Source organism: Rana temporaria, chromosome 5 (assembly GCF_905171775.1).
Source record: "Rana temporaria chromosome 5, aRanTem1.1, whole genome shotgun sequence".
Taxonomy (NCBI): domain Eukaryota; kingdom Metazoa; phylum Chordata; class Amphibia; order Anura; family Ranidae; genus Rana; species Rana temporaria.
Genome location: NC_053493.1, coordinates 408,350,195 through 408,422,283, shown reverse-complemented (window position 1 = coordinate 408,422,283; position 72,089 = coordinate 408,350,195). Strand labels below are relative to the sequence as shown.

The window sequence follows — 72,089 nt, the reverse complement described above, 5'->3', positions numbered from 1 at the left end:
CTTGTGACAACAGCGGTTTGCGTATATGTCACCACCCTGATAAAAGTGAGCCTTCACAGAGATACTTCTTTATGTATCTAGTGGGCCACTTATGGGAACTTGTATTCGTAAATAAGAGGGCACCTTTAAATACAGAGCAAAAAGTAGTGTAATCTTTTCTTTTTTTTTCTTTTTTTTTATCACTCTTTTTTTTTTTTTTTTTTGTTGGCCTTTGTTTTTTTTGTAAAGGGTAAAAATGTGCAGTTCAGTAAGTAAGTATTTATCTCTGTGCTTCAGTGATCAAAACACAGATGATAGGTTAATTGACATTATTATTGAAAATTGGGCTCATTTCATCACTGCATGTTCTTCAGTAAATTAGTCAAAGCCTAAGAAAATGTGCCAAGACAAGCAACGCTGTCATCGTTTTAGTCTGAAATCTTTATCAGGGAGTTTTTAGATATATAGGGACCTCAAAGTCGGTGCTTCCCTAAAGAGGAGATTATGGGGCCCCCGGGCAATAGGAGATTATGGGGCCCCCAGGCAATAGGAGATTATGGGGCCCCCGGGCAAAAGGAGATTATGGTGCCCCCAGGCAATAGATTATGGTGCCCCCAGGCAATAGATTATGGGGCCACACAGTATACACCCGCAGAATACACATACACACACTGAACAGGTACTGGAGAGGCGGGGGAGCTATAATCTTGGGATTTAAAAAAAAACACAGATTTTTACATACTGTCCCTGCTTTTACTGAGGCTGGCAACCCTGATGGGGTCCCCTAGTGGCATGGGGCCCTCGGGCAGTGCACGAGTGCCCAAATGGTCAGTCCGCCCCTGGTCCCACACACAATGGCCCAGATTCAGGTAGGGGCGCGCACTGATACGGCGGCGCAGCGTATGGTTTTTACCCTACGCCTCCGTAAATTACTGGAGCTACGCTGCATTCACGAAGCATTTGCTCCGTAATTTGCGGCGGCGCATCGTAAAAGGGGCCGGCATAAGGGCGCGTAATTTAAATGATCCCGTAGGGGGCGTGGATCATTTAAATTAGGCGCGTTCCCGCTCCGAACGTACTGCGCATGCTCCGTCGGGAAAAATTTCCCGACGTGCATTGCGGTAAATGACGTCGCAAGGACGTCATTGGCTTCGACGTGAACGTAAATGGCGTCCAGCCCCATTCACGAACGAGTTACGCAAACGACGCAAAATTTGAAAATCGCGACGCGGGAACGACGTCCATACTTAACATTGGCTGTGCCTCCTAATAGCAGGAGCAGCCTTACGACGAAACCGACTTACGCAAACGACGTAAAAAACTATCGTCGGGTGCGCGTACGTTTGTGAATCAGCGTAAGTATGCAATTTGCATACTCTACGCTGACAACTACGGGAACTCCACCTAGCGGCCAGCGTCAGAATGCACCCTAAGATACGACAGCATAAGAGCCTTATGCCAGTCGTATCTTTGACTAAAGTCGGCGTATCGAGCTTTCTGAATACAGAAAGTATATACGCCGGCGCTACTTAGCAATTACGCTGCGTATCTATGGATACGCAGGCGTAATTGCTTTCTGAATCTACCCCAATGAGAATATCGGACTAATGATCGTCCTTTTTTTTTGCATGCTAGTCTCATATTGAAAATTAAGCGGTTACTCAATTTACGAAAATTCTCGTATGACAGAATACAACTTCGGAAGTGATGTCATGTATTGTATTTTCGGAAGAAAAATGTACTGATTAACCACGATGAAAGACTACAGTGCGGGCTTACTTTGCTGGGAGGATGTCCATGGACGTCCTCCCATGATCGCGCTGCAGCAGGGGGCAGGGGCGTCATGCACTGTGATTGCCGAGTCCTTTAGACTCCACTGATCACAGATCGTGGTAAAGGGCCAATCACAGCAGCCCTTTACCACGTGATCAGCTGTGTCCAATGACAGCTGATCACGGATGTAAACAGAAGCTGGTTATCGTCTTTTCTCTCCTCACGCTGACAGCCGATAGCTGGCTTCTGTTAAAGGGACATCGGCACTGATAATCAGGGCACTGATTACCAGTGCAGTCCCAACAGTGCCCACCAGTGCTGCCCATCATAATGGACAACACCAAGATTAGAATGCAACCTTTACTATATCACATGTAAATTCTACATTTCCACTGCAATAGGTTTTGAACCTCCTACAACAGTTACATCCCTAATCACAAATCAAAGCGACTGCAGAGTTAAAATTCAAAATAGACCTCAAATTGTAAAAAGACCTTTGATGGCAAAAATTCTATTTTGGTCAGGCCTTAACCTCAATTTCTCATGTGTAACCAACCATTAACCACTTCCTTACTGGGCACTTAAACCCCTTCCTGACCAGAGGACTTTTTGCGATTCGGCACTGCGTCGCTTTAACTGACAATTGCGCGGTCGTGCGACGTGGCTCCCAAACAAAATTAACGTCCTTTTTTCCCCACAAAAGGAGCTTTCTTTTGGTGGTATTTGATCACCTCTGCGGTTTTTATTTTTTGCGCTATAAACAAAAATAGAGCGACAATTTTGAAAAAAAAAAAATTTTTTTACTTGTTGCTATAATAAATAGCTCAATTTTTTTTTTACGTTTTTTTTTTTATCCTCAGTCTAGGCCGATACGTATTCTACATATTTTTAGTAAAAAAAAAAAAAAAAATCGCAATAAGCGACTGGTTTGCGCAAAAGTTATAGCGCCTACAAAATAAGGGACAGAATTATTATTATTATTATTATTTTTTTTACTAGTAATGGCGGCGATCTGCAATTTTTATTGGGACTGCGACGTTATGGCGGACACATCGGACACTTTTGACACATTTTTGGCGCCATTCACATTTATACTGCAATCAGTGCTATAAATATGCACTAATTACTGTATAAATGTGACTGGCAGGGAAGGGGTTAACACTAGGGGGTGAGGAAGGGGTTAAATGTGTAGCCTAATTTGTGTTCTAACTGTGGGGGAAGGGGGGTGACTGGGGGAGGTGACCGATCTGTGTCTCTATGTACAAGAGACACAGATCCGTCTCCTCTCTCCCCTGACAGCACCGCTGTCTGCGAGAGCCGGGAATGAGAGATGATCTCATATGTAAACATATGAGATCATCTCTCATTGGCCGCACAGATCGCCTAGGAAACGGCCACTCCAATTGGCCGTTTACGGCGATCTGTGACTGGCTGTGTCCAAAGGACACGGCCAGCACAGCAGTTCCCCGCTGCGCGCTCGGGAGCGCGCGCGGGGAACGTGCAAAGGGGCGGCCGTAAAAAGACGGCCTGTTAGAGATTGGGAGCCGCGCTGAGGCCGTACAAAGTCGTACGGCTGTCAGCTAGTGGTTAAAAGGTATAAATGCTCTTAGAATCACAATATCATTTTGTTCAAAGATCTTGAGTTGTAATGTAATGAACCCTATTATACTCTCCAAAGTATTTTATTGAAGTAAATCCAACCTTTAAATTATTGCATAAGCTATTTTTTTAGAAGACATTATAAAATAAAAATAGTGGTCGGAAATATCTTTTTTTGCATATTAATTATTTATGGTTGGGATTTGGCAGAGATGTGTTCTTTGTCCACATATTTTGTGCTAAAAACTTGTCCCTATTTTACCCTCAGAGCACTGGGAGGTATACAGGGGCTGGTTGTACATCATTGGTTAGACCGACTTCCAAATGCTGACATTGGTAGACCAAACTTGTGTAATTTGTGCCAACAAAAAATGCCTGGACAAGGACTAGGTATTCTTTTAACCAGTGGCGCTTCGTCCATAGAGGGCGCTGGAGCGCCGCCCCCTCTGGCTCTCACCGCCACTGAGTCTAATAACATAGATTCATGTATTGCATGAATCTATGTTATTATCGCCGCTGCCGCTGTTCTATTCAGATGGTCGGCGCTCATGTCCGGCCATCTGAATAACGGCAGCTGGTTGGCTGTACGGAAGTGCTTTTCCGAGTACAGTCCTCGGGTCCCGGAAGCTTATACAAGGAACGCACTAGGGATGCGCTCCTTGTATAAGACTGACAGGCGTCTCAGCCAATCAGGTTCACCGGTTCTGGTAACCTGATTGGCTGAAGCGTCATCGAGGGCGGGAGAAGACATCGAGGGACGGTGGAAGCAGGATGGCTGACCCCAAAAAGGTAAGTGCCGGGCTGAAATGGGGAGGGGGCATTTTACAGGGCACAGTGGCAGAATTTAACAGGGCACAGTGGCGAGTACAATTGATGGGCACAGTGGTGACAACAATTGATGGGCACAGTGGTGACAACAATTGATGGGCACAGTGGTGACAACAATTGATGGGCACAGTGGTGACAACAATTGATGGGCACAATGGTGACAGCAATTGATGGGCACAGTGGTAACGTTTGATGGCATGGCACAGTGGCTGCGTTTGGCATGGCACAGTGGTGACAACAATTGATGGGCACAGTGGTGACAATTGATGGGCACAGTGGTGACAATTGATAGCACAGTGGCTGCGTGTAATGGCAAGGCACAGTGGTGACAGTTGATTGGCACAGTGGTTGCGTTTGATGGCATGGCACAGTGGCGACAATTGATGGCACAGTGGCGACAATTGATGGCATGGCACAGTGGCTGCAATTGATGGGCATAGTAGCTGTGTATGATGGGCACAGTGGCTGCATTTGATGGGCACAGTGACTGCAATTGATGGGCACAGTAGCTGTGTATGATGGGCACAGTAAGGCTGCAATTGTGTTTTTTTTTTTGCGCCCCCCCAAAATTTGGAGCACCAGCCGCCACTGCTTTTAACCCATTCTGGCCAACCACCTCCAGGTCCTTTAGGAGTTCTAAAAGCCGGGTGGAGGAGGCAGGCATGCGGGTCATGTGACTGCTGTGATTGGCTGCGGGCTTACCGGTCACCTCCGGCTAGGCATGTGCAATTTTTTAAGTTACGAATACGTTTTCCGTCATTTTTCGTTATTTTAGTTGATTCGTTAACATACGAATGAACGAATGGTTTAGAGCAATTAATAACGAATAACGATATTTTCAAAAAAACGAATATGGAAAACAACGAAGATACGAAAGAAGAAAGAAACGAAAACATAGAAGCAACGAAAATACCGAACCCAAAAAAAATAAATAATTACGAAAAACAAAATGAACGAAAATGCAAACTTACTAATATTCGAAGACCGAAAAGAAAACGAAATGCCGAACAAAGACTAAAAAACGAAAATCAAAACTAACGAAAAATAAATTACGGATCTTCGGAAAACTGAAATGAAAACAACGAAAATACAAAATAATGTAAATTAGCTTTGGTTAGTACTGAAATATTTCTGGACATTGACCAATAGCCACTGAGCGCTGTCCCTTTCCTCTGAAGAGGTTTGTTCCTTCCCCCAATGAGCTTCTTTCTCATTACCTCCTGGCTCCTTGTGTCTTTTTCTGTGTTAGACTGCAGTGCATCTCATTTCTAGATTTGTATTTGTAATATCTGACATATTTTAGTTTTCTTCTACGTCAGACTTCATTCTAGACAGGGTGTGTGTGCTAACTAAGACAGTCAAGTCAATCACAGTAAAGTACAAATTACAAAATGACGACGAGTAGTGTGTCGAATAAACGTATTCTAACAGAATTACGAATGCAATAAAATCTACAAAAGTATGTTTTTACAATCAAAGGAAATTAGACATGAAAATACGAATGATCATAAAGCAACGAAAATATATTTCTTACGAAAATACGAATGCGGCATGATGGAAAATATAATGTAAATACGAATAACAAAACAACGAAAATTAAACTAACGTAAAAACGAAGGAACGAAAAAATCATTTTAAAAATACGAACGCGGCAGAATACAAAATATAACGAAAATACGAATCTCGATTCAACGAAAAATAAACTAACAGAAAAAAAACGGAAACGGAAAAAAGAGTGTTACGAAAATACTAAAGAGTACGAATACGATAACTAACGTATTACGACTCGTTACGAATCACGATAAACGAACAGAAACGAAACAGAAATAAACGAAATTTTTTGCTGTGCACATGTCTACCTCCGGCTACCGCGCCAAGAGCTTTCTCTCAGCACGGCAAGTTGTAAACACAGGGCCCGGCCACAGATACAGTATGTGGCCGCTCAGCGTTAAGACAAACCCACTGAGAGGCTGTATATTTGTGCATGGAGGATGCTAAGTAGTTAATAAAAGGTTGAGGTTTAGAGAGATAGAAAATAAGTGTTAAGTTATAGTATTTGGATATGCTTTAACCATTCATAATATGCCAAAAGTTTTTTTCCCTGCTAGTCTAGAATGCATCAATACTTCTGGCTGTTACTCTGGAGTTCAGTGGACACCCCCGCAATCGCAGTGTGGCTTGCTGAACTCACTTGTATACAACGTCTGGAAGAGCTGTGGCACAACAGCATGACACATTTTCCACATACATGGCCACCTGGTGTGTCTGGATATTTTTTTTTCGGACGCTCCTCAGTTCCAAACTATTTTCTCTTGACTTCGAAACCCTTCATTGCGGGTTTCGAGCTAGGCCTTTCTAATCTGCATACCCATCCTTTCTCTTTCCTCCCTACCCAACCCTTCTCTTCCATCTCTTCACTTCCCTCCCCACCCATTCTCTTTCCTCTCTTCTAGCTACCTTTCTCTACTACCAAACTCATTCTGTAGTCCAGCCATCCTCAACCAGGGTTCCTCCAGAGATCACTAGGGGTTACTTGAGCTGTCGGTAATTGACCTACCATGAGATGGTGCCCACAAAATTTCAGGACCAACACCACTTGGGAGAATAAATGGCATGACACCAATGATCTTCTTAACTATCTCTAAGGCTGGCTTTTGACCACTGTAAGAGACATAGGCCCAGATTCTCAAAGGACTTACGACGGCGTATCGCCACGTATGCCGTCTCCGAATGAGAGCCGTCGTATCTATGCGCCTGATTCTTAGAATCAGTTACGCATAAATTCGGCTTAGATACGAGCGGCGTAAGTCTCTTACGCCGTCGTATCTTAGTTGCATATTTATGCTGGCCGCTAGGTGGCGCTTCCATAGATTTCCACGTTGAATATGCAAATTAGCTAGATACGCCGATTCACGAACGTACGTGCACCCGGCGTATCAAGATACGTAGTTTACGTAAGATATATGCCGGTGTAAAGTTACCCCTCATAAAGCAGGGGTAAGTCATGTTAGGTATGGACTTCGGAAACGTACGAACAGCGTCGTATTTTACGTTGTTTGCGTAAGTCGTCCGTGAATGGGGCTGGACGTAAGTTACGTTCACGTCGAAAGCATTGACTATTTGCGGCGTAATTTTGAGCATGAGCACTGGGATACGTTCATGGACGGCGCATGCGCCGTTCGTTAAAAGCGTCAATCACGTCGGGTCACTATTCATTACCATAAAACTGCCCTATTTGCGGCGTAATTTTGAGCATGAGCACTGGGATACGTTCATGGACGGCGCATGCGCCGTTCGTTAAAAGCGCCAATCACGTCGGGTCACTATTCATTACCATAAAACACGCCCACACCAGCCTACTTTGAATTACGCAGGCTTACGCCGGCACAGTTACACTACGCCGCCGTAACTTTGGGCGCAAGTTCTTTGTGAATACGGGACCTGCCTCACCAAGTTACGGCGGCGTAGTGTATCTGAGATACGCTACGCCCGCCTATAGATAGGCGCGTCTACGAGAATCTAGGCCATAATTTCCACTGACCCCCAATGAATTGGTTTTATCTAGGGTTCCTCGAGACCTGAAAATTATTTCAAGGGTTCCTCTGGGGTAAAAAGTTTGAGAAAAGGCTGTTCTAGTCCATTTAACTAACCCTCTGAACTATGCACTTACACCTGGACATTAAAGGGGTTGTAAAGGTGATGATTTATTGCCGAGACAGCCACCTGAGGAACCCCAGAAGACCAGTGTCAGGGCCACTCTGTGAAAAACGAGCTGCACAGTGGAGGTAAGTATAACATGTTTGTTATTTAAAAAATAAAATAAAAATTCCTTTACAAAACCTTTAAGCCCCAATGGTGATTTCCTCCTATTAGAGAAGGAACACATTCCAATGCCCCAATGTTGGCTACCCATTGCAATCCAAGGACCAAGTGGAGACCCCTGCGACACACCCAACACTAGACTCTAGACTTCAGGATCTAACATACTCACCCTCCACAGTTCCTAAACAAATGTTGTATGTCATATATATGCTTTAGTATACATGTTCAAGTTGTTTCCTCTTTATACCTCTCTGCTCCATTGTGGAGTGATTTTGCCTTTCTGGTTTTCACCCCGGGAATGTTATCTGGAATTGACACAATATAGTCTTCTCTATGTCTGTATTTTATACTTGAAAATTAATAAATCTTTATTCTTAAAAAAAATATATATATATGGCTGTTTGTGCATACTATAAAGTTTTATAGCTACTTGGGGTTGTGTTTATAAACCCAAGTGCAAAATGTATTAACTTGCAGCTTGCTGGTCCTTAACCACTTACGGACCCCCCACTGTATATATACGTCCTCTTTTTAAACATGGATATCTCAGTAACGGCAGCAGCTGCTGCCACAACTGAGATATCCATGTTTTCAGCGGGCGGCCGTGTAAACGATAACGGCGGTCTCCGCGGCGGATTCGCCGCGAGATCGCCGTTATCGGTGGCGGGAGAGGGCCCCCCCCCTCCCGCCGCTTTTCCGCGCCCTCCGCCGCTTACCGGAGCCGTCGGTAGCGGCGGAGGAGATCCGATGCTGCCGCCAGGAGAGTGAGGACTTGAGTGAGGGCAAGATGGCCCCCACCCGTCCTCATAGCTCTGCTGGGCGGAAGTGACGTCAAAACGTGGTTGTAGAGGCCAGGGCCGCTGATAGAAATCATGGGGCCCCGTACAGCCTACCTGACGGGGCCCCCTTCAGCTCCACCCCTGGCCCCGCCTTGAAACTGTCTCTGCAGCACGTTACGGGATTGGCGGCATTGGTAGGCACCTGGAGCAGAGAAATAAAAATGAAAAATTAAAAAATAAAAAATATATAAAATAAATAAATAAACATTTATAAAAAAAAAGGGGGGGGTTGCCATTCAGGGCCCTGGGGACCTCTGGGCCCTTTAATTAAAAAAAAAAAAACATTTGTAAAAAAAAAGGGGGGGTTTGCCACATGGAGACCTCATGAGCCCTTTAAAATATATATATATATATATATATATATATATATATATATATATATATATATATATATATATATATATATATATATATATATATAAGGAATAAAAAGAAAAAAAATGAAATAAAATAATGTGAAAAAAAAAAGAATTTATAAAAAAAGGGGGATTGCCATCCGGGGCCCTGGGGACCTTTAATATATATATATATATATATATATATATATATATATATATATATATATGAAATAAAAAAATATATACAAGTGTATTTATTTTTTTATAAAAAAAGGGGTGTTTTCATCCCGGGCCCTGGGGTACCCCTAAGAAAAAAAATTGTCCCTTTAATAAAAAATAATATATATTAGAAAAAATATATATTTTTTTTATAAAAAATAAATAAAAAAAAGGGGGGTTGCCATTCGGGGCCCTGGGGGCCTTCGGACCCCTGGGGACCCACCGGACCTCTAAAAATAAATAAAAAAAATGGCCCTTTAATAAAAATTAAAATAAAAATATATTAAAAAAAATATATATATTTTTTATAAAAAATTAATATAAAAAAGGGGAGTTGTCATCTGGGACCCTGTGGGCCCTTTTTTAAAGGGGGTTGCCATCCGGGCCCCTGCTGGCCCGGGGCCCCCTACAACAGGGCCAGTTGTACTGGCTTATCAGCGGCCCTGGTAGAGGCAGAAGGGTTTTTATCTTAATGCATTCTATGCATTAAGGCAATAAATTACAAGCATACCCAGCAGCTACACAGGAGAGGAGGAGCGGCTGGAGGAGAGCAGAGGCTAAAGGGGAATCCACTGTAACTCAAGCCAAGATAGATGGGTGGGGAAGGAAGTGCAGCTTTTTACTGACTGTTTGTACACACAGCGAAATGACACAAGACATACACTGACCACACCAGCATGGATCGGGTGCCATGTTTAGCGAGGTCAGTTTATTTTCAGGAGGAGGGGCACAGGCAGGATCAACCCGGTATTAAAGAAAAACCGACAGGCTCAAACAAAATAGTGACAGAGCACATTAATATACAGTGAACCTCGGATTACGAGCATAATCCATTCCAGGAGAATGCACGTAATCCAAAGTAATCGCATATCAAAGCGAGTTTCCCCATTGAAGTCAATGGAAACTAAAATAATTTGTTCCGCATTGACTTCAATGGCATACAATACCGCATGCGACCAGAGGCGGGGCACTGGAGAGCCTCGGAAACGGCCGAAAAGGCCCGAGGACACCTCGGCTGCCCTCGGCAAACCTCAGAAAGACTTCCTACCCAAGATTTGCCAAGGTCAGCCGGCTGCGATTGGCGACGTTCAGCTCTGCTCAGCTCCAGCGCCCCCCCCCCCCCCCCCCCACCTCAGGCCAAACGCGGTACTGCACACTATTTTTGGCCTGAATCCTGCTCGTTTTGAGAGACAACACTAGCAAACCGAGTTACGATTTTTAAAAATACAGTGCTCGTATTGCGAAACACTCGTTAACTGAGTTACTCGCAATCCGAGGTTCCACTGTACATCAAAGTGCACCTTTAGTCATTTGTTCAACTTTCCATCTATTAAATCTTCTGCCCTTGTTATTGTTTTAACTTTGGATAGTAAAATATATTTCTTCTGCCAGTAAATACCTTATACAGCCCACTTCCTGTTTCTTGTCTGGTAATAAGCCTAGGCTTATGACATCATGCACAGCTCTCTCTCTCTCTCTCACTCTCGTGAGAGTTTGCCAGGAAGAGAGGGGGGATGAGCCATAAGAGAGCCAATGAGAGCTGCAGAGCTAGAGGCGTGCCTCTGTGTGTCTGTGTAAATCCAGGAAGTGAACAGGCAGCAGCTTCAGCTGCCCACATTTAAAATGGCTGCAGCCAGACTCAGTGGAGGGAGATTTCTGCAGTATTTTTGGCAAGTACAGAGTCGCTGTATATATAAAATGATATGCAAAGTGGTCAGAGGGAAACTTCAGAATGGCAAAAATGTTTTTATTACAAATGATGTGAGTAGACAGTTCCTCTTTAAAGCGCCAGGATTTTTTTTTTTTTTTTTTAGGTTTACAAACTCTTTAACACAGTGAAATGGTTTTTATGGTTTACATACATTTTAAGAGTGATCTTGGTTAATGTCCATAGCAATTTATCAAATTGTTTTAGCTTCTAAAAGGAAAATTCACATTTTATTAGCCATATTTCCATATGAATTCATATTACCAAAGTTGAAGTAATTGTCTAATGCCCCGTACACACAATCGGAATTTCCAATGGAAAAAGTCCGACTGACTTTTTTCATCGGAAATTCCGACCGCGTGTATGCCCCATCGGACTTTTCTCATCAGAAATTCAGAGGAATTCCGTCTGAGTTTAGATAGAGAATATGGGCCAGATCCACAAAGATCCGGCGTAACCTAAAAATTCCCATTTAAGTTACACTGCCTTAAAATTTCTACCTAAGTGCCCGATCCACAAAGCACTTACCTAGAAATTTTCGGCTGTGTAACTTAAATTCCGCCGGCGCAAGGCGTTCCTCTTCAAATGGGGGCGATTCCCATTTAAATTAGGCGCGCTCCCGCGCCTGCCGTACTGCGCATGCTCGTGACGTCATTTTCCCGACGTGCATAGTGTGAAATTACGTTACGCCGAGCTTTGTGGATCACGACGGGTCAATAAAGTTGCGTCGGGAAAAAAAAAAGATACGGCGAAAAAAAAAAATTTAAAACAAAAAAAAAAAACGCGTCGCTGGACAGAAGGGTCTGCTTTTACAAGGTGTAAACAGTTTACACTTTGTAAAAGCAGCCCTAATTTTACACATGCAACTTAATACTTACGGAGAAAAAACTAAGCTGAAAAGCTTCGTGGATCTCCGTAAGTGCTAATTTGCATACCCGAGGCGGCATTTCGACGCAAAATGCCCCCAGCGGCGGATGCGGTACTGCATCCTAAGATCCGGCAGTGTAAGTCCCTTACACATGCCGGATCTTCTGTCTAACTATGGAAAACTGATTCTGTGGATCAGTTCCAAAGATAGAAACAGGGATACGACGGCGTATCAGTAGATACGCCGTCGTATCTCTTTTGAGGATATGGCCCTATGTTCTCGGAATTCCGATGTGATTTTGGCCGGTCAAAAGTCCGACCGTGTGTACCGGGCATTAGATTATCTTTGTCATGTATGGCCTACCTAATTTATACTGATAGGTAGATTCACAAAGAGTTAGGCCGGCTTATCAGTAGATAAGCCGACCTAACTCCGAATCTACGCCGCTGTATGTTTAAGCGCATGCTCAAACAGAGATACGCTTAAACAAAGCTAAGATAGGACGGCTTGCGCCGTTCTATCTTAGCTTGCAATTTTTCGGTTGGCCGCTAGGTGGCGCTTCCATTGCGGTCGGCGTAGATTATGTAAATGATCTTGTACGCCGATTCCCGAACGTACGCCAGCCCGCCGCAATCTAATTACGTTGTATCCGTAAGGCCTTAGGCGGCCTAAAGTTATTCCACCTATGAGGTGGAATAACAATGTTAAAGTATGGCCGCCGTTCCCGCCGCGAGGTTTTGAATTTTTTTTACGTCGTTTGCGTAAGTCGTCCGTGAATCGGGAGTTACGTCGTTTACGTCCACGTCGAAATCAATAGGCCCGTACGGCGTACTTAGCCGCAATGCGCCCTGGGAAATGTAGGCGCCGGGCGCATGCGCAGTGTAAGAAAACGTAAAAAAACGTGAGGTCAAGCCTCATTTCCATACAACACGCCCCCCTCCAACCAATTTGAATTAGGCGCCCTTACGCCCGCTCGTTTGAGGCTACGCCGCCGTAGATTAGCAGGTAAGTAGATTGAAAATCACTACTAGCCTAGCTAATTTACGGCGGTGTAGCCTAAACAGGCTAGGCTACGCCGCCCTAAAGATAATCCAAAGTACCTGAATCTACCTATGAGTCTATTGACTTACTGGTTTCAGTACGTTGTGAATTGTACTGCAACTTTTTGGGTGGTTAAAACGCCCTTTGACAGAAATATCAGCAGCATCCACAGTGACTATTTTCGGGACTGAATTATGGACATGTCCACTTTTGAATTTAATTGTTGAAGAACTTGACATTCTTTCGCCAGTATTTCCAGATAACATAACAGTGTTCGGTTTGTGATCTTGTGGGCCTTTGCCTTCTTCCGATAAATTATTTTCTTCCTCTAGAGTCTTCTCGGCCATGCCAACTTTGTTTAGAGGATCTCTCTTCATGGGCCGATCATTTATGGCCTTTATCGTCTTGTCAGTTTTCTTAGAACTTTTTTTAGCCAGGTAGACCTCATCTTTCATTTTTTTGAGTTGCGCCTCCTTGACTTCTTCTGGGAGGTTGAGCGGAGCCAGCTTAATTGGCCGTCTCTGGAGATATATGTCCGGGTTCTGGGTTTCCACTAAGGAAGACGGTTTCAAAGGCTCAAACTTTCTGCTGACCTTCTCGTTTGACACCAGTTCATTCCTAACGGAAGTCTTTAATGGGCTAGAGTTTACAGATGTGAGACTTGGATATTTCCAGTCTTTGGTTATTGCGGAAGGTAATGATGCTACGCTGGAGTTTTTACCCAGATTAGCCCCGTAGTTGTTACAGACTGGCACTTTCACATTCCCGGTCCCACGTACTTCGAGTTTAGGTGAAATCTGCCAAGACACAGAAAGTTTAAATATTAATTTTTCTGTATTGATTACGTGATCTCTATATAAAAAAACTGGATAAAAAAACTTTTAAGAAATTGTCAAGAAAGAAGTATGAGCAACCATTTTATGCTACTTTTTTTCTTTTTACCCTAATGCCCCGTACACACGATCGGATTTTCTGTCGGAAAAACCTTGGATGGTTTTTCCAAAGGAATTCCGCTCAAGCTTGGCTTGCATACACACAAAAAGTTCTCTGAACTTTCGACCGTCAAGAACGCTGTGACAAACAACACTACGATGAGCCGGAATTTTCGATCGGAATCTTTAATCGGAACCAGCTCTCAATCTTTTGCTGGCGGAAACTCCGGCAGCAAAAGTCCGATGGAGCAAACACACGGTCGGAATTTCAGATCAAAAGCTCACATCGGACTTTTGCTGGTGGAATTTCCGACCGTGTGCATGCGCCATAAGTGAAACTTATTGTTTAATGATAATTGGCATGTATTGACTGTTACACATGATACATGTCTTTCTCAAACTGGCAAAAGGCATTGGCTTCTGTAACGGACATATGCATGCTGCCTGGACATCGATAATCTTCATGCAGGGAGGACTACAAGGAACTGCATGGCTTGTCACAATTGGATGTACCACATTGTATTCTGAGCTCAAAGGGTTAATTGGACAAGTCTCTTTCACTGCTGAATGCTAATGTACCCTTCGCATAGCTAATGAACTCTCTTTTGTGTAGGTAACAGCCTCCTGTGAGGTGTATGCTGATGGGGATTATGTGTGAGTGATAATTGTTTTAAAGGTTAATTGAATTCTATTGTCTGATCAAGCTAAGTTTAGGAGCCAAAACGTCTAGCGGCTGATTGGCTCAAGGGAATGTCATTGTTTCAAAGTATGTGTATTGAAGTCCCCCCTGGGGGGGGGAGTGTCATTTGTTTCTGTACAGTTTGTAACCAGATATAAGGAAGAAAAATGTGGCATTAAAAGTCAGTCCTGCTTGACTCTGCAAACGTAGCCCGTCTCGTTTCTTGAAAGGGCGTTCGATGGGATATACCGGCGGTACCTGCATATTGCAGCTTGCCAGGGAAAAGGACGTCTCCAACGGCTGAGACCCTCTCACTACATGGGTAGCCGTTACATTGGTTGGTAGCGGTGGGATGGTCCTTTTATCCAAAGAGCAAGTGCTGAATGGAGTCGCAGTACGCCAGGCTGAAAAGATCCACACTAAAAGATCTATTGGAGAGTCGTGGTAGGAGCGCCAGCAACAGACCACGGAGGGAGCTGATAGCTGAACTGCTGGGGCTGGACGAAATGGATGGATCCATGGAAGGAACTGAGCCCCTTGCACCGGTCAGCAAAGAAGATGTAATTACTGGGATTGTACAGCGGAGATTATCCTTGTATCCAGAAACGTCCGTGGAACTAATAAACCAGCTGTTCCGGGAAGCAAGGGAGGAGATACAAACGAAGAGGGGACAAGAACTGGAACTGGTAAGAGCGAGATAGCCCATTACACCTGCAGTTACTACCCCCCCCCACCTGCTGCTACAGGAAAGAAAATACCGTTCACAGCATTTAAAGCTTTTGTAGAAAGTGAGGAGGAAATCGATGGATATTTGGCGGATTTTGAAAGGCAGTGCTCACTACACCAGGTCCCACCAGACCAATGGGTCACTATTTTGTCGGGGAAATTGTCGGGCAAAGCCAATGAAGCCTTTCGGGCTCTCGCTCCAGAGGATATTTTACAATACCAGCAAGTTAAAAAGGCGCTGCTAACCCGATACGCCGTAACGCCAGAAGCCTACCGCCGGCGCTTCCGGGAGTCCAAGAAGATGGCTGTGGACTCCCACATAGAATGGGCCAACCAGTTACAAAGGGTGGCATCCCTTTGGGTCCAAGGGTGCAAGGCCAACACCGGGGAGGAAGTATTGCAGCTGTTCCTAATGGAACATTTCTTCCAAGACCTGGCCGCAGACATACAAGACTGGGTACGAGATCGCCGTCCCGCTAACTTAAACGAGGCGGCTCGGCTAGCAGATGAGTACGCGGAGACAAGGAAAGTAAGCCAGGGTACTATGCGGCTGGCTCAGAAGGTAGAACCGCATACTCCAACCGTCACCCCACGCCCAGAGTTTCGGGCTCCAGTCCCACCACGTCCTCAGGAGCCTAGCAACTACCCCCGGGATTCGCCTAGGGTGACGTGCCATCACTGCAGCGACACGGGACATATTGCTCGTTATTGCCCTTTGAGAGCTACAAATAACAATTGGAGACACACAACACCCAACACAGAGGTCACTCCATCACGTCCCTCTGCGGCCCACTGCCTGGAGACCGAGGGGGGCCCTGAGGAATGTCTGGGAATTTGGTATGAGGCAGACCCAATACAAGCGGCCTCTCCGGATAACCGTCAGCATCACCGTCAGGAGGTACCAGTGAATGGACAAGTAGCACAAGGCCTAAGAGATTCCGGGACTACTATCACTCTGATTCAAAAACATATGGTAAAGCCAGAGAACGTGTCCACTCGCACAGTTGCCGTCCGGGTCGCAGGGGGTGCTGTATTTCGCGTACCCACCGCCCGGGTGCACTTAGACTGGGGAGCCGGGTCAGGAAAGACCACAGTTGGTATCATGGACAACCTACCTGCCGAGGTGGTGCTGGGCAACGACATTGGCCCTCTGACTTTGGCTTATTTACCTACACCTGCTGCTGCTTGTCCCGTGACCACCCGCGTTGCTGGAATCAACCCACTTGCTGCTGAGAACCGGGTAAGACTACCTTCCCCGACATGTACTGTAGATCCGGCACAATATCACAGTCTAAAATGGGAATGTGACAAGTTGGCCAGTGAGAAATCAGAGATGCACCGACACTATGTCATGTATTATGAGATGTCCCGTGGCTTGAACATTGAAATACACAAACAGGCGGAAATTGTCAAAAGATTAAATGGGATTTGCATCCAGGTGGTGCCGTATCTGTCCCAAGAGCATCAGCAACAGGTTTTGGGAGCCATTGAGAGAGCAAAGCAAGTGACTGTTCCAGAACTGAATTCTATTATTCACCGTCACCATCAGCTACTGACCTGGTAAGCCAATGGGAAGGCCGACGGACTGTCCAGGCAAACGGAACTTTTACCCTAACAGCAGACCGGACATCCCCAAGTTGATCCGAAAAGGATCAATCCGGGTCTGCCGGAATGTGTTCCACAAAAGGGGAGTAGTGTAACGGACATATGCATGCTGCCTGGACATCGATAATCTTCATGCAGGGAGGACTACAAGGAACTGCATGGCTTGTCACAATTGGATGTACCACATTGTATTCTGAGCTCAAAGGGTTAATTGGACAAGTCTCTTTCACTGCTGAATGCTAATGTACCCTTCGCATTGCTAATGAACTCTCTTTTGTGTAGGTAACAGCCTCCTGTGAGGTGTATGCTGATGGGGATTATGTGTGAGTGATAATTGTTTTAAAGGTTAATTGAATTCTATTGTCTGATCAAGCTAAGTTTAGGAGCCAAAACGTCTAGCGGCTGATTGGCTCAAGGGAATGTCATTGTTTCAAAGTATGTGTATTGAAGTCCCCCCTGGGGGGGGGGAGTGTCATTTGTTTCTGTACAGTTTGTAACCAGATATAAGGAAGAAAAATGTGGCATTAAAAGTCAGTCCTGCTTGACTCTGCAAACGTAGCCCGTCTTGTTTCTTGAAAGGGCGTTCGATGGGATATACCGGCGGTACCTGCATATTGCAGCTTGCCAGGGAAAAGGACGTCTCCAACGGCTGAGACCCTCTCACTACATGGGTAGCCGTTACAGCTTCTTTCGGTTACTGGTTTTCGCTGGTTAACAACTATGTAGCTACCCCTGTGTACCATACCATACCGTACCATACCATAACTTAGGGCGCAAGTTCCGTATTCAGAAAGAACTTGCGCCCTAAGTTAAGGCGGCGTCGCGTATGTGGTCCGCCGTAAGCCTGCGGAATTCGAATTCTCCATGCAGTGGGCGCGTTGTATGGTAATGAAGGCTGACCCCACGTAAATTACGTTTTTGGCTAACGGCGCATGCGCCGTCCGTGAACGTATCCCAGTGCGCATGCTCCAAATAAACCCGCAAAAAGCCAATGCTTTCGACGTGAACGTAAATTACGCCCAGCCCTATTCGTGAACGACTTACGCAAACAACGTAATCGACAGAAAATTCAACGCTGGCCCGACGTCCATACTTAACATAGGATACGCCTCATATAGCAGGGGTAACTTTACGCTGGAAAAAGCCTAACGTAAACAACGTAAAAAAATGCGCTGGGCGGACGTATGTTTCTGAATCGGCGTATCTACCTAATTTGCATATTCTTCGCGTAAATCTACGGAAGCGACACCTAACGGCCAGCGTAAATATGCAGCCTAACATACGAAGGTGTAAGAGACTTACGTCGGTTGGATGTTAGGAAAATCTATGCGTAACTGATTCTACGAATCAGGCGCATAGATACGACCCTGCACACTCAGAGTTACGACGGCGTATCCGGAGATACGCTGTCGTAACTCCTATCTGAAACCGGGCCAGTATCTTGGTTTGTTTCTCCTGAAGAAGCGGAATTGTCCACGAAACATGTAGAGGATTAACCACCAACTAAACCCATTGTTTTCTTCACTATTAGTGATTTATGTAATTTTTATACAGTTCAAGCCACATTCTGTCAATATGTGATAAATGTCATTTTATTTTTGTGTTTGTTCTATGAACATTTAGATTCTGTACAGAAAAAAATATATTTTTATACTACTTCAGTCATGAAGTCCTTTTGTACTGAGATAGTCCATTCCTTTGTCCTACCCCCGGGGGGCATTTGGGGGTTGTCTGTTTTCTATATTAAAATGGGAGTTCTCATTATATATTTTGTGATTTACTACAAGTTTCACCTCCAATTAGGGATGAGCCAGAAGTTTGAGTCGAAACGTTAGTTAGACTCGAACATCGGGTGTTTGTTTGCTCAAAAACGAACCGAACATATGGGGCGTCGCACGTTGTTTTATCCCTTTCACGCCTAAGTCTATTTATGACATTTGGTGTATACAAGTTAAAATCCGTATTTTTTGCTAAAAAATTACTTAGAACCCCCAAACATTATACATATATTTTTTAGCAGAGAATCTAGAGAATAAAATGGCGATTGTTGCAATATTTTATGTCACACGGTATTTGTGCGGCGGTGTTTTAAACGCAACTTTTTGGGAAAAAAAATTTCATGAATTCTAAAAAAATGAACAAGTTAGCCCACTTTTTTTGCATAATGTGAAAGATGATGTTACGCCGAGTAAATAGATACCAAGCATGTCACGCTTTATAATTGCACGCACTCACGGAATGGCGACAAACTACGGTACCTAAAAATCTCCATAGGCGACGCTTTAAACTTTTTTTTACGGTTACCAGGGTAGAGTTACAGAGGAGGTCTAGTGCTAGAATTATTGCTCTCGCTCTGACGATTGCGGCGATATCTTACATGTGTGATTTGAACACAGTTTTCATATGCGGGCGCGACTTCCATATGCGTTTTCTTTGTTGCGCAAGCTCGCGGGGAGGGGGGCGCTTTAAAAAATGTTTTATTTGTTTTTCTTATTTATTTTTATAATATTAAATTGTGTTTTTTTTTTTACATTTTGATCCCTCCTTTGCACTTCAAAGAATTCAGATCGCCGAAAACAGCGATTCTGAATACTGTGGTGTACTTTTTTTAATCCGGCGCCATTGGCAGCCGAGAAACCCGGAAGTGACGTCATGACGTCGCTTCCGTGTTTTCAGTGCGGAGACTGAATCAAAGCCGTTTACAGCTTAGTTTCAGTCTGCGCCTGGACACTGGAGGCACCGGATCGAGGATCGGGTCTTCTGGTGGGACGGGAGGCCCGGTCAGAGCGGCGAGAGGCGGCGGGAGGAGGGGGGGATGTCCCCTCCCGCTCATCCGGCATAACAACCGAGCGGCTTTTAGCAGCATCGGTTGTTATGTCTGGATAGCCAATCGCCGGCTCTAAACAACGGTATAATGCTTGCAGCTTCGGGCATCATCCCGGTATAACCCCCGGAAGCCGAGGACGCATATATGCGTACGCTCGGCGTGAAAGGGTTAAATGTATTTTAGACACATGTAGTTATTTTTACATAAACTGTAATAAAATACATTTTTGTTTGAATATAAGGTGTATGTGGTGCCTCAAAAGTCCAGGTTCTTTCTTTCTTTGTTGTTGTTGTTTGGTTAAGAACTTACAATAGTACTGTTTATATGTGTGGTCTTTGTGATCGGCCAACACAGTAAACACAAGACACAGCACCACGCTGGTTGCCTCTGTGCCTGTCTTCCCCTCTCTCTGTCTCTCTCTCCAGTCTTTCTCTCCCCTTTCTTTCTCTCTCTCTCTCTCTCTCTCTCTGTCTCTTCGGTCTTTATATCCCCTTTCTCTTCTCTCTCTATCTATCTCTGTCTCTTCAGTCTTTCTCTCCCCTTTCTCTTTCCCTTTCCCCTTTGCAGGCCAACAGTGATCCCACAGATGTAGAAAAACTGCTCCCTCTAGTGGACATTTCTGTACAATGACCAATAGGGAGCTGATTAAGGGATATCAAAAGCCAAACCTTTTTTTTTTGTTGCTTTGGCCAGACTAGAAAAATGATTAGTTGCTCTCTCTGCTTTTATTACCAGTGCAAAAAAAAGACAGAAAATCCATAATGTTACAGTTGTCACCACAATACGAATAGAGGGGAAGTCTTCCCATTGGGACAGGAGCCTTTCCATTTCTTGGGCCCATGTGCTCCTGTATGGCACACGCATGTAAGCATACACAGACAAGTGTGATCCAGAAAATAGATAGTTAAGTATCTCACCAACCAGTAGTGTATTTAGGATTTGTGCTGCCCTAGGCCTGACTAAACTTGGTCACCCCTAATTTAAACATGACCCACCCCTTCCTGTCAAGGCCACACCCCTTTCTGTTTAAGACCCACCCTAAAATGTGTGCGTGGGGACACTAGTTCTTAGGGCCTGGGGGGGCAATGGATTCCCTTAATTTGCATAGATTTCTTCTCACTTCCTGTTTGGCTATGGGGCAGGAAGTGAAGGGAAATCTCTGCAGTGAGACAGGGATGGTAAAAAATAAACGGACAGGGGCTAAACCCTCCCTTACTCTATCCAAAATGAAAAAAAAAAAAAGTGTTGCCTATACAGTAGTTCTACTTTAAGCACAAATTTCTGGTAATTTTATGTAGAGGACTAAGAAGATATAACCATGCCAGTGGTGCAGCAGAAACATATAGCACAGTGAGGAAGGTTTGTGGTCCAGGATGATGGGAGAGTCAAAATTAGAAGCAGCTTGCGTTTCACCAACAGTGTAGCGCAAGCCGGCGGGGACTCTTTCCGTGCTGCCCCCCTGCAAAGTGCTGCCCTAGGCCTGGGCCTTGTTGGCCTAGGCCATGTCACCAACATGTGTAAAAGTAGGGTGGACAACAGAGCTGCATGTACAAAAAAAAAATGGAGTTGAGGAGGCAACCCTTTAATATCAATGACCCCATTATTTTATTTTATGTCAGTTTTGGTGATTTGGCCAATCATGCACATGGCAAGAGTGCTCCATGCACATTGTGACAATATAAATAAGATTAGCCATAAAAGAATGATACTAAGAGATACGTGGGTGGTTTGAGCACCTAGACAACTTGTAAAGGGGCAATGGTTGTATTTGTTTTTTATAGTTTTATTCATCAGGATGTTAAAACTTTGGTAGTTTTTATTTTATTGGGTTCCTTATAGTCCTGATTAAGGGGGCCCTGAAATGAGTTGACATTTTACAGATGAAAAGTTATAAATAGTACTATTCGTTCTCTATTTGTTCTTCTGTATCTCTGTCTCTTTCTGTACTAACTCTCTTTTTCTCTCTCCCCTTTCCCTCTTTCTTTCTTTCTTTCTTTTTCTTTCTTTTCTCTCTCTCTCTTAACCCGCCCTCCCCTCCAGTGAACTCTTAATACACACAGAATGAGGGGCCATCTATTTATTTGACTTCCTAGTCATAAGGCATTTTGTATTTATCTTTCTCTCACTCCTTGTTTTCCTATTCTCCAATCTCTCCTCTCCCTCTCTATCTCTTGTTTCCCCCTCTCTCATTCTCTCTTTTCTTTCCCTCCCTCTTTGTCTTTCTCTTTCTTTTCTTTTCTCTCTTCTCTTTCTTTTATCTCTCTTTCTTACCCCTTCTATCTCGTTCTCTTCCTATATTTCTTTATATTCCCTATTTCTATCCCCCCTTCTCTATTCTTTTTATTATTTCCATCCCCAGGATCCCCTTATATCTCCCCCCCCTTCTTTATTTCTGTTATTCTTTCTCACTCTCTCTCTCTCTTCCTCTCTCTTTTCTCTTGTCTCTCTTTTCTCACTACCTTCTCTCTCTCTCTCTCTCTCTCTCTCTCTCTCTCTCTCTCTCTCTCTCTCTCCATCCCTCTCTCTAAGGCTTCATTTCCATGGACGCTTTTACAGCCACCTTTTTTAGCCTTTTTTACAGCTTAAAAACGCCTGCGCGTTTTTGAGCGTTTTGCACCTTTTTGAGCGTTTTTGAGCGTTTTTACAGCTCTAAAGCTGGAGCTTCAGAACGTCCTGGTTTTTTTTTTGCAGCTTAAAAACGGCTCAGCCATCTACAGCTCAAAAACGTCATGGTGGACATGAGGCCATAGACTAACATGGAGAGCTGTTTTTAAGCTGCAAAAAACGCTCAGAAAAGTGGCTGTAAAAACGTCCATGGAAATGAAGCCTTACTCTGTCCCTTCTCTATCTTCTCTCTCCCTCCTCCCTCCCTCCTCTCCCCCTTTCTTTCCCTCTCTCTCTTCTCTCTTGCATCTCTCTCTCTCCCCTCTCTTCCTCTCTCTTTTTTCTCTCTCTCCCCCTTCTCACTCTCTCCCCTCTCTCTTCTTCTCTCTTTTCTCTCTCTCTCTCTCTCTCTCTCTCTCTCTCTCTCCCTCTCTCTCTTGCTCGGTCCCTTCTCTCTCTCTCCCCCTCTCTCTTCTCTCTCTTGCTTCTCTCTTGCGCGCGTATCTCTCTTGCGCGTACATCTCTCTCCCTCTCTCCCTCTCTTTTCCTCTCTCCCCCTTCTCTCTCCCTCTCTCTTATCTCTCTCTCTGTCGCTCTTCCCCTTCCCCCTATCCCTCTCTTCCACCCTACTTTCTCTCCTCCTCTCTCTTATTCACTCCCCCTCTCTTTCTCTCTTCTCTTAATCCCCACTCTTTTTTCTCTCTCTTCTTCTCTCTCTTCCTCACTTCCCCTTGACTTTCTCTCTCTCTCTCTCTTTTTCTCTCTCTCTCGATCTCTCTCTTCCTCTCTTTTCCTCTCCCCTCTTTCTCTTCTTTCTCTCTAGCCTCACCCCATCTCTCTCTCTCTTCTCTCTCTACATTTCTCTGCCTCCCTCTTTTTCTTTACCTCTCTTCAGTCTTTCTCTCTCTCCCTCTCTCTCTCTTCCTCTCTTTTCCCTCTCTCTCCCCCTTTCCCGCTCTCTCCCCTTTCTCTTTCTCCCCCTTTCTTTCTCTCTCTCTCTCTTCAGTCTTTCTCTCCCCGTTCTCTTTCTCTTCAGTCTTTCTCCCCGTCTCTCTTCAGTCTTTCCCCCCCTTCTCTCTCTCTCTAGCTTCAGTCTTTCTCCCCCATTTCTCTCTCTCTCTTCAGTCTTTCTCCCCTCTCTCTCTCTCTCTCTCTCTCTCTCTTTAGTCTCCCCTTCTCTCTCTCTCTCTCTTCAGTCTCCCCCCCCTTCTCTCTCTCTTCAGTCTCCCCCCCTTCTCTCTCTCTTCAGTCTTTCTCCCCTTTCTCTCTCTCTCTCTTCAGTCTTTCTCTTCCCTTTCTCTCTTCAGTCTTTCTCCCCCCTTTTCTCTCTCTCTCTTCAGTCTTTCTCCCCCCTCTCTCTCTCTCTTCAGTCTTTCCCCCCTTCTTTCTCTCTCTCTCTCTCTCTCTCTTCAGTCTTTCCCCCCCTTCTTTCTCTCTCTCTCTCTCTCTCTCTTCAGTCTTTCTCCCCCCCTCTCTCTCTCTTCAGTCTTCCCCCCTTCTCTCTCTCTCTCTCTTCAGTCTTTCTCCCCCTTCTCTCTCTCTTCAGTCTATCTCCCCCTTCTCTCTCTCTCTCTCTTCCCAGTCTCCCCCCTTCTCTCTCTCTCTTCAGTCTATCTCCCCCTTCTCTCTCTCTCTCTTCAGTCTTTCTCCCCCTTCTATCTCTCTTCAGTCTTTCTCTTCCCTTTCTCTCTTCAGTCTTTCCCCCTTCTCTCTCTCTCTCTCTCTTCAGTCTTTCCCCCCTTCTCTCTCTCTTCAGTCTTTCCCTCCTTCTCTCTCTCTCTTCAGTCTTTCCCCCTTCTCTCTCTCTCTCTCTTCAGTCTTTCCCCCATTCTCTCTCTCTTCAGTCTTTCCCCCCTTCTCTCTCTCTCTCTCTTCAGTCTTTCTCCCCCCTTCTCTCTCTCTCTATTCAGTCTCCCCCTTCTCTCTCTCTCTCTATTCAGTCTTTCTCCTCCTTCTCTCTCTCTCTTCAGTCTTTCTTTTCCCTTTCTCTCTTCAGTCTTTCCCCCTTCTCTCTCTCTCTCTCTTCAGTCTTTCTCTTCCCTCTCTCTCTCTTCAGACTTTCTATCCCCTCTCTATCTCTCTCTCTCTCCAGTCTTTCTATCCCCTTTTTCTCTCTCTCTTTCTCTCTCTCTCTCTTCAGTCTTTCTCTCCCCCTTTATATCTCTCTCTCTCTTCAGTGTTTTTTCCTCTCTCTTCGGTAAAGTCTAATACTCACAGAATGGGACACCATCTGTCTCTGTGACTTCCTCTCATACTTGGTATCCATCTCTGGCTCCCCTCTTCCAGCAGTCGGTTATCATGCGCCTTGGTACATGTCTGCGTAAAACTCTGAATGCCAAGTTCCAGAACAGACATAAGAGATTAGACAAGGAAGGATTAAGGTCAGTATTTATAGAATCCACTTAGCGAAAGTGGTCAAGACGGAAGACCTGCTGTGACAACACAAAGACATGGAGGCCCCATTGACAGAGTTTTAGCATGTTCTTCACCTTGTAGATGTGAGAGCCTCTTTATAATAACCTGTGACATCCGGGATAACAGGGAATGATACAAGTGTGACTATTGTATACATGAAGTAAAGAGTATCTATATTCTTAGAACAGTGGAATATGATATTGGCAAGAGGTATAACTGGTCAAAACTTTTTGTTTCATTAAAAGTGACATAGACTTGAGAGGCATACAAAAAAAGAGGCATACCAAAGTGCAGAGAAGGGCAACCAAACTGATAAGAGGCATGGAGAAGCTCTCTGCTGTACAGAGCCACAGAGCCAATACAGGGCAGTGATGGTTTGGAAAACAAAACTGATTGGTGCTGAGGGGTTTAAGACACACAGTAATCACACCTCCTTGATTAGTGACCTTTCTTCTCTCTCCCTCCTCCCTCTCTCCTCCCCACTCTCTTCCCCTCTCTCTCTTCTCTCTCAGAGAGACACTGTGGTTATCAGGAAACAGACAAGCAGGAAGTGTGGAGATCAGAGAAGAATTACAGCAACTTGAGAGCAAAAACGAACAATGAGGGACATGAAAACAGCACTGCATTAAGGTAAAGCAAGCTATTAAGATAAAAAAAAAAATTCCTTTACAAACCCTTTAATTTATTCACTTTACAGTCAACAAAGAGGACAATGGGGCACTCTTTACATCTAGAGCAAAAGAGATTTCACCTGCAAATACGGAAAGGTTTCTTCACAGTAAGAGCTGTGAAAATGTGGAATAGACTCCCTCCAGAGGTGGTTCTGGCCAGCTCAGTAGATTGCTTTAACCACTTACCGACCGGCCACCGCCGTTATACGTCGACAAGTTGGCTCGGCTGGGCGAGAGCACGTAGTATGACGTCCTCTCTCCCAGCCGCCACTAGGGGCGCGCGCGCCCCCCGCTCGCCCCCGACTCCCGTGCGTGTGCCTGGCGGGCGCGATCGCCGCCGGGCACACGCGATCGCTCGGTACAGAGCGAGGCCACCCCCCTCCACAGTAAGAACACACCCAGGCATACTTAACCCCTTCCCCGCCCATTAGTGTTAACCCCTTCACTGCCAGTGGCATTTTTATAGTAATCCAATGCATTTTTATAGCACTGATCGCTATAAAAATGCCAATGGTCCCAAAAATGTGTCAAAAGTGTCCGAAGTGTCCCCATAATGTCGCAGTACCGAAAAAAAAAATCGCTGATCGCCGCCATTACTAGTAAAAAAAATATAATAAAAATGACATAAAAATACACCCTATTTTGTAAACGCTATAACTTTTGCGCAAACCAATCAATAAACGCTTATTGCGATTTTTTTTTTATGAAAAATATGTAGAAGAAAACGTATCGGCCTAAACTGAGGAAAAAAAATGTTTTTTTATATATTTTTGGGGGATATTTATTATAGCAAAATGTAAAAAATATTCATTTTTTTCAAAATTGTCGCTCTATTTTTGTTTATAGCGCAAAAACTAAAAACCGCAGAGGTGATCAAATACCACCAAAAGAAAGCTCTATTTGTGGGAAAAAAAGGACGCCAATTTTGTTTGGGAGCCACGTCGCACAACCGCGTAATTGTCTGTTAAAGCGACGCAGTCCCGAATCGCAAAAAGTACTCTGGTCTTTGGGCAGCAATATGGTCCGGGGGGTAAGTGGTTAAGAAAGTCCTGGATTCTTTCCTAAATGTACAGAATATAACTAGGTACTGACATTTGTAGGTAAAGTTGATCCGGGGGAAAATCCGATTGTCTCTCGGGGGATCAGGAAGGAATTTTTTCTCCTGCTGTAGCAAATTGGATCATGCTCTGCTGGGGTTTTTCGCCTTCCTCTGGATTAACTGTGGGTATAGAATTGGTTATATGGGATTGTACGATATTTTTTATTTTATTTACTTTATGGTTGAACTAGATGGACTTGTGTCTTTTTTCAACCTGATTAACTATTAGATTACCAATAGGGATGTCCCGATACCGAAACTAGTATTGGTATTGGGACCGATACTGAGCATTTGTGCTTGTATTAGCACAAATGCTCCCGATGCCTAATCTGATACCTGGGATGTGAGGGGCGGCGTTCAATAGGGGCAAAATCAGTGGGCGGAGTCAGCGGGTGGAGCGGAGATCGAATCCTCGAGCAAGTAAGCTGGCCTGGCAGAGGTGCAGGGTCCATCCGCATCATCAGTGACCGGAGCCGTCACATTCGGTAACTGAAGTGACGCTCCGTGTTGCCGTCAGTGCTTGGACATCCGACGCCCATCTTGGTACACCCTGCACTAAGCCAGCAGGGAACATTTTGTTACACCCAGCCCATATAGTTCGGGCTGGGTGTAACAAGATGTACGCTGCTGCATTTATGTGGACGAGTGCAGAGTGTACCAGGATGGGAGTCGCAGGCAGCGTAGGAAAATTCGAGTTTAGTTATTTTCTTCTCATGTCATTTATTTCAGTGCCCATAAGTGCCAGCCACCTGTCAGTGCCCATCCACCTGTGCCAGCCATTTGTGCCAGCCATCCTTCAGTGCCCAGTCAGTGCCTTCAGTGCCCAGTCGCTAAGCTTGGGCATACGTGCAGCCTAGCACGTGCCTACATTGTGTCCGGACAAAGTTCTTCAAGTGGGAGGAGCCACCCTCCCCTGCGTGAGACATTGGTACAGTTTTGCGCCAAGTGAAGAAAAGAAACGCCCATTTTCGCGCCAAATCGGCAGAACCACCATCTTCTTTGAGAAAGACGGATCGCTAATGAGGATGTCCAGAACCTCGAAGGACTCTGCTGTTCCTGCTGCCCTGAGGAGCCCCATGACCACACCAGGGGTGTCCTCTGTGTCTATTTCCACTGGAATGCCTGTGACGGACACGGGCATTTGGCTGTCCACGAGAGGGCAGTTTGCACTACTGTCCTCCGGAGGGACCGAAATGTTGGGCCTGGTCTGCCCTTAGTGCCAAGAGCTGGTTGTTCGCCTCTTGCCCTTCGCCCGATGCCAGAGGTGTCGGGCATATTTATTTGATGTTGCACCATCCGTCGGTCTCCCAAGGGACTACCACACGGACCGATTCTCGGGGGTGGTCACCGCAGAAGTGGAGGCCCCATGGCTGGAAATTCTTTCCCCCAAGGGGATCGTGGAGTCGGAGACCCCGAGGGATGGCGATGCCACCGTCCGGTCCACTAGGACTCTGTTGCCGGCTACCTCGTTCTCTCACTCTCTGAAGGTAAGCCCGTCGGACGGGATGGAGGATGCAAATGACTATGTGGCCCGCGCGGCATGCATGCAGGCCGAGACCACCCGCGAGGCCGTCTCGGTTGGCGTGGCCTCCATCCGATGTGTTGCTGCTGGAGAGGAACCTTCCCGACCATCCGGCTGGGGTGAATGGAAGCTGCCCTACCGACCTGACCTGGGGATTGTCCTGCCTGAGGGCCGAAATTACCTCCCCGCCGGAGCGGAGGATTCCTCAGACTTTGAATTTTGGTAGGGCGATTCTACGATGGGTGGTGATGATCTTCCCAATCATCTTTTCGAGCCTCGGTTCCCTGAGCAGCAAGGCTTTGGGGGATTTGGGGCCTCAAGGAGGAAGAAGAAGAAGCGCCCTACCCGGGGTGCACTCTGCGAGTCTGACATAATATGCCCACCTTGAGGAGCTAGTGAGTCTGTTGCTGTGTTTTACTCACTGCTCCTCCAACCTGTGATGTGTCCGTCCTATGCGGGCGCCCAATGTTTGAATTGCCGGGCCCTTTTTGTGTGACTGAGTGGGCCAGAGGGTGTGTTGCCTGGCCTACTTACCTTGAACAGAAGTTTGGACAAGGGTTTGCCCTGTTCAGTTTGTTTTCCAAGTTTCCCTTTTCCCCCCTGCTCCTCCAGATCCACATGGACATTTTTTGTGAAGAACTCTTGGGAGGGGTTTGGGTTCAGTCAGTTAAAGAGGGGGTCCTTGCCAACTTCTTTGCAGCAATACAGGAAGACTCTACAAGAAAGGAAATGTTCCACCTTTTTTTTTTTACTTCCCTTTTGCTGCTACTTCTGAGCACGTGAACTGAACTGCTGCAGTACCAGCACACTGATCGCTAGGGGCAGTGTTCTGCAACGTTACTATGCAGGACAAAAATGTTAAGTCTTATGCCGCGTACACACCATCACTTTATGTGATGAAAAAAAATGACGTTTTTAAAAACGTCACTTTAATTGACTGTGTGTGGGGGAAAACGTCGTTTTATGTCTTGTAAAAAACGACCAAAAAAAATTGAAGCATGCTTCAATTTTATGTGTCGTTTTTCAAAAGTGCACTTTTTACTTCACAGAAATTGACCGTGTGTAGCAAAAAACGTCGTTTTCTAAGACGTTTTTTCATCCACGCATGCCCAGAAGCTACTTATGAAGCAAGCTTCAATGGTAAATCGTGGTGGAACGTAACCTCGCTTTGCAAGAACATTGTGAGAAAAATGATGGTGTGTAGGCAACTTCGTCTTTGAAAATTGAAGTTTCAAAAACGTAATTTTTTACTTCACAGAAAGTGTCGTTTTTTTTCATCACATAAAGTGATGGTGTGTACGCGGCATTATACTTTTATATTTCTTGCAAACAGTAATATGCTCAAGCACTTACATTAGGACTCTTGGGGAGGACTGGAAACATTGCGTTCAGACGTGAGCGTGCAGTTTCAATTCTGACCCTGGAGGTTGAATGAATGAATGAATGAATGAATGAAAAACTTATAAAGCGCGGCGCATGCGAACTGAATCGCTTCTGGGCGCTAGTTGTTCGTGTCTTATGACATCAAAAGAGCAGAGTTTTGATCCGTCTTCTGAAAGTCAGGTGGTTTTCCTCCAACCGAATGCTGGTTGGTAAAGCGTTCCATAGTCTAGGACCCTGAAAAGCAAACCTTCTTTCTCCTTTGGACTTGTATTTGGTTTTTGGTACCCTGACCAGATTTTGGTCGGTGGATCGCAGAACGCGATTCGAATTGTGAGGTTCTATCTTGTCGCAAAGATATTGCAGAGCCTTCCCATGGATGCACTTATGTGTCAGGCAGAGTGCTTTAAATGCAATTCTGTCTTTTACTGGCAGCCAGTGAAGGGTTCTCAACGAAGGTGAGATTGATTCCCATTTTTTCTCGAGTCGTCTTCCAGGACGGCACCTTGAGAGTAGACTGGCTTCACCTGACAGGAAACACAATCAAAAAGAGGTTTAAAAACCCCGCCCCTCCCCGTGCACCTCAGTTCATGATTGTGTTTCCCCCAGCGAAACGTTTTTTTGTTTTCTAAAAAAGACCTAAGGCCTGGGGCTGGTGGTCCCCCTCCTGGAATACGAGCCATGGGTCCTGGGAGGCCTTGAGCTCAGTGAGGCTATTGCCTGTCCAGAGGGTCTCCCCGTATTGAGGGGGGGGGGGAGCTGAAGGAAAACTTTGTTTGGAAACCCCCCCCTGCTGGGTGTATCTGGGATAGTGGCTACCTCAGAACACCTAGGTGGCTGGAATCCCTCTCTCCCGAGCGTCCTCCTACCTGCTGGGCCGGGTAAAGACGCATCTCCGCGCTGTGGAATCGGCTGCTGTTCTCCCAGGCTCGTTTCTCGGTGGAGCCAGCATTTCGACGCTACGTCGATGGCGGCGCATGGTGATGACGCACTTCCGGTTCCGGTCTTCACCAAAATGGCGGCCGCCATCGGCGTTAGCTCACACGCACGGAGCGCAGCAGGGGAGAGAGTGGCGCCCGATTCGACGATGCCATGGAGCGTGAGGACCGCCCGGCACTAACCGCTGCTGCAGAGGAACCCACCAGGGGTGAGTCTACCTCCAGAAACTGCATTGGGGCACTTGGACTGGGTCCTTATTCCCCACACACCCCCCTTCCCTTCCCCTACTCCTTTTGTATTAAAGCCTCTGTCTTTTACTTTCAGGGGAAGAGGTTACTGCCCAGGGGGAGGCTTCTAGTGTTTCTGCTAAACATACATCTAAAGCTAAAAGATGTGGGAATTGTAGCATTAAGCTAGCCACAGACTATTCCAAGCTTTTGTGTGCTAAGTGCATTCAAAAGCTCACAGGGAAGGAAACTTCGCTAATAATGAAAGAATTCCTGACGGTTCAGTCAGAGATGCTTTCCACATTAAAAGAGTTTAAGGAAGTCTTAAAAACCAAAGAACCTGATCCCCTAGCAGCTGGACCCTCCTCACAGGAAAGCTTATCCACCTCGGCTCCAAAATTGTTGAGGGCTAGGGACGTTCTTCTGTCAGACTCTGAGGATTCAGAGGCTCAGGAAGAAGGTCTCATTGATAGCCAGACAGATGAGGAGGATGAAGATGCTAGATCAGGCAAATTCATTTTTTCAGCGGATGACATGGGTGGTTTACTGGCGGCTATCTATACCTCTGAGGGGATTCAGCAGCCGGCCGAACTAGTGTCAGCACAGGATAAGATGTACCAGGGTTTGGCTAAACCCCAGCCAAAGGTTATCCTAGTTCACCAATCCCTTCAGGACTTAGTTCTAAGAGAGTGGGCTGAACCTGAAAAGAAGTTACTAAGGTACAAAACCTGGAAAAGGCGCTGTCCCTTTAAGGAGGAACTAGAAAACTAATTTTTCAAGGTCCCTAAACTACACGCTTCCCTAGCTCAACTGTCTAGACAGTCTGACCTTTCCTTTGAGGATGCTGGGAATTTAAAGGATTCACTAGACAGACGGGCCGAGACCTCCCTTCGCAGGGCCTGGGAGGCTAATGCGGCAGCCCTTGGGCCAGCCCTGGCCTCATCCTGCATTGCCAGGAATACGGATACCTGGCTATCCAGGATGTTGGAACATATCCCGCAGACTTCAAAGTTTAAGGATATCCGAGATTCCCTTAGAGTCATAGGTAGCGCTGTCGCCTATCTAGCAGACGCATCAATTGAGTCCGCTCGAGCCTCTGCTAAAACGGGCGCTCTTATTAACGCCTCAAGAAGGGCACTATGGCTCAAAACATGGGAAGGAGATTTGGCCTCCAAATCCCGTCTCTGTGCCCTGCCCTTTGAGGGATCCCTCCTCTTTGGGACAGGTTTAGACCAGGCTCTAACTAGGGCCTCAGAAAAGGGTAAACGGTTCCCTCCCAAACCTAAACAAAATAGGAGGAGATTTTTTCGAGGCCCCCAGAATAAAAATCGACCTTCAGACCGAAGAGCGGCCTTTAATAGGAGGTGGATCACAGGAAAGGATAAACCAAAAGGGGGAATCCTTTTCCCTGATCCTAAACCCGCTGGGAAAGACTCCAAGTGACTCGAGAGTCGGGGGAAGGCTCTCCCGATTTCTTCCAGCTTGGGAAAGCATAACACGGAGTCCTCATATTTTGCAGATAGTGAAGGAAGGCTACAGATTGGAATTCCGCCATCTTCCCCCACCAATTTTCCCCCTCACTCATTTACCCCAAAATCCCCTCAAAGCGGCAAGCCTTCTAGGGAATGTGTCAGACCTAGCACAACAGGGGGTCATAGTCCCAGTTCCGGTAGACCAACAGGGTCAGGGGGTGTACTCTCACATCTTCGTAGTACCAAAACCCTCGGGAAAATTCCGTCTAATCATCAACTTAAAACCCCTGAATACTTATCTCCTCTACAAGAGGTTCCGCATGGAGAACATTTACAGTCTCAAAGGACTTCTTTTAGAAGGGGTATTTATGATAACCATAGACCTGAAGGACGCCTACCTCCATGTCCCCATTTACCAGGACCATCAAAGATTCCTGAGATTCGCCATTGTTTCCCCTCAGGGGATCCAACACTGGCAATTCACCGCTCTTCCCTTTGGGCTTGCCTCCAGCCCAAGAGTTTTCACGAAGGTGCTAGCAGAGGTGGTCGCCTTTCTACATCTGAAGGGCATCTCCCTTGTTCCCTACCTCGACGATCTGCTGCTGTTCAATCCCAGTCGAGCACTTCTTCTCACGGACCTGACCACCGTCCTGACTACACTGGAATCCTTACGATGGATTATAAACAGAGAAAAATCTTCTCTCCTCCCAGAACAGAGAAAGATCTATCTGGGATTCTTAATAGATTCCTTAGAGAAAAAGCTTCTCCTACCAGTAGACAAGGTCCAGAGACTCATCTCAGTGGTCAGGTCTGTCAGGGGAACAGCAGATATTTCACTCAGGGAGATCATGAGGTTGTTGGGACTTATGACCTCATGCATCCCAGCAGTTCCGTGGGCCCAGCTCCACTACAGGCCACTACAGGCCTTCCTCCTCTCCTCCTGGGACGGGAAGGAAACATCCCTAGACTCCAGGGTCTCCATTCCAGAGTCGGTAAAGAACACTCTAGAGTGGTGGCTCATTCCTCGGAACTTGGAAAGAGGCCTTCAGTGGAATCAGTCAAACCCCCTCAGGATAACCACGGATGCCAGCTCCTGGGGATGGGGAGCCCACATGGCGGGCCTACAGGCCCAGGGTTCCTGGGATCGACACCAAAGGGAGTCGTCTTCCAACTTCCGAGAATTATCAGCGGTCGGAAGAGCCTTGGAAGCGTTCGAGGAGAGAATCCTGAACCAGGAAATACAAATTCTCTCCGACAACGCGACCACGGTGGCGTTCCTGAACCATCAGGGAGGCACCAGGTCCCGTTCGCTCCTAAGGTTGTCCCTAGAAATTCTGGGCTGGGCAGAACAGAGGGTTCGCTCCCTGTCAGCAGTTCACATCAGGGGAGTCCTAAACCTAGAAGCGGACTTTCTAAGCCGCCAACCCATTCTCCAGGGAGAGTGGGAACTAAGTCAGGAGGTCTTCGATTGGGTATGTCATCATTTCGGCATCCCAGAAATAGACCTCTTTGCTCACAGGAGGAACAAGAAGATAGAAAGGTTCTTCTCCCTCTCCCGGGATCAGGGATCGGAGGGTGTGGACGCGTTGGCCCAGGCCTGGACATTTTACCTAGCCTATGCCTTCCCTCCCCTGAATCTGATCCCGAGGGTATTGCAAAAACTGAGTCGTTCACAAGGGAAGCTGATCCTGATCGCTCCCTGGTGGCCCAAAAGATCTTGGTTTCCAATGTTAGAACAGTGGTCAGTACTTCCTCCCCTCCCTCTCCCGGTCCGGGTGGACCTTCTGCGGCAGGGACCGATCTTTCACCCAGAGCCAGGCTTTTTCAGCCTGACGGCCTGGTACTTGAGAGGTGGAACCTGCAGCGGAAGGGTTGCTCAGAGAAGGTAATAGATACCCTCTTAGCGAGTCGTAAGGAAGTTACCAGGAAGATCTATGCCAAGACCTGGGGGGTGTTTTCACGCTGGTGCGCAGCAAGACAAGCCCCACTACCCGAAATATCAGTTATCTTGGAGTTCCTTCAGGAAGGGGTAAATCTAGGGCTAGCTACGAGAACCCTAAGGCCTCGTACACACGACAGAGAAACTCGACGTGCTTGGCACGTCGAGTTCCTCGTCTCGTTTTGGGATGAAGCCGCCGAAGAGCTCGGCGGGCCGCCTTCTCCTATAGAACAACGCGGCCAACGAGAAAATAGAGAACATGTTCTCTATTTTCTCGTCGAGCTCCTCGGCGGCTCCATCGAGCCAAAACTGTACAGACGACAGAGATTCTCGGCAGAATCCGGGTTTTGACCGAGTTTCTCGGCGAATTCTGCCGAGAATCTCTGTCGTGTGTACGAGGCCTAAGAGTACAGGTTGCCGCCTTGTCCTACTTTTTAGACAAGAGGCTGGCCCTGGATCCTCTTATTAAGAGGTTCCTGACGGCCAGGGATAGGTTGTCACCTATACAAATATCCAGAGTTCCCCCTTGGGACCTCTCCCTGGTGTTAGACCAGCTTTCCAAACCTCCGTTTGAACCGATAGACAGCATTCCGGTTAGGCTGTTAGTATTTAAATTCTCCTTTCTTTTGGCCATCACCACGGCCAAAAGAATAGGAGACATGCAAGCGCTCTCAATCAAAGAGCCTTATTTTCGTTTATTCGAGGACAGGGTAATCCTAAGTCAGGATCCCCTGTAGGTGGCAACGAAGTTTCATAGGTCACAAGAAATTATACTTCCTTCTTTTTGCGCAAACCCACAGAATGAAAGAGAACGAACCTTTCATTGTTTGGATGTAAGACGCTGTTTGTTAATTTATTTAGAAAGGGTGAGCGAGTTCAGACGCTCATCTCACTTGCTAATCAACTTTTCAGGACAGAAAAAGGGTTGCCAAGCATCTAGAGCCTCTATATCTAGATGGATAAGACAGGCAATTTCAGTAGCATACAGTAAGGCTGGCAAAACAGTACCTAAAGTCAAGGCACATTCCACGAGATCTATAGCAACCTCCTGGGCAGAGAGAGCAGGAGTTTCAGTGGAACAAATCTGTAGATCAGCAAAATGGTCAAGCCAGAACACCTTTCTAAAACACTACCGAGTGGAACTCCTGTCACCCCAAGACTTGACGTTTGGCAGAAGAGTCCTGCAGGCAGTGGTCCCGCCCTAAGGTAGGCCTGAGGGTTACTTGCTTATCTCTCAAGGTGCCGTCCTGGAAGACGACTCGAGAAAATACCAGTTACTCACCGGTAGCTGTTTTTCTATGAGTCTTACAGGACGGCAGGCCTATTTCCCACCCTGATGACTTTGTATGGTTTGTATTTTCATATACTGGTTCCCGTGCTCTTATGGTGGTTACTTTATCACGAACTGAGGTGCACGGGGAGGGGCGGGTTTTTTAAACCTCTTTTTGATTGTGTTTCCTGTCAGGTGAAGCCAGTCTACTCTCAAGGTGCCGTCCTGTAAGACTCATAGAAAAACAGCTACCGGTGAGTAACTGGTATTTTTTTCCCAGTCACCAGTCTGGCGGCCGTATTCTGAACGACTTGCAGACGAGAGATTTGGTACTTTGGGAGTCCGAGGTAAAGGGCGTTAGCATAGTCCAGTCTGGAATTCACGATTGTTCCCACCACGACTGCTATGTCTTCTTTGGGGATAAATGGAATAAGTCTACGTAGTAGGCGCAACAGATGGTGCGCTCCGCTGACTACTGACCCTATTTGTGCGTCCATTGTCATGAAGGTGTCGAAGATGACCCCGAGACTTTTGACTTTGGAGCTAGGGGTGATGATTTGGCCCAGAATGGGCGGGGGTGTCCAGGTTGTTGCCAGTTGACTCTTTCAGCTGGCGTGAAACATAAGGAGTTCTGTTTTTGAACTGTTGAGTTTAAGATAACTCTTAGTCATCCAGTTTTCTATCAAAGAGAGACATTTCTCTAAACTGGGATGATGATCCTTTTTGTTGCAGATGCGAAAATACAGTTGCGTATCGTCTGCATAAGAGTGATAGAGTAGTTCTTGGCTACTGATAATATCAAAGAGAGGGCGAAGATAGATGTTGAAAAGCACCGGTGACAGGGGGGATCCTTGGGGGACTCCACATGACACCGTGCGCTTTTCCGACGTGAAACAACCCAATTTAACTGTTTGTGATCGGTTTTCAAGAAACGAAGAAAACCATGGTAAATCACCTTCTGCGACTTCTGCTACCTTGGCTAGTCGCATCAGTAACAGTTTGTGGTCTACCGTGTCAAAGGCTGCGCTTAGGTCCAGCAGAACCAGGAGACAAGATTCTCCTTCGTCTGCGGCCTCGAGGGCATCGTCCCATATTTTGAGTAAGGCCGTTTCTGTCCCGTGTCCGGGACGGAAGCCTGATTGTAATGGATCCAGTAGATTGTGGGTATCTAGATGCTGTTGCAGCTGTTGTACCACTACTTTCTCCATTATCTTGGAGAGAACATTTAGGCCTGTTATGGGACGGCGGTGAGTTGGGTCCTTGGGATCCAGGTTAGGTTTTTTTTTAAGATGGGCTGGATTGTGCCCTCTTTCAACAGGGATGGCACTGTGCCTTCCTTAAATGACTGGTTTATAAGCTGTGTGATGGGTGGTGCCAGGATGTCGGCACATTCCTTCAGCAGTTTGGTGGGGATGATATCATTGGGCGATGTGCTGTTCCGCAAAGCACCAATGATATTTTTTGTGGTATCGATGGAGATCGGTTCCAGAGTGAACTTTGTTGATTGTAGAGCGTTTCTGTGGGTGTTTTGTGGTTGATTGACGGTGGGGTTGAGGGGGGTATTGTTTTGCATGATGCTTTCCCGGATTCTTTCAATTTTGTTGATGAAGAAATCCGATAGTTCATTGCAGAACTCTTGGGTGTCTGAGTTGGGGACTTCAAGACATCCTGGGTTCATGGTCTGGGTGACCATCTTGAAGAGTTCGCGGGGGCGGTTTAGGGCGCTGTTAATCGCCATAGAAAAATGATGTTTCTTGGCTTTGAAGATTTCTTTATGATATCGTGTTGTTATTGCCTTGTAGATGATGAGGTTATCCTCTGCAGGACTTCTTTTCCAGGCGGCTTCCGCCCTTCTGCGCTCTTGCTTCAGAAGCGACAGCTGGTTGTTGAACCAGCCGGACTTTCTTTTTCGGATGCAGGCTTTGCGTTTCGGTGCTACTAAATCGGCTGACTGTAGCAGGGCTGCGTTTATGGCATCCAGTGTATCTGCGGCTGTTTGATGTGGATGGATTGTTTTGATTCTGTTTCCCAAGGTAGATTTGAAGAGTTCCGAATGGAGCTTCTTCTGAGATCTAGCCCAGTGTATTGTCACCGGCTTGGGTGCTTTTATCACTGGGGGAATTTTGGAGATTATGAAATTAATTGCATGGTGGTCTGTCCATGGCAATGGTTCATTTTCTAAAATGCTTATTTTCAGATTTTGTCTGAAAATTAGGTCGAGTGTGTGACCTGAAGCATGTGTTGGCCCGCATATAAGTTGCTGTAGCCCTAATCCCTCCAGGTGATCAATGCAGGCGTCCGCAATGGGATCCTGTGCGGAGTTGGCCCACAGATTAAAGTCCCTGAGCAGCAAAAGGTGTTTGCTGTTAAGGGTATAAGTGGATATAAACTCCGTTAATGATGGCAAAAACTGCGATTTTGGCCCAGGTGGCCTATAGCAGAGGAGAATGTGAACAGTCTCCTGGGGGGAAGTTTGAAGTTGAAGAGTAAGGGTTTCCATGAATGGAAGAGGATTTTGAAGGGCTGGCTTAGTGATTGTAATGCGATTCTTGTGGATCACCGCCAGGCCTCCTCCTCTTTGCCCTATTCTGTTTTCCGTTATAATGCGATAGTTTTCTGGCACCAATTCTCCGAGAATGGTGTTGCAGTCGTCTGAGAGCCAGCTTTCTGTAATAAAGAGGCAGTCTAGATCGTTTTGTAGTAAGAAATCGTGGATTTCTAATCGGTGTTTTACTGCCGATCTTGTGTTGATCAAAGCACATGATATGTGCTCGAGCTGGGTTAAATAGTTAAAATTTTTGATGGTCGATCGTCGATCGAATCTCAAAAGTTGCTCTATTTTTAAGGCCTTTTTGGTGACGGCTGGTAATGCTGTTGCGAATTGTCTCAGACCCCGAATAGAGTCCGCAGAGTATCGCAGATTAGTCATTGTCGCCAGTCACATTGTCGTCAGTCTTTCCTAATTGCGGCGGCCGCGAATGAGGCCTGGTCTGGCGCGGATGCGGGAAGAGCCGCGAGACGCCGGACGTGATGGGTGGAAGACTGTCCAAGTGAGCCGTCACTCGTTGAGTCTTCTCTCCCCGATTGGTCCAGAGGAAGGCGAAAAACCCCAGGCGTGCTGTGCCAATCTGCAGCGATCGGGGGAAAAAATTCCTTCCTGACCCCTTAACGGCGATCGGTGCAACCCTGGATCAATTGGTGGTGTGGTGGACCCTGCCTGGCTGCACTATCCCTGGGGAGAGCCGACTCGTTTGAGAGCGTCCTGCTCTCACTATCCCTGGGGTGAGCAGACTAAGATGAGAGCGTCTGCTGCACCGCTGAATCTATATAGCAAGAGTTCCAACTTTATTAGCTGCAAGCTTCTTCTGGATCAGTGATTGAAAAAAATAATGAAGACTCCTGTCTTACCTCCTGTTTCAAACTCCTGGTTTTTAACTCGCACTTTTGATCAGAGAGTTCACATGTGAAGCCACCATCAACTGGGAGCCAGCTCCTCTGGGAGCTTGTACAGCCACTTTATACTCACCTGTGAAGACCTGTGAACAAACACACACCTGTGAACAATTAAACCCTCCCCTTAATTAGCAGAAAGGAAAAAGAAAAAAAAGCTGTTTAAAAAGTGTCAGAGAAAAAGAGGGGGAAAAAAATCTGCAAGCAGAAGCAAATGATAGCCAAATCCTGGTTTTTAACTCGCACTTTTGATCAAAGAATGCACTTCTGATCAGAGAGTCCACATGTGAAGCCACCATCAACTGGGAGCCAAGGTTGTACATACTGTACATAGAAAATTATATTGATACATCAGGATGTGTATTGCGTATTTTGTATGCTTTTATATCTTTCCTATACAGGTTTTTCTGGACCCACCTACTATCAACACTGCGGAGAATGGACAGCTAGATAGATAGGGTTGTGTATGTTTGTATGTCTCCTGTTATTTAAATGATGTCAATACTGTAATGCAATGTTTACATTCTATCCTTTCTCCTTTTCCTTCTTTTTCTGTCTGGTTTAGCAGGTATCAGGCTAGCATTCAGGCTTGAATGCTTAGGACACTGGGGACAGTGTCAATTCAAGTGGGGGGAGTATGTAGCGCCCCCTTACTTCCAGTATGGGCACTACGCTAAAGTTAGTGGGGAATGGGAGAGTTATTCTTGCTCCCATTCACAATTTGTCAAATTTGGGCTGCTGTCATTTCAGAAATGTCCTGTAGGTCAGCCTGCGCTCCAGGGGTGTTGTTTCCACCCCTGGGCGACAGGTGGCGCTAGAGGGGTTCTGGCAGAGCAATTTTCCCCAGCAGCCAATTAGAGGAGCTTTCCCTCGCGGGGCATGCTGGGGCAGAAGCCATCTTTATTGGTTCTTCCTGCGGGTTCCAGGTGCGGCATCCACCTTTAGGATGCGCGCATCCAACGGGCCCTGGCGATGGCCTTCTAGGCCGGGGTCATATGCTACGCGGAGCTCTATGTTGCCGAGAGGGGCCCCAGTGACTTACTGGGTCCCCAGTTCTATTGAGAGGATCCCAGGCTGGATGACGTTCGATTGGGGGGTCGGCTTGAGGAGAACCCGGAGGCAGGTTGTCCAACAGGGCTTGTACGAACCAATCGGGGATCTGGTGACCGGAATGCCGACAGGTACACTTTGCTGTCATCCGTTGACCTATGCTAAAAAACCTACTGGGAGGATTCGCTCAATTCGTCCGTTTAGCTCATTCAAGTAATAGGCCTGTGGCAGAGGCCCTAGAGCCGGGTCTGTGAGAGAGACCTGTTCCTCCCAGCAATCTAAAGTGACACTTCGGCTGCCAGGCTTGTGGCAGGAGTCTGTCCGGGGGCACTTCACCCACTCTGGCTAGAATGGCGACGAACTGTAATTTGGTACTACTGAGAGCAGGATTGCTCGGTTCATATCCAGGCCTGATACTGCAAAGTTCTCTCTTCTTCTTCATCAACCTTTTCTTCCTATTTGATGTTGATGCTGGCAGTGTTGTCTGGACATTCGCTCAATACTTTGTTCTCCAACTGCACCCCTAGACAGCACTGAGGTAACTTAATACGCCGATCCCAACAACAAATCAGCGGCTCCTTCGGGGGTAGCGCTACATAATTAAATAGAATTTCAGTCTTTTAAAGCAAAAGGGGTTGCCGCCCCCCCCCCCCCCTTTTCATATCTTATACAAAATGGCCCAGATTCAGTAAGCAATTGCGCCTGCGTAACCATAGTTACGCAGCGCAATTGCTAACTTGCGCCGGCGTAACGAGTTCTCCTGATTCAGAGAACTCGTTACGCCGACTGCAGCCTAAAATCTGCGTGGCATAAGGCTCTTATGCCACGCAGATTTTAGGCTGCATTCTTGCGATGACCGCTAGGGGGCGCTCCCATTGTGGTCAGCGTATAGTATGCAAATTGCATACTTACGCCGATTCACAATGTTGCGCGCCCCCTGCGTACGCAAGTTACGTTGTTTCCGTACGGCGTGTTTAGCGTAAATCTGCCCCTTCTAATAGCAGGGGCAGCCAATGCTAAACTATACCCGGCGTTCCCGCGTCGCGACGTTCGAATTTTACGTTGTTTGCGTAAGTGAATTGTGAATGGCGCTGGACGCCATTGACGTTCACTTTGAAGCAAATGACGTCCTTGCGACGTCATTTGCCGCAATGCACTTTCCCAACGGAGCATGCGCTGTACGCTCGGCGCGGGAGCGCGCCTAATTTAAATGATTCCCGCCCCCGGCGGAATCATTTACATTTACATTTACATTGCGCGCTCCGTGAATCGAGGGCAGCGCAAATTATTTGCGGGGGCGTAGGGCAAAATCGTTGCCCTGTGCCTCCGCAAATAATGCGCAAGTCGTACCTGAATCCGGGCCAATGTATACAATATCGTTATAATTTATATGAAATCATCCATCTATTACACAGAACACATTTGAGTTTATAGTGTTGAACAGCATGAAAATGCACCCCCTCGCCCTCTGGGTGTTCTGTGACAGCGTACCACGGATGAATAAATCTCATCGCCTAAGGTCAAGTATCTGACGCCGCGTGAAAGTGCAGGTCAATGGGGAGAGGTCAGAGGTCACAGGTGGAGATACCGCCAGCGGGGGAGGAATTACTAGAAGAGATCAATCCTGTTTAGATGACATTTACTTTTCTAACAATTGCATATCATTAAATATTTGCTTTTATTTTGTATTTTTTTTTTTTATAATAAAATACCTTTTTTTTATTCTTTGTCTTCTTTTTTTTAGTGCTGCTGATCTCCTCCTGCCTCTTTCAGACACTTCCCACCTAAATACACTGCCTCCAGCATCAGCAGCACATCATTGTTTCCTAAGCCCAGGTTCACACTGACAGCGGGAACAAAATCGTGCGAGAATGAATTAAAGTGGAGTTCCACCCATAAATATAACATTACATCAGTAGTTTTAAAAAAATGTCATTAGTCCTTTAAGAAAATTTTTTTTTTTTTAGATGCCTTCAAAGTGTTGTTGCTAGGCAGAATAGTTAATCTTCCCACTTCCGGCACCTAGATGCTTAAGCTTCCTAACCTACACCGCACAGACTCCTGGGAATGTAGTGGGTGTAACTTTCCAGGAGTCTGTGTACTCCCCAGTCTCGAAGAATCATGTGACTTGGACAGTACAGGTGCTGAAACCTGATCTGAAACCTATTACACTGCTTGTGCAGCACTGAGCATGTGCAAGATCTGCAAGGCTGAAATCCAGGAAGTCATACAGTCTGGCTTCATGATGCCCACACTTAAGATGGCCCCAGTCAATTTCTATTTTATAAAGTGTCTAAATGCTGTAACAACCTAACAAAACAGACCTTAGTTTACAGACTAACTTTACTAGAATACATTAAGCTTGTGTATTACAGGGGTATTTATATTTAAAAAGTGAGATTGTGGCCGGAACTAGGCTTTAAATTTCTTTCACGCATGTCAGTCCCGACTTTGGGGGGCGATTTTAGAGACATCTGTGCGGGTTGATATATAAGGTTAATACATAAGTGCCCTTTCACACTACTACGATTTGGGATCCGACTTGTGTCAACCCCAAGTCGCGCGACATGAGAAATTACATCGAAGTGAATGGGAGCCGTCTTAATGGACACTACTGAAGTCGCTCCGAATTCAGAAAAGGTTCCTGTACTACTTCAATCCGACTTCTAGGTGACTTGTACACATAGGCCCGGATTCACGTAGGAGATAGGACGGCGTATCTCCAGATACGCCGTCGTATCTTGGCGCCTGATTCAAAGAATCAGATACGCCAGAATTTGTATAAGATACGACCAGTGTAAGTCTCCTACACCGTCGTATTTTACCTTCATATTTGCGCTGGCCGCTAGGGGCGTGTACGCTGATTTACGCCTAGAAATATGTAAATCAGCTAGATACGCCTATTCACGAACGTACGCCCGGCCGTCGCAGTAGAGATATGCCGTTTACGTAAGGCTTTGTCCGGCGTAAAGTTACCCCTGCTCTATGAGGCGTACCAATGTTAGGTATTGACGTCGGAACAGCGTTGAATTTTTCACGTTTTACGTTGTTTGCGTAAGTTGTTCGCGAATAGGGCTGGGCGTCATTTACGTTAACGTCGAAAGCATTGGCTTCTTGCAGGTTATTTTGGAGCATGCGCACTGGGATACTTTCACGGACGGCGCATGCGCCGTTCGGAAAAAAACGTCATTTACGTGGGGTCACAATAAATTTACATAACACACGCCCACACCTTCCACATTTGAATTAGGCGGGCATATGCCGGCCTATTTACGCTACGCCGCCGCAACTTTGGTTTGTGAATACTGCCTGTCAAAGTTGCGGAGGCGTAACGTAAATAGGATACGTTACGCCCGCACAAAGATGCGCGCTTCTACGTGAATCCGGGCCATAGATTTCAATGGAAGTCGCCTTCAAAGTCGGATCAGTTTCTTCACTGAAGCAACTTTACAGGAAGAGAAAATATTTTTCTCAGGCAAACCCCTCCCTCCCACAGAGCTGATTATTGTTTGATTGGCCACTGGCAATGTCGCCTGTCCTGGAGGCATGACGTGTGACGTTGTGATGTTGCCTGTCCTGGAGACGACTTAACTACTTGCCGACCAGCCGCCGCAGTTCTACGGCGGCAGGTCGGCTCCCCTTCGCGAGAGACCTTACTATAACGTCGGCTCTCTAAGCGGCCACTAGGGGAGGCACTGGAGGCACGCGTGCCCTGCTCGTCCCTGACTTCCGTGAGAGTGCCTGGCGGGCGCGATTGCCGCCGGGCACCCGCGAGTGCTCGTTACAGAGCAAGGACCGGGAGCTGTGTGTGTAAACACACAGCTCACGGTCCTTTTAGTGGAGAAATGCTGATCTTCTGTTCATACAATGAACAGAAGATCAGTCATTTCCCCTAGTGAGGCCACCCCCCCTACAGTTAGAACACACCAAGGGAACATACTTAACCCCTTCCCCGCCCCCTAGTGTTAACCCCTTCCCTGCCAGTGGCATTTTTATAGTAATCCAATGCATTTTTATAGCACTGATCACTATAAAAATGCCAATGGTCCCAAAAATCTGTCAAAAGTGTCCGAAGTGTCCGCCATAATGTCGCAGTACCCAATAAAAAAATCGCTAATCACCGCCATTACATGCCATAAAAATACCCCCTATTTTGTAAATGCTATAACTTTTGCGCAAACCAATCAATAAACGTTTATTGCAAAAGCAAACCCCCAAAAAATAAAATAAAAACAATGTTTTAGTTTTTAACAAACTTTGCCAGGGGTCTAGACCTATTTCAATCCTGTTGATCCTTTTAATTAAGTCTAAGGCCGGGTACTAACAAGCAAACATGTACGGTGAAACCGGTCCGTCGGACCGTTTTCACCGTACATGCCTGCCAGAGGGCTTCTGTATGATGGTTGTACTAACCATCGTACAGAAGTCCGCGCGTAAACATTACGCGGGGCGTGTCCGCGTCGTCGCCGCGATGATGACGCGGCGACTTGGGCGGGCCTGCCATTTAAAGGCTTCCACGCATGCGTCGAAGTCATTCGACGCATGCGAGGGACGGCGGGCGCTCGGACATGTACGGTAGGTCTGTACTGACGACCGTACATGTCCGAGCGGGCAGGATTCCAGCGGACGGTTTTAAAACACGTCCAGGAATATTTGTCTGCTGGGAAAAGGCCCGGCGGGCAAATGTTTGCTGGAATTCGGCCCGCTCGCGCCTACACACGACCGAACATGTCTGCTGAAACTGGCCCGCGGACCAGTTTCAGCATACATGTTTGGTCGTGTGTACGGGGCCTTATACTTCCACCCAATATGGCTGGATCAAACTACACTGCCACCATATATGACCATATATGAGCATAGGTTCCGTCCTTCCAACTTTCCCTCCAACACAACGGTGATATATCGGGGTTAATTTTTTTTTCACGATCATGTGTAGGCAAGACCATTTTAATGATCGGGTTGAAAAAAACTTAGTTTTTTCTAGACCCTTAAAAACCTCTTTTTTTTAGAACCCGTCGTGTGTACGCGGCAAAAGAGCATATTTGAAACTTTTAATGCCCATCTTTTACATCGTGAAAAATGCTCTGGAGCCCACACACGATCGTTATTAATGACATTAAATAAAAAACGTCATTTTTTTAGAACCCAAAAAATGTACGTGTGTAGGCGGCATTACACTTTTTTGTTGGCCTCCAATGGATCATTTTATGATGGTGATTCAGTAGATGGAACACGGATCCAAAATTGCTTTTATACGGCTCAAACAATACCCTGCCTGAGCATTGCTTCTGTCCGCAAAGTTTTACTGTACATCTTTTAATCTCTCGAATTGCAGGACAGACTCAGACATCGGGTAATAAAGGGAAAAAGAGGTGCGACGATCCAAAAAACAATGTTATTTCATTCTCTACGGGATGCTACATGAAAGTAGAGATGGTGAAGAGGTTGCGGAAAAGCTACGCCTGGGCTCTCTGACCTCTTGGATCTCGGAGACGTTCCCCTCTATGCTGCCCCCGGTACTTACACTCAGCACATTGTGTATGCACAGAGCAGAGGTTGCGCAGCTCAGGATCTCTAATGTTGGTAGGTGTACCCCGGGGAGTACTTCCGTCACAGTCAGGGGTACTTCTGCTTGTCAGTATTAATGCATCAAAAGACATCTGAGTTTTAGAAGTATCAAGCGGCATGGAGGACAGATGTGTGTAATCCGCGGGATATCGTTTTATTTTTTTTGCAATTATCATCAGGGCTTACCTGCACTACAAGGGTGTCCCACTCCTTTAGCCGGCGTAAGCGCTGATATACCGAAAAGGATATATTAGATTTTCTGACAATGGCCGTTTCCATTTTTCCTGTGGGCACTGTGAAGCCGACAGGGTCTTCTTCCGGGATACGGTGAATGCTGGCCTCCCAGCATTCACCGCTCGATCCCACGCATGTGCAGTGTTGACTGCGAGCGTCGCCGTCAACACTACACGGTTGCCAAAGCAACGGCCGGCGTACTCACGTGACCGGCGAGATCTCGCGCGATTTGAGCACAGCGCGTCTCCGGAGGAGTCTCTGAAACTGATTGACAGGACGGGGGAGAATGGCCTTACACGCCCATTCCCCGCGGGGGATTTTGAGTGACAGGTCGGAAACAGCTCCGAAAAAGGGGTAAGGAGCACTTAAAAAAAAAATCGTTTGGTTACTGTCTATGCCTAGCATTGGCATAGACAGAATGTGTAAACTCAGGGTGAACCACCGCTTTAAATCTTCTTAGGGAGTTAGCTCAGGTTCAAAACACACTGCAGTTTCAAAATCAAATGAAATTATTTTAAAGGCTTATATGTAAGTTATGGCCATAAAAAGTGTTTGGGGCAGTGGCGGTTCGTCCATAGAGGGAGCTGGAGCGCCGCCCCCTCTGGCTCCGCACCGCCACTGACTAATAACATAGATTCATTGCATTGCATGAATGTATGTTATTGTCGACGCTGCCGCTGGTCTATTCAGATGGCCGGAACCTAGAGCGCCGGCCTCCTGAATAACGGCAGCTGGTTGGCTGTACGGAAGTGCCTATCAGAGCCTATCAGAGCCAGCTTTCCGAGTACAGCCCTCAGGCTGTAGTCGGTTTCCGAATGCTTATCCTCGGGACGTACCGGCAGTACGTTCCTTGGATAAGACTGACAGGCGTCTCAGCCAATCAGGTTCACCGGTTCTGGCTATCGGTAACCTGATTGGCTGAAGCGTCATCGAGGGCGGGAGAAGACATCGAGGGACGTGGATGGCTGACTCCAGTAAAGGTAAGTGCCGGGCGGGGGGGGGAAAGGGTCATTTTACAGGGCACAGCGACGACGAAGGGCACAGTGACATCAATGGGCACAGTGACGACAATGGGGACAATTGGCACAGCGGCATGAATGGCATATTTTTCACGTGTTTAAAAAAGTCCCTGCAGCAAAATTACATTTCTAAAGGAAAAATTGAATTGTCGGGTCACGCAATACAGATAAAAGTAATTGAAAAATATTGCATGGGTTCCCCCCAGTCCATTACCAGGCCCTTTGGGGGTCCCCCCAAATTCCATACCAGGCCCTTCAGGTCTGGTATGTATTTTTGCGGGGAACCCCGTGCCAAAATAAAAAAAAATCCATACTAGACCCTTATCTGACCACGCAACCTGGCAGGCCGCAGGAAAAGAGGGGGGGGGGGGTACTTTTTATCCAAAGTGGAAGAGAAACCAGACTTTATCCCCAAAAAATTGAATATGGTTCCCAGTCCATTGTGGCCTCATCATACAGACGGCTCCCCAAGCCATTGCTTACAAAATAAAGAAAGCTTGCAGGAATTTTTTTATTTTTTGGGCTTTATAAATGCAATTATTGCTTCAGCAGCTTGGGGCAGATCCACAGAGATCTGCACCCGCGCAGCGTATCAGAGATACACTACGCCGCTGTACCTTACCTGGCTTTAGTTCGAATCCTTAAAGATTTTGCGCCGTAAGTTACGGCGGCGTAGTCTATCTCTGGCGGCGTAACGGCGTGTAATTCAAATTGGCGATTAGGGGGCGTGTTTCATTTAAATGAAGCGCGTCCCCGCACCGAATGAACTGCGCATGCACCGTCCCTAAATTTCCCGCCGTGCATTGCGCTAAATGACGTCGCAAGGATGTAATTTTTTTTAACATAGACGTGAGTTACGTCCATCCCGATTCACGGACGACGTAAGCAAAAAAAAATAAAAATTCAAATGAAACGCGGGAACGACGGCCATACTTAACATGGCAAGTCTAACTATACGCTGCAAAACAGCAGCTTTAACTATACGCCGGAAAAAGACGACTAGAGACGACGTAAGAGAATGCGACGGCCGCGCGTACGTTTGTGGATTGTTCGGAAATAGCTAATTTGCATACCCAACGCAGAAAACGACGTGAACGCCACCCAGCGGACGCCGAAGTATTGCATCTAAGATCCGAAGGCGTACGAAGCCATACGCCTGTCGGATCTAACCCAGTTGCCGTCGTATCTTGGTTTGAGGATTCAAACCAAAGATATGACGCGGGAAATTTGAAAGTATGCCGGCGTATCAGTAGATACGCCGGCGTACTCTCTTTGTGGATCTGCCCCCTTGTATACACAGTACAGATGTGCCACTTTACGGGTAGACTAAGGGGACCCCCCCAGGCACTATATTAAAAGGCATTTTTCATTTTTATGCTTTCACTTTAAGCATCAATAAATCACTGCTCATTTAAAAATGAAATTTTTTACACATTTTTTTCTCATTGAAACATATCCCCCAGGGCAGTACCCGGACCCCCATAACCATTGTATGCCCAATTACTTGCATATAAGACTTCAAAATGGTCACTTTCCAATTCGGGTCCCAAAGACTTCACTGCGGTTCGTTATTCGCTTCTGAACTTTTCCGATGTTTCGAAAGTTCTCGTGCGAACAGTGGGTCAGTTGGCCCATCCTTTAATTGCAAGGTACAAAAAAACATATCGGCCTGCCTGCCGGTACTACCCCCAAAGTGCTGGTACCTGGTGTGAATCGCTCCCCCCTCTTATATATGCTATTGCTGCAGACAATGGGTCTCACCTCAGCTCCTCTGTTTGGGCTCCTACTGTCAAGTAGGGTGGTCCCCAGGCAGCAGGGTGGGTCAATAAAAGCTGGGAGGGGTGAGGGTGGGCTCTCCACTTGGTTGAATGTACTCTACTGGCTGCTGCCTCAAGGCACACCCTCCAATAGATAAAGACAATGGCCTAGATTCAAGAAGCAATTGCGTCTGCGTAACCATAGTTACGCAGCGCAATTGCTTACTTGCGCCGGCGTTACGAATGCTCCTGATTCAGGAACCTTGTTACGCCGACGGCAGCCTAAGATATGACTAGCATAAGGCTCTTATGCCAGTCATATCGTAGGCTGCATTCTTACGTTGGCCGCTAGGGGGCGTTCCCGTTGTGGTCAGCGTGTAGTATGCAAATTGCATACTAACGCCGATTCACAACCCTACGCGAGCCCTGCGTACGCAGTTTACGTCGTTTACGTACGGCGGTTTTCACGCAAGGCTGCCCCTGCTATTAGCAGGGGCAGCCCATGTTACGTATACCCGTCGTTCCCGCGTCGCGAAATTTGAATTTTACGTCGTTTGTGTAAGTGAATCGTGAATGGCGCTGGACGCCATTTACGTTCACTTTGAAGCAAATGACGTCCTTGCGACGTCGTTTGCCGCAATGCACGTCGGGAAAGTTTCCAGACGGAGCATGCGCACTACGTTCGGCGCGGGAACGCGCCTAATTTAAATGATCCACGACCCCTACGGGATCATTTAAATTACGCGCCCTTACGCCGGGCATTTTTGAGGAGCGCCCACGCAAATTACGTGGCTACTGCTTCGTGAATGAAGCGTAGCGCAGATAATTTGCGGGGGCGCAGGGCAAAAACGGGACGCTGCGCCTCCATAAGAAGTGCGCAGCGGTACCTGAATCTGGCCCACTGTGGTCAGGGCAGCTGCCCCTCCATGTTCAGATCACTCTTAAGAGATCATTTGACAGGCGGTGACAAGGTGTTGTATAACCTCCCCACTGTCTGCTTTAACCCCTTGAACCCTACAACAACATGCTGCAACAGTGTGCATTGCGCTTGCAGAGTGGCCCCTTGAACTGGTTGGGTTTGGTGGGCACTATGACAGTGACAGAGGGGGTATAATTCCTACTGCGGCATGTGTACACCCCTGGCAGCTCCCTCTGCAGCTAAAAGGGGAGTGGTTGGGAGAGGGGGGATGGGTGGGAAAACATGGCTCAACCATGGGGTTTTACTGCCCCTCAACTGCTAGTGTGAATGAGCTCTAAAAACAAAAAAGAAGGAAAATATCCTATTATACATTCAACAATGTCTACCTGTCTGACCTGTGAACTCCAGAATACATTCTACAAATTCTTGGGATACACTGGGGGCTATATACTAAAACTGGAGAGTTCAAAATCTGGTGCAGCTCTGCATGGTAGCCAATCAGCTTCCAGGGTTTTTTTTTTTTCAAAGCTTAACTGAACAAGCTGATGTTAGAAGCTGATTGGCTGCTATGCAGAGCTGCACCAGATTTTGAACTCTCCAGATTTGATAAATCAACCCCCTATGTGTCTTTCCATGGTGTGCGCTTTTGACTGTCCTTCTTCAACTTCTCCACTAGAGGTCTCACTCCAGTCATTAATGGCAGCCCTTGTAGAGAGTGACAGATCAGCGTGCACTCCGCGTTCCCGTCATCTCCTTATTCAGGGAAATGCTGCCTGGGAGCAAAAAGGTCTGCTGCTTGCATTCCATATTTATCATTAGACACAGGGGGCCAGATTCAGGTACAAATGCGGCGGCGTAACGTATGTCATTTTCGTTACACCGCCGCAAGTTTTCAGCGCAAGTGCTTGATTCACAAAGCACTTGCCTGTAAACTTGCGGCGGCGTAGCGTAAAGCCGTCTGGCGCAAGCCCGCCTAATTCAAATGGGGCGTGTATCATTTAAATTAGGCGCCTTCCCGCGCCGAACGTACTGCGCATGGTCCCTTTTTGTAATTTCCTGCCGTGCTTTGCGCGAAATGATGTCGCACCGACGTAATTTTTTGAACGGCGACGTGCGTTACGTCCTTTCCTATTCCCTGACGTCTTACGCAAAAAAAATAAAAAATTTAAATTCGACGCGGGAACGACGGCCATACTTTAACATGGGCTGTCTAATTTTACACCACCTAAATAGCAATCGCAACTTTACGACGGGAAAAGACGACTAGCGACAACGTAAGAGAATGCGACGAACGCGCGTACCTTCGTGGATCGACGTAAACAGCTAATTAGCATACCCGACGCGGAAAACGACGCAAACTCCACCCAGCGGGCGCCGAAGTATTGCATCCTAAGATCCGAAGGCGTACGAAGCCGTACGCCTGTTGGATCTTAGCCAAATGCCGTCGTATCTTTGTTGCTGTTCTGTCAGTGTACTGAAGCATTGTCAGGTGCTGGCAGACATCAAGTACCTGCCAATCAGGGGGCAAAGCGAACGCGCCCCAAGCCTGGTAGTGCTGGATCGCCGTAAATCTACAGTATATGGCCGGCAAGTGGTTAAAGTGAAACTTAAACTTTTCTGGTTCCTCCCGCCCTCCAGTGTCACATTTGGCACCTTTTAGGGGGAAGGGGGAGCAGATACCTGTCTAATACAGGCATTTTGCTCCCACTTCCGGGCATAGATACCCAAGCCACCCGTGGGTATCTATGCCACTTCCAGCACCTTCCCCGTCCCCCTGGCCCCCTCCCCCTGCTGTCCTCTGGGAGACACACATGTCACAGAAGACAGCAGGGACCAGTGGGAAGGCACAGTGCAATTCGCGCATGCGCAGTAGGGAACCACAAAGTAAAGCCACAAGGCTTCACTTCCTGATTCCCTTACCGAAGATGGCGGCGCCTTCACCCGAGAGCCGAGGGAGAGATCGGCTTTGGGTGCCGACATCACGCGCGCTCTGGACAGGTAAGTGTCCATATTTTAAAAGTCAGCAGCTGCTCCGCTTTAAATAACATGCATGGAAGATGCCCTAACTTGCTTCTAAAGTGGCGCATCTGTACAATATACACAACCTGCTACAGAAACACTGGCATGTACAAAGAAATGTACGGGGACCCCATACAAACAAACAAAAAAAAAACAGAATGGGGTTTCCTCTCAAAATACATACTAGACCCTTATCCAAGCATGCAGCCTGGCAGACCAGAAAAGGGGAGTGGATGTAGAGTGTCCACCCCCACCCTCCCCTACCCATAGCAGGCCATGTGCCCTCAATATGGGGAGGGTACCTTGTTAGAAGGCACCTCCACTGGCAAAGCACCTTGTCACCATGCTGATGGTGATAAGGGCCTCTTCCCTATAACCCTGGCCTAGTGATTGAGGGGGTCAGGGGGGTTTATCGAATTCTGTAAGCCCACTTTAACAATAAGGGGGCTCCAGATATAGCCCACCCCTATGTGAATGAGTAAGGGGTGCACAGTACACCTACTGTATATTTTGTCAAGTCTCTTTATTAAAAAATAAAGAATCCACCAAAATATCCCACATTTTAAATCTATCAAAATCACATCATCCTTTTTGTACAGACTCTCTTTGATTGATATTTCTCTGTTGAATCTCCTTGTTGGTCTGTGACATGTAGCACCTTCTCCTCATCCACCCGTGTGATTGCTGTTTGTGTTCATACCATACACTTGACTTGATGGTTGTTACATGGCAATTTCTCAGCCGTGAAAATGCCTTCACTGTTACAATTAACTCTTATAGGGTAACCTGTCTGTACAAGTCTGTGCAAGTAGATCCTGTCGCTCCGCTGAGTTCTGGGATTCATATTGTATAATAATGAGTATCTTGGGTGAGAGTACCATTCCTGGCCATTGTTGGACTTATTACCAGGTGCATTGTCTTTGTCATCTTCCAATGGCCAAACTTGTTTTATTACTATGAAGTGCAAGGGTCGGATTCAGATACCTGAGCGTATCTATCCGGCTGGCGTAACGTATCTTAGATACGTTACGCCGCTGTAACTTTGGGCGCAAGTTCCGTATTCAGAAAGAACTTGCGTCCTAAGTTACGGCGGCGTAACGTATGTGGGCCGGCGTAAGCCCGCCTAATTCAAATGGGGATGTTGGGGGCGTGTTTTATTTAAATTTGCTTTGACCCCGCGAACGTACGTTTCTGAATCGCCGTATCTCCCTAACTAGCATATTCCTTGCGTAAACATACAAAAGCGCCACCTAGCGGCCAGCCTGAAAATGCAGCCTAAGATACAACGGATCTCAGGCCCCGTACACACGGCCGAGGAACTCGACGTGCCAAACACGTCGAGTTCCTCGTCGAGTTCAGGGATGAAGCCGCCGAGGAGCTCGGCGGGCCGCCTTCTCCCATAGAACAACGAGAAAATAGAGAACATGTTCTCTATTTTCTCGACGAGTTCCTCGGCGGCTCCATCGAGCCAAAAGTGTACAGACGACAGAGTTTCTCGGCAGAATCCGGGTTTGAGCGAGTTTCTCGGTGAATTCTGCCGAGAAACTGACGTGTGTACGAGGCCTTAGGGATATCTATGCGTAACTGATTCTCTGAATCAGGCGCATAGATACGACCGGCACAACTCAGAGATACGCCGTCGTATCTCTTTTCTGAATCTGGCCCCATGAGTCTACCTGATATAAAATATATATTGTGATATGGGGGGTGTTGGCTCTTGTGGTAAGTGAGTTCACATCAGTCCGAAACTATGTTTAACCACTTCACCCCCGGAAGGATTTACCCACTTCCTGACCAGGCCATTTTTTGCGATATGGCACTGCGTCGCTTTAACTGACAGTTTTGCAGTCGTGCGCCGCAGTACCCAAATATATAAGTCGTTGCGCACCGCACACACAGCATTACAGCGGGAGAGAGCCTTGTGTCGACATTGGAAGAAGAGAAGAGTGAAGAAGATGACGGAGGAGACCAGGCCACCACCAGTCAAAGAGCGGGCAGAAGATAGCGGAGGAGCCCGGCAGAAGGCCCCCGGCATTACAGCGGGAGGGAGCGTTGAGTCAACATCGAAGAGGAGAAGAAGGCGACGCAGAAGACCGGCCCCCCCGCTGGTGAAAGAGCTGAAAGAAGACAGTGGTGGTGCCCGACAGAAGAGAAAAAGAACCGGAGAGCGGGAGAAGAGAGCAGAGAAGTCGGAAGACCCACGAATTCGGAAGAAGACTCCCTGAAGTCGGAAGAAGGGAGAAGACCAGGCCCCAGCTGGTAAAAGAGCTGAAAGAAGACAGTGGTGGTGCCCGGCAGAAGGCCACAGGGCGCCCCTCTGCCCCAAAGCACCCCCCCATGTTGAAGGCATGCCGCCTGGTACGGTTCAGGAGGTGGGGGGGGGCGCTCTCCATCCCCACCCCCTTTCCTGACCGGCCGGTCTGCGTGCTCAGATAAGGGTCTGGTATGGATTTGGGGGGGGGGACCCCCACACCGTTTTTTCGGTGTAGGGGGGTTCCCCTTGAAATCCATACCAGACCTAAGGGCCTGGTATGCTCCTAGAGGGGGAACCCATGCCGTTTTTTTATTTAAAATTTGGCATCGAGTTCCCCCTCCTGGAGGTGACTTCAAGTCGTGTTGTAAGTGACAAGTCGCGTTGTGATTCATACTCAAGTCGTGTTTAAGTTGCCTCCCAAAGTCGCGCTGAAAGTCGTGTTGCCCCTGTGTGAACCGGCTCTAAAGAAAACTTTCAGGCACATAAACGGAACATATTACTGAATGTTTTAGTAAAAACATTGCCACCATGCTGACGATGGTGACAATGTTTTACAGGCTGTACATATTAGGTTCCTGCAGTCTCTCCTGTTTGTTTATTCCCTCTCAGACCATGTTTCTCCAATTGTGTTCCCCATCTCTGCACTTGTTCAATCCTATCAATATAATTTTCCAAGATATTGAACAATTTTTGAAATTAGGTCTAACTAAGATCTTTATTGGGGAATCAGGACCTCTTTCCTCCTGCTGGGGATCCCTCCAGTGATATAAAGATCTATATAGAGGAATCAGGACCTCCTTCCTCCTGCTGGTGACCCCTCTAGTGATATAAAGATCTATATAGAGGAATCAGGACCTCCTTCCTCCTGCTGGTGACCCCTCTAGTGATATAAAGATCTATATAGAGGAATCAGGACCTCCTCCCTCTTGCTGGTGACCCCTCTAGTGATATAAAGATCTATATAGAGGAATCAGGACCTCCTTCCTCCTGCTGGTGACCCCTCTAGTGATATAAAGATCTATATAGAGGAATCAGGACCTCCTTCCTCCTGCTGGGGATCCCTCCAGTGATATAAAGATCTATATAAGGGGACAGTCATGCTTGCAACTGTCAGCCTTGCAATGCCTCATGGGACTTGTAGTTTCACAACAGCTGGAGGGCCGCCAGTTTGAGACCCCTGATATAGAGTAATCAGGATCTCCTTCCTCTGCTGGGGATCCCTGTAGTGATATAAAGATCTATATAGAGGAATCAGGACCTCCTCGGTCCTGCTGGTGAGCCTTCTAGTGATAACTAAAGATCTACAATCGTGTTCAAAATAAAAGCAGTCCAACATCACTAACCAGATCAATCACTGTTTTTCTGGTATAAATTAAATTTCTTCATGGCAAATAATTTACTAGTAGGTGTAGTAGAGTAATATAAAACCAACAGACCCAACAGTGATGACATACATGCTACTGATTCTGTGGAATTGAATCATTAATGGAAAGGGGGCGTTATTTGGCGGTGGGCGGGCAGGAAGTGGTTAACATTGCATGCGCCTGTGAAACAGCAACAAACCTCAGTACCCTATATTTCCCATAGGGAACACTTTAAAAGCCCCTACAGGTCATCAGATTAGAGCTAACAATTAATAATATACCTAGAATTATTGCTCTCACTCTGGCATGCGTAACAATATGTAACATGATCAATGTTTTTATGTTATGGGCACCCTTGAAACATGCACGTATTTGTAGGTAGGAGAATAAAAAAGAAAAATTGTGTGGGGGGTGTAAAACCCGTCAAAGTCACTGATGTGTGACATACGTCAGTGGCTGTAAACAGAGTTAAAGCTTTCAATTACGGGCCCCCCCTTCCCAGGCTGTACATATTAGGTTCCTGCAGTCTCTCCTGTTTGTTTAATCCCTCACAGACCTTTTACCATTTTTGTTCCCCATCTCTGGACTCGTTCTTTTCTATCAATATAATTTTCCAAGATATTGAACAATTTTTGAAATGAGGCCTAACTAAGATCGTTATTAGGGAATCAGGACCTCCTTCCTCCTGCTGGTGATCCCTCTAGTGATATAAAGATCTATATAGAGGAATCAGGACCTTCTTCCTCCTGCTGGTGATCCCTCTAGTGATATAAAGATCTATATAGAGGAATCAGGACCCCCTTCCTCCTGCTGGTGATCCCTCTAGTGATATAAAGATCTATATAGAGGAATCAGGACCCCATTCCTCCTGCTGGTGATCCCTCTAGTGATATAAAGATCTATATAGAGGAATCAGGACCTCCTTCCTCCTGCTGGTGATCCCTCTAGTGATATAAAGATCTATATAGAAGAATCAGGACCTCCTTCCTCCTGCTGGTGATCCCTCTAGTGATATAAAGATCTATATAGAGGAATCAGGACCCCCTTCCTCCTGCTGGTGATCCCTCTAGTGATCTAAAGATCCTTTAGAGGAATCGGGACCTTTTTCCTCTTACTGGTGATCCCTCTAGTAATATAAAGATCCTTTAGAGGAATCAGGACATCTTTCCTCCTGCTGGTGATCCCTCTAGTGATATAAAGATCTATATAGAAGCATCAGGACCTCCTTCCTCCTGCTGGTGGTCCCTCTAGTGATATAAAGATCTATATAGAGGAATCAGGACCTCCTTCCTCCTGCTGGTGATCCCTCTAGTGATATAAAGATCTATATAGAGGAATCAGGACCTCCTTCCTCCTCCTGGTGACCCCTCTAGTGATATAAAGATCTATATAGAGGAATCAGGACCCCCTTCCTCCTGCTGGTGATCCCTCTAGTAATATAAAGATCCTTTAGAGGAATCAGGACATCTTTCCTCCTGCTGGTGATCCCTCTAGTGATGCAAAGATCTATATAGAAGCATCAGGACCTCCTTCCCCCTGATGGTGATCCCTCTAGTGATATAAAGATCTATATAGAGGAATCAGGACCTCCTTCCTCCTCCTGATGACCCCTCTAGTGATATAAAGATCTATATAGAGGAATCAGGACCTCCTTCCTCCTCCTGGTGATCCCTCTAGTGATATAAAGATCTATATAGAAGAATCAGGACCTCCTTCCTCCTCCTGGTGATCCCTCTAGTGATATAAAGATATATATAGAAGAATCAGGACCACCTTCCTCTTGCTGGTGATCCCTCTAGTGATATAAAGATCTATATATAGGAATTGGGACCTCCTTCCTCCTGCTGGTGATCCCTTTAGTGATATAAAGATCTATAGAGGAATCGGGACCTCCTTCCTCCTCCTGGTGACCCCTCTAGTGATATAAAGATCTATATATAGGAATTGGGACCTCCTTCCTCCTGCTGGTGATCCCTCTAGTGATATAAAGATCTATATAGAGGCCCCGCGGCCAAATAGCGCAGCTAAAACAATGGTAAAGCGCTGCTTTACCGATAACGCGGCCAGCTGACTGTGTGAAATAGCTCTTGAGATAATTCAGCTTCACTCCATTCCCATATAAATATAGCCTAGAGAATGTACAAACCCCCCTTCAGCACAGTTGGACCCCCCTTCAGCACAGACCCCCCCTTCAGCACAGACCCCCCATTCAGTATCTCAGATTAGCCATCAGTGCGGCACAGGCAGCAGGTCCCCCCCCTAAACACTGGAGGGGAGGCGGCTTAACTCTGCACGCTGTGCCTATGTGACATCCGGCCCGAGACTGCTCAGACAGCCCGCAGCCGCGAGACAATTCAACACCTCGATTTTGCAGGGGGGTCAATTGCCCCCCTTGCCCTATGGAGCGGACACCCATGATCGGGACCTTCTTTCCTCCTTCTGGTGACCCCTCTAGTGATATAATGATCTATATGGAGGAATCAGGACCTTTTTTCCACCTTCTGATGATCCCTCTAGTGATATAATGATCTATATAGAGGAATCAGGACCTTCCTTCCTCCTTCTGGTGACCCCTCTAGTGATATAAAGATCTATATAAAGCAGCGGGCTCCAAACTGCAGACTGGGGGCCGAATGGGGCCATTTGCTTTGTTTTATCTGGTCCTTGGGGCAATATTAAATCTTCTCACACCAACAATGAAGCATATTTCCCTCCAACACCAATGAAGGGGCACAATTCCACCAATGGTGGTGCACAATTCTTCCCACCCAATCACACTAACAATGGGGCACAATTCCTCTCACTGACACCAAAGGGGCATTTGTTTTCTCCTACTGATGTCTGGATATTTTTTACTTGAAATGACCACAGTCCGGCCACCGCTTAAGTCTGAAGGAGGGTAAACTGACCCTTTGTTTAGAAAGTTTAGAGACCCCTGATATAGAAGTATGGACTCCAGAGAGAGAGAGAGATATCATTTTGCCCCCCCCCCCCCCTGTACAAATCATTAGTAAGACCTCATCTGGAATATGCAGTTCAGTTTTGGGCACCAGTTCTCAAAAAGGATATCGGGGGACTGGAAAAAGTGCAGAGAAGGGAAACCAAACTGATAAGAGGCATGGAGGAGCTCAGCTATGAGGAAAGATTAGAGGAACTGAATTTATTCACTCTTGAGAAGAGGAGAATAAGAGGAGATATGATCAACATGTACAAATATATAAGGGGTCCATATAGTGAACTTGGTTTTGAGTTATTCACTTTACGGTCAACACTGAGGACAAGGGGGCACTCTTTACATCTAGAGGAAAAGAGATTTCATCTCCAAATACGGAAAGGTTTCTTCACAGTAAGAGCTGAAAATGTGGAACAGACTCCCTCCAGAGGTGGTTCTGGCCAGCTCAGTAGATTGCTTTAAGAAAGGCCTGGATACTTTCCTAAATGTACATAATATAACTAGTACTTTATAGGTAAAGTTGATCCGGGGAAAATCCGATTGCCTCTCGGGGGATCAGGAAGGAATATTTTATCCTGCTGTAGCAAATTGTATCATGCTCTGCTGTTTTTTTTTTTGCCTTCCTCTGGATCAACTGTGGGTATAGAATTGGGTATATGTGATTGTACGATATTATTATTTTATTTTATTTCTTATGGTTGAACTTGATGGACGTGTGTCTTTTTTCAACCTGACTAACTATGTAACTATATAGAGGAATCAGGACCTCCTTCCTCCTGCTGGTGAACCTTCTAGTGATATGTAAAGATCTATATAGAGGAATCAGGACCTCCTTCCTCATTACTGGTGAGCCTTCTAGTGATATGTAAAGATCTATATAGAGGAATCAGGACCTCCTTCCTCATTACTGGTGAGCCTTCTAGTGATATGTAAAGATCTATATAGAGGAATCAGGACCTCCTTCCTCATTACTGGTGAGCCTTCTAGTGATAACTAAAGATCTATATAGAGGAATCGGGATCTCATTCCTCATTACTGGTGAGCCTTCTAGTGATAACTAAAGATCTATATAGAGGAATCGGGATCTCATTCCTCATTACTGGGGAGCCTTCTAGTGATAACTAAAGATCTATATAGAGGAATCGGGATCTCATTCCTCATTACTGGTGAGCCTTCTAGTGATAACTAAAAATCTACCATTGTAGATAATAGCAGTCCAACATCACTAACCAGATCAATCACTGTTTTTTGGTATAAATTATATTTCTTCATGGCAAATAATTTACTAGTAGGTGCAGTAGAGTAATAGAAAACCGACAGACCCAACAGTGATGACATACATGCTGCTGATTCTGTGGAATTGAATCATTAATTGAAAGGGGCCGTCATTTGGCGGTGGGCGGGCAGGAAGTGGTTAAAATGGAATGCGCCTGTGAAACAGCAACAAACTTCAGTACCCTATATTTCCCATAGGGAACTCTGTAAAAGCCCCTACAGCTCATCAGATTAGAGCTAACAATTAATAATATACCTAGAATTATTGCTCTCACTCTGGCATGCGTAACGATATGTAACATGATTTTGCAATGAATGTTTTTATGCTTAGGCACCCTTGGCGCAACTTATTTTGTATTCTACTCTTGAAACATGCATGCATTTCTAGGCAGGAGAATAAAAAAAAATTGGGGGGGTGGGGGGGGGTTTATGTAAAACCCCTTAAAGTCATTGATGTATGACATACATCAGTGGCTGTAAAAAGAGTTAACGCTTTCAATTACGTCCCCAACCCCCCTGCAGTCTCTCCTATTTGTTTAATCCCTCAATCACTGTTTTTTGGTATAAATTATATTTCTACATGGCAAATAATTTACTAGTAGGGGTAGTAGAGTAATAGAAAACCGACGGACCCAACAATGATGACATACATGTTGCTGATTCTGTGGAACTGAATCATTAATTGTAAGGGGATGTGTTCAAAATAATAGCAGTGTGGAGTTCAATAAGTGAGGTCATTCAGTCTGTGAAAAAAAACACGTGTCACACAGGGGTCCCTTATTTAAGGATGAAGGCAGCAAATGTTGTACATGAAGAGTGCATTTCTCTCTGAAAATCGGAGTAAAATGAGCCGTTCCAGACATTGTTCAGAAGAACAGCGTACTTTGATTAAAAAGTTGATTGGGACGCAAGAAGCAAGACGTAAGCCCCAAGACACACGGTCAGACTTTTTGACAACAAACTTCAAAATGAGCAGTTTGAAGTTTGAAATGAGTTTTCAAAAAAAAATCCGACCGTGTGTACGGGGAGGACCAGAGGAGCATGGGGGAGGGGACAGACAGCTGACTCAACAGCTATGGCCTTGGGAGTTTCTCACTTCTGCCTAATCTTGTCCCATAAGGGGGAGCACCGAACTGATTCTTTTCCCCCGGTTGAAATAATGTCTAGCTTCCCCACTGGTACTGCCTATAAGAGTACCAGTACCAGCCATTCTACTCTAATAAATTAGAATGGTTAGTGGCTAGTGAAGGGGGAGAGGGGGCTTGGGTGGCCGGGGGCTTGGGGGTGCGGGAGTTGTCCGGCTGCCATGGGAGAGACCTGTCAAAGTGGGCCAGTCTGGATGAAGTCCAGGGCCAAATTTTCGTCCCAGTCCAGCCCTGGGGGCCGCTAATCCACAGATGTTTTTTCACCTTAATGTATAGAATGCATTAAGGTGAAAAAACGTGTACCTTTACAACCCCTTTAAAACAGGATTTGTCGATTGTTCCCCCATCTGTCCACAGCATGTCCCTATTAGGGGTGGACAGGTGGTATAACAGTCTATTCGACTTCCCTTTGGAACCAGCATATCAGATCTTCCTGAATCCCTCTCGCCGCTATATTCCAAGTTATATCTTGTTTATACAATGCGGTTAGCTACACTCAAATCCAACCAACCGTCCTTATGAGCTTTTCATAACATTACCGATTTTGTTAAATGTACCTCATTGTAAGTTTGTATGCTTTTCGTCATGTTCATAAAACCTCAATAAAAATCATTAACAAGAAAAAAAAAGTTGATTGGGGAGGGTAAAGCATATAAAGAGGTGCAGCAGCTGATAGGTTGCTCAGCTAAAATGATCTCAAATGCTTTAAAATGGTAACCAAAACCAAAAAGACGTGTAAGAAAACAGAAAACTACCATTCAAATGGATCGAAGGATAGCCAAAATGGCAAAGACTCAGCCAATGATCAGCTCCAGGGTGATGAAAGAAGGTGCAAAGTTACCTGTGATTACTGTAACAATTAGAAGACGCCTATGTGAAGCCAAGCTATCGGCAAGAAGCCCTTCGCAAAGTCCCACTAATGAAAAAACAACATGTGCTAAAGAGGTTACAATGTGCCAAAGAACACATTGACTGGCCTAAAGAGAAATTACGCAACATTTTGTGGACCGATGAAAGCTTGTAGACATGTGCACTGCCGAAAAATTAGTTTGTTTTTGTTACATTCAAATTTTAGAATTTTCGATTTTCGCATTTCCGAATTTTCTAATTTTCTAATCTCCGATTTTGGAAATTTTAGAGTTTTGAATTTTCGAAATTCTGAATTTTGAATTTTCGAAATTCTATAGGGCCAGATCCACAGCCCCGCAGCGCAACGTAACTTAACAGATTTAAGTTACACTGCCGCAAATTTCCTAAGTTAGGTATCGATCCACAACACACTTACCTGGAAATTTGCGGCGGTGTAACTCAAATCCGTCCGGCGCAAGGCGCTCCTAATCTAATGGGGCGAGTCCCATTTAAATTAGGCGCGCTCCCGCGCCGGACGTACTGCGCATGCTTGTGACGCAAATTTCCCGATGTGCTTTGCGCGACGTGACGTCATTTTTTGATCGGCGCGGCGCGTAGCGTATTTCTGTATTCCCGTACGGCTTACGCAATCGACGTAAAATTTTAAAATTCGACGCGGGAAGGACAGCCATACTTTACACAGCAGTACGCCTGCTGTGTAAAAGTAGGGCTGATTTACAAAAGTGTAACTAAGCGACGGGAAACTAACGTAGCGGCGACGTAGCGAACGCGAAAAAGCTTTGAGGATCGACGTAACTCCTTAGCATACCCGACGCGTAATTTCGACGATGAATGCCCCCAGCGGCGGTCGCGGTACTGCATCTTAAGATCCGGCAGTGTAAAACTATTACACCTGCCGGATCTTCTGTCTATCTCTTGGAAACTGATTCTGTGGATCAGTTCCAAAGATAGAAACAGGGATACGCAGGCGTATCAGTAGATACGCTGGCGTATCCCTTTTGAGGATCTGGCCCAATATTTCCTAATTCCGAATTTTTGAATTTCTAACCTTCCGAAATTTAAATATTGCGAAATTCCCCCAGACCTTAATCCAATAGGAAAATTGTGGGGTGACATCAATAATGCTGTTTCTAAGGTAAAAACAAGAAATGCAGAGGAATGAGTTCTTGTCAAGTTAACCTAATACATGATATATTTGGTTTCAGCATGTAGGTTTCAGCGGCCTCCAGTCATAAAGGGGCATATATTTCATATAAACAGCCTACATATAATATGCAATCCAAGCCCTTTAACTGGTTCCTGACCGTCTCACGCAAATATACTGCAGCAGAATAGCTCTCCTGGGCAAAATCCCGTATATATACGGCTTCACCCAGGCGAGCCACCAGAGGGCACGCAAGCACGCCCCCTGCACGGTTGCGTGCACGAGCAAGAGCACATGGGTTTGTGTGTGTAAACACAAATTCCCATGCTGTCTGAGGAGAGAAGGACAGATTGGGCCAGATTCAGGTAGGAGATACGACGGCGTATCTCTGAGTGTGCGGCGTCGTATCTATGCGCCTGATTCTTAGAATCAGTTACGCATAGATTTGACTAAGATCCGACCGGTGTAAGTCTCTTACGCCGTCGTACCTTAGTTGCATATTTACGTGTCGAATATGCAAATAAGGTAGATACGCCGATTCAGAAACGTACGTTTGCCCGGCGCATTTTTTTTTACGTTGTTTACGTTAGGCTTTTTCCGGCGTATAGTTACCCCTGCTATAGGAGGCGCAGCCAATGTTAAGTATGGACGTCGGGACCGCGTTAAATTTTTCGCGTTTTACGTTGTTTGCGTAAGTCGTGCGTGAATGGGCTTGGGCGTTCACGTTGAAACCAATGAATCTTTGCGGCGTAATTTGGAGCATGCGCACTGGGATACTTTCACGGACGGCGCATGCGCCGTTAGTAAAAAACGTCATTTACGTGGGGACACAATTAATTAAAAAAAAAAACACGCCCACATCTAACACATTTGAATTAGGCATGCTTACGCCGGCCAATTTACGCTACGCCGCCGCAACTTACGGAGCAAGTGAATACTGCACTTGCCTGTCAAAGTTGCGGAGGCGTAGCGTAAATAGGATACGCTACGCCCGCACACAAATACGCGCTCCCTACCTGAATCTGGCCCATTGTGTCTTTCTACAAAGTTGAAAACACGATCTGTCATCTCCTATAGTGAGTCCCCTTCCCCTTACAGTTAGAACACACAATAGGGAACACAGTTAACCCCTTGATCCCCCCCCTAGTGTTGACCCCTTCCCTGCCAGTGACATTTACATAGTAATCAGTGCATATTTATAGCATTGATCGCTCTGTAGATGTCAATGGTCCCAAAAATGTGCCAAAAGTGTCCCACCTGTCCGGCGCAACGTCGCAATACCGCAAAAAAACGCAGATCACCACCATTCGCAGATCACCGACTAGTAAAAAAAACACGCCATATAAGGCCTGGTTCACACTGCTGTGTATTCAAAAGATTTTGCTACAAATTTGCCGCGATTTTCCCGCGATTTCAGGGAATGCCAGTCTATAGAGCTGAATTCGCATCGCACACGGATCAAACTTGCACAGGACCCTTTTTTAACACAGCTTAGATTCGCAAATCATTGATGTGAACGGCACTCATGGAAAACTATGTTAGTAAAATGACTTGCTAATTTGAGTAATCGCAACGGATCAAATTCGCAATAGAAATCGCAGCAGTGTGAACCTAGCCTTAATGCCATAAATCTTTCTCATAGTTTGCAGACACTATAACTTTTGTGCAAACCAATCACTATACGCTTATTGCGATTTTGTTTACCAAAAATATGTAGAAGAATACGTATCGGCCTAAACTGAGAAAAAAAATTGTTTTTGTTTTTTTTTAAATTGGGATATTTATTATAGCAAAAAGTAAAAAATATTGTGTTTTTTTCAAAATTGTCGCTGTTTTTATATTTATAGTGCAAAAAATAAAAACCGCAGAGGTGATCAAATACCACCAAAAGAAAGCTCTATTTGTGGGGGAAAAAGGACGTCAGTTTTGTTTGGGAGCCACGTCGCACGACCGCGCAATTGTCAGTTAAAGCGACGCAGTGCCAAATCGCAAAAAAATGGCCCGGTCATTGGGCAGCCAAATTCTCCGGGGCTGAAGCGGTTAATACTGACAGCCAGCTGTTACTTAGAGGGGATGGGAGAGTACAGGTCTCTAACAACCCTTTCCCTCAGTCTAGAATGCCACCACAATATTGTCTGTGATTTTAGAAACCACCGGCTAAAATAAGACTTTTCCAGCTCCTTCACTGGAAGAAAACATCGGGTTCTGATGTATATATTGTTTTGTTTGGCCACATTTACTATGCATGGGCTCAGATACATACGGACATAATTCATTTAAGCCTATCAACACCAGATCTTGCTGCAAGAAGCTGGCAGAGAGTAAAACACATGTGTAACGGCGTATAAAGTACCGTATATACTTGCGTATAAGCCGAGTTTTCCAGCACATTTTTTGTGCTGAAAATGCCCCACTCGGCTTATACTCGAGTCACCTTTTTGCACCTGATCTCTTGGACTTTGAGGACCCGGTACCGGAGGGCCGTAGGTCCCTGGACCCCAAACTTGGCACACATGCAGCCCCACTCTTCCTCTACAAGTGTGCAAAGTTTGTTGTCCGGGGGACCTACGGCTGGGGAGCATCAATTTTTCAAACCCGGGCACCCCTTCCATAGACTCCCATGTTAAACGTCAGTCTAGTCATGGACACAGTGAGGCATGGACACAGTGAGGCTTGGACACAGTGAGGCATGGGCACAGTGAGGCATGGACACAGTGAGGCATGCAGATGGACACCCTAGGCTTATACTTGAGTCAATAAGTTTTCCCAGTTTTTTGTGGTAAAATTAGTTGCCTCGGCTTATATTCGGGGTCGGCTTATACTCGAGTAGATACGGTAAGTGTGTTTAATCACGTGACAGAATTTAGAAACCTGCACGTGTAAATTCAGTCAAACGGCCAGCACGATAATTTTTTTCTAGCAACTAAAATGAGTTAATATGCATATACAAACATAGCGCAAAATTGTATGCGCAGAGAGAAAACAAAATAAGCAATGCAATGATTGCACTCACGAAACTCTCGATCAAAGCTCAGCTTCAGAAAATCAAAACCCAACCCATGACTAAGTCACGTGCCGAGTGACGTAACGCGTGGGGGAGGAGCCTAGTGACGCGATCGACGGGAGATCCGTCCGAATGAGGAGATCGCAGACACTGAGCGGCAGTTTTTGATTTTCTGAAGCTGAGCTTTGATCGAGGGTTTCGTGAGTGCAATCATTGCATTGCTTATTTTGTTTTCTCTCTGCGCATACAATTTTGCACTATGTTTGTTTCCTCTCTCCTTGCATGAGCTGGCCTACTTTGGATGAACTGAAGATCAGGTATTGAAGCACACCTTTCACTGTTAACAGCAATGGACTAGCTCCCTCGTTCCCTATTCAAACCTAACTGTGGGGTTTTTCTTCCGCTGAAGGATTCCATTGCTAAATAGTGTGACACTATTGTTGTTTTTTTATGCACACTAGGGACTTGGTATTTTTTCTATATATATTATATAGATGTCTTGTAATTATAATACTGTTTTTCTCCTAATTTGCACATTGATTGATACCTCCTATTAAGATACTAGGTATCATTGCCACTAATTGTACTCACAGCAACAAACTGTTGATGTCAGCGTAGCACTTAATGTTATATAATTTTTCACTTCTGGTTTTGTACACCTTCTCTGGGCCAGATTCATGTAGATCCGCTCGATCTACGTGTTTTACGATCCGCCGGTGCAATTTAGCGAGGCTAGTGCAGTATTCACAAAGCACTTACCTCGAAAATTGCACCGTCGGATCGTAACTCCCCCAGCGGAATGCAAATTCCGCGGCTAGGGGGAGTGTACAATTTAAATCAGGCGCGTTCCAGCGCCGATTTAACTGCGCATGCGCCGCCGGCCAAATTTCCCAGTGCGCATGCTCCAAATGACGTCACTAGGACGTCATTGTTTGCGGCGGCTACGTCAATTGCGGCCATCCGTATTCCCGATCGACTTACGCAAACGACGTAAAAATTTGAATCTCGGCGCGGGAACGACTGCCATACTTAACATTAGCTACCCCTCATATAGCAGGGGTAGCTATCCGCCGGAAAAAGCCGAACGCAAACGACGTTAAAAAAAAAAAGCGACGGGCGGGCGTACGGACTTGAATCGGCGGTTCTCCTCATTTGCATATCCGACGCGTAAAAAAAGAGCGACGACACCTAGCGGCCGGCGGTAGATTGCAGCCTAGGATTCGACTGGTGTAAGTCACTTACACCAGTCGGATCTAAGGGAGATCTATGCAGAACCTGATTCTATGAATCAGCCTCATAGCTCCGACCGGCTGGACTCAGAGGTACGACGGCGGATCAGGAGATCCGCCGTCGTATCTCTTTGATGAATCTGCCCCTCTGTGTTTGCAGCTATATCATTTGGTTATTTTTTGTTTATTTTTTTCTGGTGATTGATTTAAGTAGTAGCGCTGTAGTATCACTTGTTTCAATATGCATATACAGGTGCATCTCCAAGAAATTTAATATCATCTAAAAGTTCATATATTTCAGTAATTCAAATCAGAAACTCATATTTTATATAGACGTGTTACACACACAGTGATATATTTCATTTATTTCTGTCTTTCTTTAATTTTGATGATTATGGCTTACAGCTTGTGAAAATTAGGGATGAGCCCGATGTTCGAGCCGAACGTAAGTTTGACTCAAATATCTGGTGTTCGCCGAATAGCGAAAAATTTGGGGTGTTCGCGGCAAATTCGAAAGCCGCGGAACACCCTTTAAAAGTCTATGGGAGAAATCAAAAGTGCTCATTTATAAGGCTTATATGCAAGGTATTGTCATAACAAGGTCCCCAGGAAACATGTTTTAATGCAAAAAAAAGGTTTTAAAAACAGACGTTTTTTCAGGAGCAGTGATTTTAATAATGCTTAAAATGAAACAATAAAAGTGAAATATTAATTTAAATTTCGTACCTGGGGGGGGGGTTTCTATAGTATTTTTCCCGTGTTTAGAACTGTTCCTGCAGGAAAATTACCTTTCTTAAGAAAAAAAGTAATTTAAAACTGCTTAAATGATTTGTCAGGTCCCGCAATACAGATAGAAGCCATTGAAAAAAATGGCATGGGTCCCCCCCCCCCCCCCAGTCCATTACCAGGCCCTAAGGCTCCATTCACACCTAGGCGTTTTGTCGCCTGTAGTGCGACGCTATTGCAGCCTGAAATACGCTGGAGGGGTGATTTAACATTGTCGGCTATGGAGATGGTTCACATCTCCACGCCGAACGCCGAAACGCCGTACGCCTGAAGCTCAAAACAAGTCCCTGACCCTTTTTTTTCAGGCGGCTTGGGCGTTCGGCCATAGCCGACAATGTGTAATCACCCCTCCAGCGAAAACCGCAGTAAAAAACGCCGCGTTTTGTCGCGGCAAATCGCGGGACAAAACGCTGCAATTTGTCGTGGCAAATCGCGGTAAAATACGCCGCGTTCAGGTGTGAATGCAGCCTTAGGGTCTGGTATGAATATTAAGGGGAACCTCGAACCAAGATTTTTCAAAAAATTGCATGGGGTCCCACAAAATTCCATACCAGGCCCTTCAGGTCTGGTATGGATTTTAAGGGAAACCCCACGCTATGGCGTGGGGTTCCCTCCAAAAATCCATACCAGACTCTTATCCAAGCATGCAACTTGGCAGGCCGCAGGAAAAGAGGGGGGGTGAGAGAGCGCCCCCCCTCTCCTGAACTGTACCAGGCCACATGCCCTCAACATGGGGAGGATGCTTTGGGGTCCAAAGCACCTTGTACCCATGTTGATGGGGACAAGGGCCTCATCCCTACAACCCTTGCCCGATGTTTGTGGGGGTCTGCGGGCGGGGCATACTGCACACTTTAATGATTACAGAGCTGTATTATGTTTTGTCTTCCTAGAGTTTAGCTTTAAGCAGTCAGTTTATATTCATTAGGAAATCTCTTCCTTCTAAGAGCTGCAATAAATGGCCTTTGACAACCCTTGTGTTTATACGGATTCCCAGTGAAATAACTAGAACCCGACTTATTGCCTGTTTTTCTTCCTTTCTGTATGGTGTCTGGCAATTTAACGCATCTTCAGATTTGCTCATTTTTAGCCTGATGAATTGTTGGCTCGCTGTGATATTAATAAAACCAGGCGCAGCACATTTTACTAAAAAAATAATTTCTACCCAAAATCATTAGTAGCATTTCGATGGTTCTATTACATGAATCATTTACTCTTCAAAGTAAGAAAATCATTTGCACTTCGCAACTTTGCTGACTTTTTTTGCTTGAACTTATTTTTTTATCTATTTCATTTCTTATAGTAGAGTTGCATTGCAGAGACGCTGATCTGTACAGAACCTTTGGGCCAGATTCACAAAAGGGATACGCAGGCGTTTCTCCTGATACGCCGTCGTATCTCTGTTTCTATCTATGCGGCTGATTCGTAGAATCAGTTACGCATAGATATCCCTAAGATCCGACATGTGTAATTGTTTTACACTGTCGGATCTTAGGATGCAGTACCGCGGCCGCCGCTGGGGGGAGTTCGCTTTGTAAACCAGCGTCGGGTATGCAAATTAGGAGTTACGGCGGATCCACAACGTTTTTTTGCGTTCGCTACGTCGCTGCTAGTCAAGTTTCCCGTCGCAAAGTTTCACTTTTTTTTTTGGCGCCCTAACTTTAGTCAGCAAGCGTATTTGGGGTGGAGGAACTTGACTGGCCTGCACCTCGACCTGATAGAACACCTTTGGGATGAATTAGAGTGGAGACTGTGAGCCAGGGCTTCTCGCCCAACATCAGTGCCTGACCTCACAAATGCCCTTCTATAAGAATGGTCACACATTCCTATAGACACACTCCTAAACCTTGTGGACGGCCTTCCCAGAAGAGATAAAGCTGTTATAGCTGCAAAGGGCGGGGCCAACTCAATACTGAACCCTACGGACTAAGACTGGGGTGCCATTAAAGTTCATGTGTGTATAAAGGCCGGCGTCCCAATACTTTTGACAATATAGGCCCAGATTCACAAAGCACTTATGCCGACGTATAACAAGATACGCCGACATAAGTGCAAATGTGCGCCGTCGTATCTGTGCGCCCGACCCACAAACTAAGATGCGCCTTAAACCAGGCTACACCCCGCCGACGTAGCTTGCTTACGCCGGCGTAAGGTGGGCGCACATTTAGGCTGGGTGTATGGTGGCGCTCCCATTGATTAGCCATTCAAACATGCAAATTAGGGAAATACGGCGATTCACGAACCTGCGTGCGCCCGACGTGAGGTGCGCGTAAGTTGTACGTCCGGCGTAAAGTTATTCCCCATAAAGGAGGTGCAACCCGGCAACAGACATGCAAAGGTCTGCACCAGGGAACACAAGCCGGCGTATTTTACGTTGGACGTGTGTCTAGCTGGGCGTAGGTTACGTTCACGGCGTACGCAGTGATCCAGCGTAGTTTAGGCAGTTGTTCCGACGTGGTTGTGAGCAGGCACAGGGCGATGCATCCACATCGCGGCGCATGCGCAGTTCGTGATACGTATCTGTCTCGGCCCATCATTTGCATGGGGTCACGTTTCATTTGCATGGGTCACGCCCACTTCCACCTACGCCGGCGTACGCCTTTGAATCCCACGCCACGCTGGCGCAGCATTGGGAGCACTGGCTTGCTGAATTCAATGCTTGCCTCTCGGCGCTACGCCGGCGTGGCGTACGGCGTTTGCGCTACGGCGGAGTAATGTGCACCCACACTCTGTGAATCTGGGCCATAGTGTATCAGGAATGGTGCACAGTGATTGGGAGCTGTTTGTTGGGGGACTTTAACCGGATGGCTGAGCAACTCCCAAACGAAGCTCCGGGAACAGATAGGGGGGTAGATTCAGTAAGCAATTGCGTCTGCGTATCCATAGATACACAGCGCAATTGCTTAGTTGCGCCGGCGTATCGAATGCTCCTGATTCAGGAACCTCGATACGCCGACTGCAGCCTAAGATATGACTGGCATAAGGCTCCTTATGCCGTCATATCTTAGGCTGCATTCTTACGCAGGCCGCTAGGTGGCGTTCCGGTAGTGATCAGCGTATAGTATGCAAATTGCATACTCACGCCGATTCACAACCGTACGCGCGCCCTGCGTACGCAGTTTACGTAGTTTGCGTTCGTCGGGTTCCGCGTAAGGCTGCCCCTGCTATTAGCAGGGGCAGCCAATGCTACGTATACCCGTCGTTCCCGCGTCGCGTTTTTTAAAAATTACGTTGTTTGCGTAAGTGAATCGTGAATGGCGCTGGACACCATTTACGTTCACGTTGAAGCAAATGACGTCCTTGCGACGTCATTTGCCGCAATGCACGTCGGGAAAGTTTCCCGACGGAGCATGCGCACTACGTTCGGCGCGGGAACGCGCCTAATTTAAATGATCCACGCCCCCTATGGGATCATTTAAATTACGCGCGCTTACGCCCGGCAGTTTTCCGGAGCGCCCACGCAAATTACGGAGCTACTGTTCCGTGAATCAAGCGTAGCGCAGGTAATTTACGCTGCGCCTCCGTAAGAACTGTGCAAATCTACCTGAATCTACCCCAATGACTCCACAAAGATGAGGTAAAAAAAAAATATGAGCCTGAGAGATTGGCATTGCCCTTTTCTCACTGTTGGTGACAGCTTGGTCACAGGGCTGAGGGTGCATAGTTCAGTGAGCTGCCAGCACAAAACAGCAACAGCCAGAATGCTGATCTGTGTGCTGAGCCCCGTGTGCTCTGATTGGCTACAGCCGATCAGCAGGTCTCAAATCATTGGCCGGCTGCCCAAATCCCACTATAGCCAGTGACAGCGCCGATTAGCAGGGGGCTCGCGCATGTGTGCCCCTAACCTGGAACAGGCTGGATGATGTACATGTAGGTGATCCAGCCTGCACTTGCCTGTGCCGCCCTGCCACAGTAAATGTGGCTGGTTAAACACATTACAGTGGAACCTTGCATTACGAGCTCAATCCGTTCCAGGAGAATGCTTGTAATCCAAAGCACTCGCATATCAAAGCGAGTTTCCCCATTGAAGTCAATGCAAACGAAAATAATTTGTTCCACATTGACTTCAATGGGATGCAATACCGCACGCGGCCAGAGGCGGGAGGGGCGCCGGAGAGCCTCGGAAACGGCTGAAAAGGCCCGAGGACACTTCGGCTGACCTTGGCAAACCTCGAAAAGACTTCCTACCCGAGATTTGCAGAGGTCAGCTGTGCTGTCCTCGGGACTTTCTGTGTATTTCTGAACGGCGCCGATCGCTGTGATCGGCGACGTTCCGCTCTGCCCGGCTACGGCGCCCCCCCACCTCAGGCCAAAAGCGGTACTGCACTTTGCTTTGGCCTGAATCGTGCTCGTTTTGCGAGACAACACTCGCAAACCGAGTCACGATTTTTTAACCACTTAAGGACCCCTTCACGCCGCTATACGTCGGCAGAATGGCATGGCTGGGCACAGGCAAGCACCTGTACGTCCTCTTTAAGTGCCCAGCCATGGGGTCGCGGCCGCGCCCCCCCCCGGTCCGAAGCTCCGTGACCGCGCCTGTGGGACCCGCAGACCAGATCGCCGCTAGTGTCCCGCGATCGGTCACAGGAGCTGAAGAACGGGGAGAGGTGAGTGTAAACACACCTTCCCCGTTCTTCATTGTGGCAATGTCAGTGATCCTCTGTTCCCTGATATAGGGAAAGACGATCACTGACGTCACACGCCCAGCCCCGCCCCCCTACAGTTAGAAAC

General features: G+C 46.5%; 1 protein-coding gene across 1 annotated transcript; it reads right to left on the bottom strand.

Annotated features, from left to right (window-relative positions):
* Positions 1–13,021: 13,021 nt before the first annotated feature.
* LOC120939693 lies at positions 13,022–24,934 on the bottom strand. Its single transcript, XM_040352022.1, has 2 exons — positions 24,603–24,934; positions 13,022–13,811 (listed from the first exon to the last, which is right to left on the bottom strand). Exons 1-2 carry the CDS (start codon positions 24,651–24,653, stop codon positions 13,092–13,094), a joined length of 771 nt encoding a protein of 256 aa, XP_040207956.1. The 5' UTR covers positions 24,654–24,934; the 3' UTR covers positions 13,022–13,091.
* Between the last annotated feature and the right edge of the window lie 47,155 nt (positions 24,935–72,089).

Excerpts from the sequence above, each read along its gene's own strand:
- LOC120939693 (XM_040352022.1), bottom strand. The coding sequence starts at position 24,653 with ATGGATACCAAGTATGAGAGGAAGTCACAGAGACAGATGGTGTCCCAT. Across the intron at positions 13,812-24,602 it reads GACAGATGGTGTCCCATTCT|ATTTCACCTAAACTCGAAGT; the intron begins GTGAGTATTAGA and ends GTGTCTTGGCAG.